This window comes from Excalfactoria chinensis, chromosome 1, assembly GCF_039878825.1.
Source record: "Excalfactoria chinensis isolate bCotChi1 chromosome 1, bCotChi1.hap2, whole genome shotgun sequence".
NCBI lineage: Eukaryota > Metazoa > Chordata > Aves > Galliformes > Phasianidae > Excalfactoria > Excalfactoria chinensis.
In genome coordinates, this window is record NC_092825.1 from 72,493,196 (window position 1) to 72,557,687 (window position 64,492).

A 64,492-nucleotide genomic window follows, 5' to 3' on the forward strand; every position below is an offset into this window, starting at 1 on the left:
GGATTACTGTTCAGGGATCACTTTGCATCTTAACTCATACGAGTTTGAACTTCCTATCTGAGAGGACAAATTTGGTCTAAAACGCCTTTCTTTTTGTTGCAGAGATGCAATGCCTGTTGAAGCTGGTGTTGGCATGAAAACTAAAGGCCCAGCTCCAGTAGTAAAAGGAAAGAAACTCTCGAGATTTATTGTAGAAATTGAAGTCCGTTCTGGGAATTCAAACTCACAGCTGAAGTCCCCACAGCAATCTACTCAGCCTGACATTTGCAAGCAGTCAGGAATCGCTGCTACAAGCAAAAAGGCACAAGAGTTGGGAAAACAGGAGAAAAATATATGCTGCTGTGGAAGAGCGGTGAAATTAGGTGAATTATAGAACTCCTGTTGGACCAAGAATGAGGAGCTGTGTGCCACTGAAGACAGCACACAGTGTCCATGAGAGAAGTATCAGACAAATGGGAGTGTTGTACAACTGAGATATATTTATCTATTCAGTCAATAAACTATAATTAGCATTATATACAGATATATGTACATATGTGCACATACACCTAAAACTTCTGTTTTCTCCCAGCATCAAGTCTCCTTCAGGTACAAACTGAACGTCTCTGTTTGGTTTTTGCATTTCCCACCATGTCCCTGAGCAAAATCAGTCCCACAGGTGGGCTGGCATTTGCCTGAGGCAGGGGTGACCCAAACTTTTTTCCCTCATACATTCTCCTTATGTACTACAGGGGCTCCATCCCGTCATATAGTAAGCAAGAGGCTGGACTGAGCAAGGCCATCATGATTGGCAGATCCCAGAGTGTTGACTAGCCAGGTGGCTTGGGCTAAATATCCCAGTGTTTGAATGTTCTGTCAGCTATTGCTTTCAGTGTAGTTTTTAACACTCCAAAATATGATTTCACTTTTCCAGAAACTGATTCATTGCAGAGGATATGAAATGCCCAGTTGTTTATGCAGGCATTCTTAAAATGAGTTCCATTATCTGACACACTTCTTTCTGGCATGCCACGTCAATGTAACACTTGCTATTCAAGGACAGTATTTTGGGTGGAGACAAGGGACACGGGACATGATTCCAGACCTCAGATGTTTGCTTCCACCATTTTAAACACACAGTGCTTTGCAGGGCAGATTTGTGGGAGTGTGCCAGAGCCCACGTCCCTGCCTCCCCATCTTTCTTTTTAATCCACTGTCCTCCCAGTCTCCAGTTTTCATAGGAAGAGAAAAAAAGTGGTGAGTTTTTCTGCTCAGCTGCAAGCAAACATACACTAGGTGCAGGAAAAGAGAGGAGAAATGTGTGCTGCTGTGGAAATGCAGAGAAGTGGAGTGCACCAGATACCCACTAGCAGACAAAGATCAGCACTGCTGGGGGTCTGTGTGGCTGTGAAGAGAACACGCAGTGTCACTGTGTGTCAGCAGAGGCCTGAACCAGCCCCTCGGCAGCATGGCAGATGGCAGAAGACACTGTCCTCACTCATCACCACCAAATGTGCAGGAAAGGGCTGCAGATAACATTTCCCAGATCCACTGCCTAAACAAATGTGTCTAAGCCAAAGAGAAGGTTGCCCAGGAGCTGACAGAAGTCAGTGATCTAGCTTTGGCCTGCTTGGAGTATGTTCCCGCTCAGTCTCACTCTTTATTTTACATGCCAAACCACCCTGGCCAGTCTAGCTATCTCTGAAAGTAGCCTACACACAGCATTTTGCTCAGCAGTCCCAACTGCTGAATCTGAGAAACTTCAGAAAACCTCAGGGCCTTCTGGAGTCAAAGTCCAGGAGCACTGGGGAATGCCCAGCACTTCTCTCAAGAAACTTGAGGATGCCTACAAATCCAGCAAGGACTAAGTTAAAGGAGGTCAGCAGGATGTATCCAAGGAAGTTTCAGAGGCTGCTGCTGTGCTCTGGGGGCTTGTAAGTAGTGAGATTAGCAAACTGTTGAGCTACAGTGATGGGAGCCTCTGCTGCACATGCCTTCATATACAGGAGTGTCAGGCATCCACCCCTTTAGTTATTCCCTGTGACTTGGGCAAACAAACTCTATAATCCAGAGATTGGTTATAAAACAGGTATGTTTGTTCCAGCGTTACGCAGCGCCGGGTGCAAGGGGGATAGCTCCACCAAAACTTGCACCCCGACTTGTAAATTTGTGTCACAGATATAGGTACACCTAATACATAGTCAATGATTTCCTGGAATTCGGATACACATTCAATAGTACTTTAGCATGCAGACCCCCTCTTGTTATCACCCATCATATCAGGGAGATAAGATTTTTGACACAGACGCAATCAGCCTTCAAAGAAGAATAGAACAGAGATAGAAATTTGTACTGGGAATGGGAAATGGGGATAAAGTACAGAGTTAAATAGAGCTGACGGATAAGCCACCTCACCATGGCACAGGGACCTCATGGTGCCTTCATCACCATTGCATGGGCCCACGGGTGCAGGAAGAGGCATGGAGGCAGATATGAGGCAGGGGCACTCACCTGCTACCCAGGAGGGGTATGCACGAGGGGGGGACTGTCAGTTGAAGTGTGTGTGGGGGCTGAGTTCTGCTCAGCATGTTATAAATGGCACTTAAAAATCTGGAAGAAATTCTTCACTCAGAGGGTGGTGAGGCACTATCAAAGGCTGACCTGAGAAACTCTGGATGCTTCATCCCTGGAGATGTGCAAGGTTGGGCTGGATGGGGTCCTGCCCAGAACTACAGGGACAAACATGCTTGAGATGGTGCACAAATTCAAAACATTCCCCATACACATGGAGAGTATGTAGACTCGGATATACAAACAGAAGGAAGAGAGAGTTAGTGACAAGGGAAGGCTGATCTTTACTAGAATAGCGACCGAAATGCTTAAAAGGTTAACAGATCTGCATTCTTTTTCCAGCACTGGGCCTAGGATGAAAGAATGAGCTCTGCAGTTCAAGGCTACTAGTTTTGCCCAAGGTTTATGTGGCAACTGTGATCACATTGACACTCTTTTTCACAATTCAATGTGCTTTGAGAAATGAGACAGAAACGTTTCTTTTCTCTTAGGCAAAACTGGAAGTTCAAGGAAGCAGCATTATTTTCCTTTTCCCTTGGAAGCAAACACAATACGGAGCAGACAGCTGAGGCTGACTTTTCAGGATTAAAAGACTGCTTCATTGGTGTTGGTGCTTCAGAAGTATTCTGTCATTTGCAAAATCTGAAATGATACGTTTACATGAAAGAAGAGATGATTTTCACTGTGAGTTTGGTCTGTCCTGCGATTAGAATAGACAGAAAGTTGCTTCAAAAGCCATCCGGACACTGTCCTGATCAGCATACCATATGTGTCCATCCTGCTTGAAAGTGGGGTGGACCAGCTGATCTCTGCAGGCCGTGCGCGCTACTGCGATTCTGCCAAACGAGTAGGGAATGGCCGCATGTTGTGGGCACCGCCGCCCTCTGGCGGGCAAGCGACTGTCTGCATCTGAGTGAGGGACTTCATCTCGCTGAGCATGGCATCGCTAAAATGATAGAACAGGTGAGGAAATAAGTGACAGAAAAATGGCAGACAGCGTGCTTCTCTCGCTTCCACTGTTGGCAAAGCACCTATGATCTTGCTGTTGCCCTGCCTTTCTCCTCTCTTCCCACCCCATACAGCAGTGGGCATGCCTCTCCACTCTATCTGCTCACTTCCCTATAACAAACTCTTTCTTGCCTGTGGCCTAGGGAGGCTGCATATCTTCTGTTAGTGGAAAATTCAGTAGGGTGATTATTGTAAACCAGACTTTTAAACCTCTCATTCTTGTGCCTTTTTCATACAGAGGACAAACAAATCTGGTTAAGAAAACTTGCACCAGAAGTCTGCTACTAGACATTGAGTATCTTCTGTGTGCCAGCAGTTCTTCCCCTTTACTCTTCCTGCTCTAAAAGTGCTAGGGTTGCTCGCCAGTGGTGCCAGTAACTATGAAGCGGTTGCCTTCTAATTCCCTTAGTGGGGATACGAACACTGACTGAGCACAGGTGGAATCACCACCTCTTCCATTTTTACACATAGTAGTTCCTACAAAGGCTGGGTATGGGGATACAAGAAAAAACTGTTCAGAGCAGCAGCTGTGGAGCAAGATAAACAGCATGAGAACCAAGGACACCTCTAGAAGTAGAAGGAACGGCTCATAACTCTAACTGGATAAGCGCCTGCATGCACGGTTAAGGAATGTTTGTAGAATACTCTGTTGACATGTAAAGGTGAAGGAGGAAGTTGTAAGGGTGAATGGGAAAGCTAAAAAAGAGAACTTGCAAATCTATATAAGTGATGTGAGAACTTGTAATAAAGGATTTTGATCACTCGCATCTGAGTCCGTGCAGCTGGGGGGAGTGCAGTTTACCTTTTACTGAATGAAATTAAAGCAAGACCCTGAAAGGAGTAGAGATTTAACCTGATGATCAACATTTTTGAAAAGCAAAGTGTGTAAAAATTGGGTGGCTAAAATTGAAGTGTGCTCCTAAATATTTTATTGGCATGTTCAAATGAAGAATTTGGTGCCTAAATTAAGCTCAGTTATCTTCTAGGACAGCATTTACTTCTTTTGTCTGCTTCAGGCATTTAACTGTGAAAGTACCAGAGTATCCAACCATTTTATAAGGTTAATGGAGAGAAGGGAATTGCTGAGGTCACATAATTACATGTGTAAAGTTCAACTGTTGAGGCTTTACTCATAAAGCCATAGTTTTCAAAAGTATTCTGCAGTTTAGCAACTGACTGGCTCTGTGAATGCTGTTCATTTTCTTTATAACTCCCACAGACCTTCATCATCACTGCTGGTTCCATGTAATTACAATTTATTTGCAAACAACAAAAAGAATTAGATGTTTACCAGCAGTATAGCACGAATTATTCAGATAAGACTGTGGCATATTTTGAATGCAACAAAATAATGTCACCAAGCTGAGATCATCACCAAACACGTGAGCTTTCTTCCTCTGTATTAGATGTTCCATTGCAAATGTTGTATAAAACCTGCAGGATGAAGACGTACAGACTTCAAACATATTACAGTATGGAGACATTAAAAATCCTTTAAAAGCCAGATGCTGAAGTGAATTGAGCTTTCTCACCTGGCCATATATGAAAAAATATCTTATTTCTTTGATCACTATTTTATTTCCCTGTTCTTCCAGAGATGTTCGACGCTTAAAACTCAGAAGCCATGGGACAACGCTTGAATCATCTAAAAGAAAGAAGAATTTTGAAGTAATCAAAAAACAAAACAGAACACCAACCCACAAATTCACTTCCTTAGTTTTCATCTGCCAAAAGTTAAGAAAGCTGACTTTTAGTCAAGAGTTCCAGTCCTACTGGATTTCCCCCTTAAAAGAGGATATCTGCAAGAACTGTCCAGATGCAGAGACTGCATTATTTTGTTTTATTAATTTATTTTTAAATCAGGCCAGAGAGCTCATTTAGTGCCTTGAAGCTAGCTAAAATAGGGCAGAGAGCTAAAGCATGGAAAAGTTAGCCATCAACCACAGAATATATCCCTACCTTTCTGTTGGATATCACTTTTGCTGTCAGCAATCAGTTGCAAGCAGGCCTGCAGCACTGCAAAGTGAAAGCATACAAATCATTTGTAGAATACAGTAAACTTATGAATTACACACACACACAAAATAAAGGATGAACATGAAAATAAATTCTTAATCTCAGCAACAATTTGAAAACAGAATCTTTCTACTGATTTTGAGGCAGGTCTTACTCAAACATGCCAGGACAAAATTCATACTGCAGTGTGTACTTCTTTCAGAGAACACGCAGATAAGCATGAGCCTCAGACAGTAGCATAAACTGCACTTGCCTGCTTTAATCTTTGGTCCTAATATAGTTTACAAATGCAACAGCAGGTCAGATGAGGTAGGAACCATCACATCAATTAGCTCTGTTCATTTTCTGTGCGTAAGCTCAAAAAACTCCAACCCTGTCAGCTATGACAGATACCAGATTTTTTAATGATACTCACTATATCACTTAAATTAGTTTCCAGTTGTAGGTTCTGTAAAATGTTATATCGGTATATTTTGGCTACAGAGTAATTTCAAAAATAGCAAGCGTAAACTCTCAAAATCCACGTAGATGAACTTTCAGTGTATTTTTCAGGAAACCACAGTCCTTCATCCTGTACAGTGAGAGGGAAAGTACAGAAATGACCGGTAGTAAATGAATGCACACATAACAAATGTTTTGGTATGTGACAAAAAATGATACATTACTCAAAACTGAAGAGGCTGGAGATGCTGAAGAGTAAATAGGAGACTGATCTGAAATAAATAAATAAATAAATAAAAAATCCTGTGGTATTTTGAAATAAAAGCTCCAAAGTGATACGAAGATAAAAAAATAAAATAAATGAAAATCTGCTGTCTACCTCTGTAAGTGAACAGAATCAAAGACAAAAGGATAGAGTAGATTTTCATGGGAACATCTGCTTGCAGGGGTATTCTGAAGGCCAGAAAGCAAAGCTGTCACATTTACCACACTCTTCAGAAAACAATACCAGATTCAGACACACTTACTATAAAGAGCAGTACCCTAATCCATGAGATCACATTTCTACATCTGTCAGTGGCACCTCTGTGCCAAACCATGTGCCCATCAGCACCCATCTCTCACTGCACTGCAGGGAATGACCAGACTGGAGAAGAAAGCAGCCTCCTGAGTCTCCTTTCAAGGATGCTGTCAGCAAACACCAGAGGGCTAGGTGCTGAACATCAACATTGGCACCATCAGACAGTGGGAAAAGATTCAAATGTGGGAATGCTTCAAAGTCTCAAGAACCAAGGAACTCTTGACTGAGCCCTACTGTCATTAACAGGAGGACTATCCTGCAAGCTCCCATCCTGGAAATCAGTCAGTACTTCCTATAAGATGCCAAAAAACTCTGTGGATTTTCAAAACAGTAATTTAAAGGTACCTACATTTACAGAATCATAGAATGGCCTGGGTTGAAAAGGATATAATGATCAACTAGTTTCAACCCCCCTGCTGTGGGCAGGATTGCCAACCACCAGACCAGGCTGCCCAGAGCCACATCCAGCCTGGCCTTCAATACTTCCAAGGATTCCCTGCCTTTTAACAAGAAAAAGAAACTAAGTCGACAGCAACAACAACAAAAAGACTTCATTAATTTTTTTAGATCTCAGTTGTGACAAAATGTTCTGAAATAGAAGCTTCCAAACATAAACAAAATATGATCTTCTGGAATTGCACAACAAAGCACATCAAGCAATTTATTTACTCCCCCTTGGAACAAAGTGCCTTCCTAATGAAGGTAATGTGCAGGTTCCCTGCTATTTCAGCAATCCAGATCAAAATTTTCATTTCTGTTCTCAAGGGAACTCATCAGTGTTGCCACTGGAATTTCCAATAATCAAACAAGAGAGTAAACAAGATTCATAATCTAGATTTGTGTTTATTTAATTGCAGCACTGAAATACCTGTTATCTTTCCTGAAAACTGCCATGCAGTAATTGAAATCAGCAAGTTCTGTACAGAGAACTTTTTCATACATTTTAAAACACTTCAAAGTTCTGCTGCATTCTGCACAGATCTGATGGTCTTCTCTGGTGACAGTGACAGGGCCTGAGGGAATGGCATGGAGCTGGGAGGGGCAGCTGGGGGTTGGGGAAAGGGTCTGCACCAGAGGGTGGTGGGCATGGAATGGGCTGCACAGGGCTGTGAGCAAGGCCCCAAGTGTCGGAGTTCAGAGGGGCATTTGGACAGTGCCCTCAGATGCTGGGTTTGAATGTTGGGTGCTCTGTGGAGCTGGGAGTTGGACTCTATGATCTTTGTGGCTCTCCTTCTGCTCAGGATATTCTATGACATCAAATCTACACATAATCCCCCAGCAAAAAAAAAAACAAACATATTTTCAGTTAGAATATACAGAGCCCACAGTCTTGAAGGCTCAACAGAATAAAGTAAATTTAGTTGTCAGGAAGACGTGTGGATATGGAAATGTCATTCATGACAATAAAGAAAACAGAAACCAGCACAGTGACCATTTTATCTAAAGCCACAAAAAGGAAAAGTAATTTCCTTGAAACTGTTTGGGGATTGAACAGCAACATGCTTTGTAAACAATCGCTTATAACCCACTACTAACATATAATTATTTCCAGTCATGGATTAGGCAGAATTCCCATTCCTCCTAAAGAACCGGCAAGCATGATGACACGCCTTCTCACTGCCAAAAGCTGCCTACCATCTGGTATTCCCAAGGACTTGCCAAACACTGTCTTGGCATGGAAGGCTCTATCTAAATCTCCAAGAACTGCACCACAACGTGGACGAGAAGAGAGACGAGTCATGCTAACAAAAAATAAGGCCAGAGGCAGATGGGGAGGATCAAGACTTTATTTATTTGTATTGTATTGATCTGGTTTTGGTGTTGAGGTATCCTCACATGTAATGTTTTTGAGGACTCATTAAGGTAGACTACTAACAGCAGAAACAAGTCAGCTGATCCATCAGGGCTCAGATGTATTCTTCAGGCATTTCCCAGTTCAGATTCGGCTGCAGGTGGGGAAAGGACAGAGTGAGAGAGAATTCCTGGTGAAGCAATACCCAAACCCCCGGATGACTTCTCTGTGTTCTGTGGTAGCCCCTTTTGTGCCACATGAGCTCAAGCCCAGTTAAAATCTGGGAACCTACGTCACCTAAAATTGCCACGTTGCAGAAGTATAGCACACTGGGAATGGCTGGACATGTTCATTACATCCATGCTACAGAGAAGGAAGGGGAGGTGTGAGCTATTGCAGTAAATATTGTCTATCGGCATCTGGCTTTCCCACAGGATAGGAAAAAAAATAACCCAGGGCAAAGCCTGAAATTCACTGAAGACATGTGAACATTTCACCAACATGGGCTGGGAGACAGTTCCTCAGTGCACTTCTGTATCTGCAGAATGGTGAAACTGGCCTTGAGAAAGGTAGATATGCAAAGGCTAAGCACGGTGTTCTGTCCCAAGGAAGATTTTGGTCTTATCCATACAATGTGAAACACATGCAGGAAAAGACAAGTGTCTCTGTGTGACTTAAGGCATTAACATAGGCATTCACAGTCTCAGTGAATAAAATGAAATATGACATGGAGTGGCCAGCATAATTTTCCCCCTCTGTACTACGATATGACTCAAGCCTGCTGTAGGCATGGTAAAGACGAGCTCAGAGACTATATGTAGGCTGAAAAAAACTAAGGTTTGCAAAAGGCTTCCATTCAAACTAATTTGCAATAGGCCATTTGATCCTATGTACCCTACCTGTGGTGCAGGGAGCACTGTACTCCTGTATGGCAAATTCGTCTGAAAAATAGAAGTGAAGAGTAAGTGCAGGCTTGTCAGAGGTCCCTCTACCAGGAGTGCAGAGGGACAAGTGCCAGGGACAGCTGTGGGTTCGCGTAGCTCCCAGGCACCTCCATGAATCCAGCTCCCCACAGTCAGTCCCCGGGACACCCTCAGCCCCACACTTACCTGTCTCGTAGTAATCGTACACCTTCACCTGAGCTGGCTTCAGGCTCTGCACGGGGATGTCCTGCTCCACCGTGAAGGAGAAGCTCAAGGTTATGTTGCTCAGCTGGGAAAAGGAAGTGATTGGAGGCTCAGTGCCTGCTCTGTGCCTTCCCTGGTCTCTCCTGCTGTCTCCTCATTGAACGCTTGCCACTAGTGCTCTTGCTGCCAGAAGAGCACTGGGTGCTGGACGTGTGTGCATGTGAGCGTGTCCCTCAGCAGGCCTGGCTAAGGGACAAGAGGAAACCCTGGGGCCTTTCCGCACACTGGGGGAGCTCGTGTCTGGTGGGCAGGGGAAGGCTGATCTGTATGCAGGCCCAGAGGGAAAACATACTGAGGGCTGTGAGGAAGGTACCAGTACATTCTGATGTCAGCAAAAGTCAGTATAAGATTAATTCCTATTTTTATCAGTCCCAAGACAGTTTTGAGACCCACGTCTTTTGCCTTGGGTGGCCAAATGTCCCCGACGTTTGTGTTTTTCTGTCCCATCCCAGCCCCAAACAGAGACTCACCTTTTCCAGATACACTAAGACATGGTTGGTACTGAACTCTGTACGCTCAATAGCTTGGTGGTGTGCCAGCTGCAGAAACAAGACCAAATTGTTATTATACTGAGGGTGGTCTCCCCATGCTGCTTTCACAGTCCGACTGACGGGACACACTGTGGATAAAGCATCAGGAGTACTGACAGCAATGACTAGGTCTGCGCTGTGGTACTGACTCCTTGGTGCACCATTAGGCACTAATGGTCCCTTCAACAAATGATCTTCCCTTCAACAGCCTGGCAGATTAAGTACTACACAGCTCCAGCAGGGGCTGATCACTGGTCCAAACACAGCAGTGGGAGGATTCAATGACAGTACATTCTTTCAGGCTTTCTAGTTCTGCAGTATCTTATCATCTCTGCCTCTTTTCCAGGGCAACACACTTGCTCAACATCTCAGAAAGGGGCCCGAGGCTTAAACAATTACAAGACAAGCTATAAACCATAGGGTAAGATCAACAGAAGGAAAAGAGACCAGTATTGCTTTTGAATGCGATACACATGGACAATGTTTTCAGCAAGGTATCTGAACTCAGAGATAAGCCATTGTCTGTCCAAAGGAAAAAAAATGACACAGTCTGTTTCACACAGATTGACCGCGCAGTACTGGCCCCCAGTCAGGTGTGAAAGGAAAAAGTACTGCACGCACTTCACGTGTGTAGATGGCAATGGCAGGATCAAGATGATGCCAATCCTACAGCCCCCTAGTAAAGCCACAGACACCTGCAAGATGTCTTAAAAATAAAGGAGAAACTGAATGTGGTTTGGATGATAAATTGAAGGGGGCAGGTATCCTCAGACAAACAATTCACACGGGCTCCTACCTTCCTCATGGAGGACTTGGCAGGGATGAATCCCGACAGCATTTTCACATCGATAATCACCATGTTGGAGACATTGCGCTCACCTGTGTAACTAAGGAACCAAGCCACAGAGATTCAGAGCACATCGCGTCAAATCTGGGGCACTTCCACTTTTCTTGTAACACTTGACACCTCACCACTTCCTGTCGAGCCAGCACCTCCTTCTCCAGCCCATCACACTTTGCTTGTCAGCTGTGCCACCCCTCGGTAGCCCAGTTCTTAGCTCCCTGCACAGCTTCTCCCCTAGAGGACATCTGCCTCCACAGCCTCTCCTCCCAGCCCAGCTGCTTCCAGCCCACATTCCAGCAGACCTCCCTGCCCCTTCCAGACTGGCTCAGCCTGCACCTCCAGACCTCCTCCAGCTCCCTTGGCTGCTCAGGAGGGCTCAAACCAAACATAGACTCACCTGACGTTTATGCCTATATCAAAGACCTTGTGAGCCTTGGCATCCTCACATGTCTCTGGGCTCGTGTGTACATGCAGAAGGAAGGGTGCACTCTCCTGCTTGGGCTGCACGTTGTACTTCAGGCTTGTCTACAGGAGAGCCAGCAGCTGTGAGTGTGCGTGCTCAACACGTAAAAGAGATCATCATCTGCCTTCCTAGCTCTCTCCCCTTCCCCATTCTCACAGCCCCCCAACAATCAAGGCTCTTTCCCTCTTTCCCTCCCACTCCACTCTCCACACAGCTCCTCTTCTCTGGCCTCTCCTGGAGCTTTCCCTTGCACTCGTCCCCATCTCCCTTATCCCTTCTGCCCTCCCCCTGACTCCTGCCTGAGAAAGGGCTCTCCACCTAGGACAGCACTTTCCCCACCACTCTCACCTGCAGGTAGATGCATCCTTTGCCAGATGCCTCTATGCTGTACTCCCCTGGCACCTGGGGCAAAGGCATGTGCTGGAGCAGCAGCCGGTTTGAGGGATCCACGTGGAAGTCTTGCTGGAAGTCCCCTCCAGATCGCAGGGTCACTTTGGAAGCTGCTCCGCTCTTGGCATAGGTGGAAACTCCATACAGGGAGAGGGCTTGCAGAGCCACAACTGTGTCCTGCAAGAGCCAGGTCCCGACACCCATAGCCAGGTTAGCCCTGTTGGCCATTCCACATCCTGTTCTCCCACAGCCCGCCCTTTGCTGTTAGCAGGCACCCTCTACTCCCCTCCATTCTTGACTTTCTCTGACCTTAAGAGAGAAGCTGAGATGGAAAGACCAGCTTTTGCAGGCTTCCATTTTCTTCCCACATCCTCTGCACAGCAGGCACGTATTCCTGAACTTTCTGTTGTGAAACTCTGTGCAGCCTTCACCTGTTCTCCTCAGGGAAAAGCAGCAGCTGCATTCACACACCAGCTATGGTGGGAGCTCCAAACTGCAGTGTCATTTGTGTCGCTAGCATTCTCACCCACGGGGTCAAATAAGCCAGATCAAATAATCAACATACCAGTCATTCCCTGTGGTACTACCTGACATACAGCCTCTGGCCTCTTGGGAACTTGGTAGCTGCAGCAGATGCTATACTGCAGGGTACAGTCCCCGCTTGGCTTAACCTTACTGCGCTCTGGCACTCTCCTGATACTGATACGGGAGGTCACAGGGGGGAAACTGCTGCTTACCTGGGTGGAGGAGAAGCCTCCATTGGGATTCTGTTGACCAATGATCCACTTTGCAATAAGAGATGCAAATGATAGCTCCTCCTGCGAAGGTGCTGGCTGCATGGTGAGGTGAGCGAGGAGCACATAGGCTGTCATCTCCACTTCAGCAGAAGGAGCTTTGTAGCGGTAGTAGGGGAGATCAGCTTCTGGCTCTTTCCCAGGCCGCTGCCAGTGAACAGACCCATCTTCACAGGAGGCCAGGTGCATGTAGAGTAGACAGCAAGAAATTAGTAGCAGTTTCTTGCAAAGGAGTTACTGACCTGCTACTGACCAGTGGGGAGGATAGAGCCCCCAGCTTGTACCTGTCCTACAGGATGAAATGGATGAATGAATCCCTCAGAACAGAGGGGTAGGACTGGGCACCCACAGGGAGCTGTCAAACACACAACCCCTTTGCACAAGCATTTCCTCTCCCTACACTTTTCCCCATCCACAGGAGCCATCCCATGCTCCCGTTTCCCTACCAACGAAAGCCATTTTGTCAGAGGTAGAGGTAAGATCTGTGGGCTGGAAGAAAGCAGTGTCCCACCAAGAGCGCTCACCCTCTTTGATGGCTTCCTTTTCAAGCGAGCCAAGGAACGCCTTCCTCTTCTGCTCCTTCCCTGCCAGGGCAAAGGCATATGCCAGCAGTGCCTTGGTGTACACGTGGTTTTCTTTCCCATTTCCTGCCATTTCCAGGCAGAACAGAGCATTACGCACCACCGAGTGCTGTGGAGATGGAGACACTAAGACCAGGCAGCAAGACGTCATACTGAAGTCCATCTTAGAATAACAGGAACTGCATGGTACCCACGGACGCTTTACAACCCTACCACAGCGTCTGATATATATTGTACCATTGTGTTTTCCCTTCCCTCCAGGTCTGCTTCTGTACGTGACGTATGAGTAACCAAAGAGGGTTCTTTATTTTGTACCTTTCTTTTCTCTGAAATATCTTCTGACAAAGATTTTTGTCAGCAGTTCAATGATTTTGGATATTGAAAGTTTGAAGCAAGGTCTAATTCTTATGCCTATGGAAGGATTCACTGCCTGACTTACCCTGCACCATGCGTTGCATCAACACAGAAAGCCCATACAAGTCAACTAACAGGCGTGTACAATTCTGACACAAAAGGAGTTGTTTTTTGTTGTTGTTGCTGTTGTTTTTTATATGGATGTAGAAAACCTATCTGGGTCATTTCTGAAATTTGAATATTATTTAACTCACAGTTAATCCACAGAGTACTTTAAAATGAGCAAAAGCAAGATAGTCCAGAAAAGAACTTAGAAGAAGGTGAAGAAAAATGTTTGTATAAGTGACAGTATTGGACAGGGGAGGAAAGTAGAGAAAAGGTGTCGGTCCATCTTGGACTTAAAAGAGATAGAAAGCATATCCAGACAGAACTTCTTTCAAAATGTAAAGGGGCCTAATTATCTGTAGGGGTCTAGTGAGGCAGGTTAGTACCAGCTGTGACTCAGGTGACACATACAGTTACAGGCAGAGGAATCTCCAGCAGTGCGATAGTGATGTAGGCTGCCAGTGTTACCTCATTGTTCACTCCACCCTGCAGGGATACATAAAAGCAGATGCTTACTCCACATATTTTCTCATATTCATTTTTCTACCAATCTTGTGGGAATACTTTGTTCTGTATTGTAGACCCTTAGCTTGTGTCCTCCCCATTGCTGCTCATATTGTGCCACTTATGGTTTGTCTTGATTCTCCTTCTTGTCAGGGCAGTCACACAAAACGCCTTCTGGCTCCTTAGTTCTTGACACTGATACAGGAATTCCCCAGGGGCCTGTGTGCTCAAGAAGCTTAGCTGCACCCATTTGATTTAGGATCAAGTGCCAGCCTCACTAAGAACCAACTAGGCAGATATGCTACCTTCACAGCATTGTTCAGGAGCATCCCAGAACTGCGGAAGCAGCCATTCTCCTTCTGATTTTGACTGAGCCAGATCAAAGCGTCCTGGATGTGCTTTTCATCTATGAAGATGTAAGACCTGGCCTGGGCAAAAGACTTCAGGACAAAGGCTGTGAGCCTGTAAGGGAGAGAGAACAGTGAGAGGGCTTGTGCAGGCCTGCTATCCATCCCATTCGACAGAGCACATGCGCACGTCACTTGTCCAGAAGAAGGAAAATTGGCTTTGGGATCTGCAGGTCAATTAGTCAGACAAGAAGTACATCTTCGTGTCAAAGAATCTGCCCAAACCCTGCTTCTTGCCTTGGTTTCTTCTCTGCCTCTTGGCCCACATAACCCTATGATCCTGTTGCATTGCGGCTACGGTTTTGAGCACAAAGATTGCTAATCTGTATCCAAACAAATGTCTTTGAATAAATAAATAAATAAATAAAAGTAGAGTATTGCATGCCAATTAGCTCAACATCTGTAAGAGAGCAATGATCAGAATGACAAGAAAGAATCAATCCATGGAAGCTCATGGTCTGCTGGCAGGACCCTCTCTCTCCAGGTATCCATGCTTCAGGGATTTCCCAGAATTCCCAGATATGTGGATAAAGTGCAACACGTTACAAAGCAGTTATGGGAAAAACGAAACTAGGCATGTAGAGAAGCCAGTTATTCTGAGGGCACAAGTACGGTTTCAGAGACCAAAAGCAAGGTGATTAAATCATCCATTCTTACCCTTACCTAAAGCTGAAAATGCTGAAAGCTGAAATGGAATTGCCACTGCAACTCTACAGCTTTCTTTATTTGGGATGTGAAATCCCTTCTCCCTTTTTTCTTGGTTTGTTTTTGTCTGTCTTTCTTGTCCATCATAGTCCTCATAGCTGCAAGGTGGGAGGAGATGCTTCAGCTACGTAACTGGCTGATGCAGCCTCCTCCCTCATTTCAGAGGCAGCATGGGGCCTACAGCAGCTCAGAAAAGTCTGAGCTATGTAGTCTGCAGCTATGTTTCCTATTTACCATCAGGTGCTATTTGTCATAGCTGTGTAGTTGAGAAAGAGAGCACACAGAGGAGGAACAGATGATGCTGAAATCTCACCAGGTGTTCCCCACTTGGCCATATCGTGGTCCAAAGGTACTGTAAGAGCCATCTGGGTGCTTGTAGTTCATCTGCCTCTGATAACCTACAACGAGTTAAAGCAATATTCTAAGAACATCTGCTGAACAACTCAGGGGAGAAGAGAAAAGCAGCTTCATCAGCAACAGCAAAGTGGATAAACGGGTTGGTCCTGTCCTAGCAAATACACTTCCAACTCCATATACTGCTTATACTGCAACAGATGCAATACCTGCCTTTCTTCAGAAGGCAGGCAGGACACATTAACAATGGTGGAAAAGCCACTGCAGTATTTGTGGACTGCATTCCAATTCTGTTAAGGAGCAGAGAAAAGTGGATGGAATGCCGAGGAACTTTAATGCTCAAGAAACAGAGAAAAGAAAAAAGACTTGGGAAGGGCTTCCCTGGTGCACAGAAGAGATCACCTGAGTAAGAGACCAGCTGTCTTTCTGTATATGGCCAGCACCTGACAGAAGCAAGCCAGACGAGTTCTAAAAAAGTTCAGAGCAGAAGCAAAAGCCACATTAAACTCACCGCTCACTAAGTATCCGATGGCCTTGGATCTGACCTCCTCATTCAGCTGTCCTGTCTTGTTCAGATAGTCCAGGACATAGATGTTGGGTGCAAACAGGACCATGTTCTGTTCACCACAACCAAATGGCATCTGGAGTAGCTGGTGCAGGTTCTGCGTGGCGGTGCCCATGAGGTCACCTAGGGATCAGGGAATACAAGAGGGATATTAATGAAATTCAGTGTTAGCTGCTAAAATCAGAAGGATCTAAAGAAAAACGGAGGAGATGGCAGAGGAAAAATCTGTATGGATAATGATCCTGGAATAAAACATGGAACAACATCAGGGACAAAAAATTAAAAATAAAAAATTAAAAAAAAAAAAAAAAAAAAAAGGAGGGTAATAAGTCAACAGATAGGGCAAAATTAGTGAAACCTGAAACCTGAACAGAATGAGATGCAGGAAGAGGAACAAGACTAGAAGACAGAAGAGATGAAAGGCAGGAATGACGTGTGCTTGGAACCAGGAAAAGAATCTGTGTGAGAGGTAGGAGGCCAACACAGTCATGCAGATAGGCAGAAACAGCACGTTTCTTTCTCTGAGCAGATCCTTCCCAGGCAGATCACTCACCTAGCACTGAGAAATATGCTCTGCCTGAGTCTTGTACCACATCTGAGGGAAGCAACAGAGAAAACTTCTCTTTCACAGACTCTCCTGAGAGAAACAAGATGAAACAGCTTCAGTGCAGTCCCAAGCTTAATGGAAAGTGCAGGGCCTTCAGAGGATGGAACGTCAGAAAGACATAATGGAAGAGGCTTCAATGGAACATCAGAAAAGTTTCCTTTTCCCTTCATCTGTTGCTATAAACAAAGATGTCTCTGGGTCCCACGTGAAGGGTCCTGTTCTGATTATCTAGAATCATACAAGCGTCTGAGTTGGAAGGGATCTTTAAAGGTCATCTAGTCCAACTCCACTGCAACGAATAGGGACACCTACAGCTCTATCAGGTTGCTCACAGTCTGGTCTAGGCTGACCTTGAATGACTCCAGGAACGGGGCATCCACCACAGCTTTCTGGGCAGTTGTGCCAAGATAGAAGGCCAGAGAAGGTTGGTCAGCCAGGACTTGTCCTTGACGAAATGAGTAGTACTACAAGTACTACTAAAATATACTAAAGATAATTGTTGTAAGCCATATTTCATATAACAGAAAGTGAATTCAAATAAAAAAGTGCAAGCAGTAAAAGCACAAACTTCCCCATTTGTATATTTTACAAAGTTCGAACTCATTCCATAGCCCTTCATGTAAGACTCTCCCAGCAACATCTGGCATGAATAAGATTTGAAGAAATTTGAATAACGTAGCGGTTTACTCAGAGAGTGGCATCTTGTCTCATTACCCCTTAGATCCATTTGTAAAATGATATTTGTAAAATATCAGCCAATCTGGAAAACCATAGGGGCAGTGCTATCTTCTTCCTCCAGGCACGTCACCCACACAGAAACAAATGGAGAGGGCAGGGAGGGAATGACTTACCTTTTAAACAGAGCACGGAGTTCTGAACGACTTCCTTCTCAACTCCTTCAGGCTTGGGTGGGATGAAAGAAAATAAGAGAAGTGAGAAGTTACTGAGAAGGAAATACAGACAGAGGGATGCCTAACAAGGGCAGAGGAATAAGTAAGTGAAAAGTGAATGAACTGGCAGAGGAGAGACGGTCACAAACACTCCCTGCAACATAAAGAATGAACTCTAAAATATCAATCCAAATAAAACAGCCATAATCCTAAATTACTGAGAAAACAGGAAAAGGAGAGCAATAAAACTGCAAGACTGTCGGTATGCAGTGAGGCATACAGATGCAGTAAAAGGTCTGCAGCATTACAGCAAGTGCTTTTGTTAACCTCTAAAGGACTGCTCAGAAGTCGTCTGCTGTGCTACTGATCATAAGCTGCAGACACTTGAGGAAAAACATCTGCAGAGAACAGAAAAGGAAACTGGGCACTGTAATATCTGGTGATGCCACTGATACAACACAGGCAAGTATTAGTCTGTTTTATGAGAAAAGTTAAGAAAATCACACACTTCCGTCAAGCTACAGCACTTGGCATAATAATCCATAACTATAGCTGCCCCAAAAGTAATACCTCCTATTTTATAAGGTTGGCCCATTATGTTGGGATGTTGGTGGTATGGCAGTAGAGGCTGAATTTTCCCACCAGTATTCCACTGTATTTTGTTGCCTTGCAACAGAAGGCTATAGAGAAGCAATGTGACCAAATCACACCTGCCATGGAAGTGCATATGATTCAAAGGCATAGCATCTTCCTATAATAAACTATGTAGTACTGCCACAGAATGTTTCATTCCACACCAGCTTGTATCGGCCATGGAAAACAGATAAGCCATAAAATTTTAACATGTTTATGTTATAGTATCTAGAGTCTGGAGGGGGGACTGTTATTCAGGCATCTAATTCCCACAGGTACTTTGAATTCCCCACCTTCACTCTGGTACCAGACCAAAGCACTCAGCATAACAGGCAGTTTGCTTGGCTACTCGACTAGCAGAGAGACAGCACATGCTGATGGGCAAACCTACTGCATAAAGCTGTGAAGACAGTGTGCTGAAATAGGAGGTAACATGAAGCAGATATGGGGAGGGGTGAATTGGGGACTAGGAGTCCTTTTCCAGTAGGGGCTGAGGAAGTTTTAAAATACAGAGTAGAGGGAGATGTGTTGCACAACTGGTAACCTACAGACTTCATGCATTCCTGCCAAGTATAATGTAAGGCCACAGTGTCAATGACACCATGCACTCATCACGTAGAGCTCTGTTAAATGTGTCTAGCATGCTAGTCAGCTCCAGCCTTCCCCTGCCCACATCCCGCATACCTCCACCAGCAGCTGCCTGATGACTGTGTCCTTCCGCCCTTTCTCAGGGGCTTCCACTATGGTGTTTCTGCATGGCTGCTGGTTCTGCAGGGTCTCAGAACTCACCAAGAACTCCACCAGTCCTGGAGGAAACAAGTCAGTCAATCCCACCTAGCAGCACCATGCAGTGGGAGTTGCTGCCATTTCTGGGAGTTTTCAGCCTAGAGGCCCATCATGGATGGGCCAAGCTTCTTTCCTGTGCAGAAGCTTGGCTATCTGTATCAGAACGAATCCCGGAGCAGGTGAGCTGTACTGCCAACAGAACGGTGACTTTATTTTGGTGTTGTTATTCAGAACACAAGAGCACTATAGTGGTGGGACTCACCACTCCCAATGCTGTTCAGCCGTCTGCTACTCTGCATTCACACCATGACTGCTACCACAACATGCAACAACAGCAAAAGCAAATTGTGAGAGTCTCATAGGGCAACTGTCTAATCTCTGAGAGGGATGGAGCTGACAAAATGTCCTTGCCAGCCAGCAACGCCTGTAGCTTCAGCAGATGTTGCCCAAGGGCTGCAAGATTTGATGATGTTTCTTTTAGTGCTAGACATGGCCTTGGACACTGTAAGTCTACCAGGCTTAGCTTTACCTCCTGCAACACCTCAGATGATAGATATCTTCCAAGAAACTGTAGCTCTGACTTCAGGTCACAAAATGGGAGAACAGCACAGTTTTCTGTGCTGCAGTTTTCAGTCTTCTTTGACTTTTACCTAGAGATTTGGGCGTCACTATCCAAGCCACTGTTTTCCTCCCGTTTTCACAGAGACAATGAGAGTCTTCCTCCTTTTCCACTGGAGTAGCCAGAAATTGAGTAGACTGAGCCAGAATCACGCTGACCTACCATTTGTAGAGAGGTGTAATTAAGGAATGGCCTTGAGAGGAAGGGAGAACACAGAGTGCTAGGAAAAATCAGCAGTGTCTACTTCTTCTGCAGCAAAGGAGCAGGAAGCTGGAGTTGTATTCCAGCATTTCAAGCACACTGAAGGTATAGCATAAGAATTTCGGGGAGGGAGGGGCCTAAGATAAGATAAGAAAGAAGGCTAGGTGCAGGCAAAAAGTATACAAGGAGGTAGAGGTACGGAGAAGGATTTAAATCTTCCTTACTCTGATGCAGGCTGTCAGGTAGTTGAAAACAGTGGCTTTCAGTGTGAAGGCCTCACCACGCACTACAGAATAAGGAAGGGTGAGATCTACAAAGAAAGGCTGGAAGGCTCTGAGGGACACTGTTGGTGACAGGCCAAAGCCGGTGTCTGGGGACATGCAGAATGCACTGGCTTTCCATTCAGTGATGGCGTCAGGGATGGTCACATCTAGTTCAGCATTTCCCTCAGAGCTGGCAAGAGACAGAGAGCAAGGTTTCAGTTGTATTCTGGAGATCATCTATCTTTTTTCTTAGCCTAATGAACAGTAACTACTGACAGGAAATTCCTGACCAGCTGTGATAAGGGCACTGACTTTTGCACGTCCTCCCAAAACATTCATCACTTAGCATCTTTGGACAATCCCTCTATCTACAAAAATATTCCCTCACCAAAATATTGACACTTTTACTGAAGCTTAACTGTCTTCTGAGGTATTACCCCAATTCTTGTAAACACTTACTTCACCGAAACTATGTCCCAAATCCATGTTTCAGGGAAGTACTTCCGGATTGTCTCCTTGGGACTGCCAGCATCCATCCCTTTTAACATTGCGTAGTCTGAATCATCAAGGAGTTGCAATGCACTGACTATAAAATTTGTTACAGGAAAAGATGTGTCAAACTCTATTCTAATCAAGAAGGATACATTGCTTCCAGTTAGTGGTTATTCTTTGATAAAATTATAACACTGAAAGAGCAACTTGGATAATTTGATCATGAAAAAAGTCACAGATTCAAACTCTGAACTGCCTCTATTTGGAACTGAACAGAGCATTCCCTGTACTACAGTCTTAGCCTCACATCAACTCACTGGAAACGAATGTATTGTTCTTCTGTCATTTCAATATTTCTTGTTTCCTAAAGTTTCTGAGATTCAGTGGGGATTATCTACAGAGATTCAGTGGGGTTGATCAGTCTTGTTCCACTGCCAGCAAATCCAGGAACACCAAATGAGTTGGCTTGAATGAGGCCACTGAGAGTACCTTTCCGTTGCACTAAAGAAGTCAGGTGTGGAACTCACTGCCTCTAGATATTACAGTTGCATATACCTTATTAAATTTCATTTAGTGAATTGTATTTACACATGGCCAGAAACTGCAATTACAGTTATCCTTCCCTTCCCCATCTAAAATTCTTGTGAGCTGAATATTTACATCTCAAGGTACAAGCAAATAAGTAGTTCCAGAGTAGGGAGACCAATTCTGACTGTTTCATAGTGCTGTGCCTTATGAAAGGCTTTCCATCGGTCTCAGGAAACTTTACATCCTCTCATAGTGCACAGTAGTCTTAGGCCATACTCTGAAGACAGGTCTGGCATTTCGAACAAGAAGATCATGTCTGTTATGACTAGAAGGTTCCTCGAGACCAAAGAGTTTGTATTAGTAGTTGAGCTACTGTACCACAAAAATAAATGAATACAAAATCTTACAACCTAGTTATTTAGGGAAAATGGAAAAAAACAGTCACTTAGGAAAAAAAGTAATATGTTTCTTTCTGTCTTTGCAGTCACTGAAGCAGCAAAGAAGTGAAATGGCCTACACAGACTCTTAAAATCATATGAATGGGAGTACTGAAAACAGAATAAAGTTTTCCCACCCTCAGCGCAACATATCAGCACACAAATTCATATCGCCTCCTCATCATCTAATTTTGCCACAGTAATTTCCCTAGTTATTGTTGGAATGTAACTACCTAGAAGTAGAGACTGTCATTGTTTAGATTTCTATAGGTGAACCCTGATTTGGTGGAACAAAGTCTATACTTCATGCTTGGCAGTCCATCCAGTGTAGATGGATGGTCTTAGTTTCTATGGGATCATTGCTATAAAGCCTAGCACATCTCTACAGTACACAGTCTTATCCAGACATATCTGTTTAGGTGGGGATAAGGTGTATCAGTTTCGTATTTCAGGACTGAATCCAGAAGGAAGTGAGCCTGAATTAAGCTGACATATCTTAGTGCGGAATTTGATTGTTCTAGTGTAATTAATATTCAAAGAAGTAGAGGAGAAGAAGGAAGCATGGTAAATTTTAGGTAGTTGTCTAGAGATAAAATGAAACAGGTCTACTTACTAGAGCCACTGTAACTCCTTTCCATCATATGTGCTGTGTAATGCTGGCAGACTTCAGGTTTATGTATCTTGTTGCTAGTGAAGACTTTTAAGCCCAGCAGCTGTTAAACAAAAAGAAAAAAACAATAAAGAAGCAAATAAGCTTTTGAAATTAAACTATTTATAATATGTCAAACATAGATGTATCTACAATTAGTCAGAACAGTAAAGGCTCATATATAGATGCTAAGTAGGCTGGTTCAACCCACATTATTGAAGCTTTATCATGATATATTCATCCAAAGGCTAAATCCTGACATGATTGGATGAAAAACTTATAAGACCATAGTCTACCTTGGGTATACCTATCTTGGTGAAAATGATATGTGAAAAGCATTGGATTGAAAGTACCCAAAAAATTACATGCAGGACTCTTTAGATGGGTATTTTTGTAGGTTATTACAGTAACTGGGATTTTATTAAACCACTATCTACACCAGATAGAGAACTTGCATGACTGAGGAAAGGATTTCTGTTATTAGGCCACTGCACTATCATTGAGGAGATCCCTCAAGGTTTTAATGGCTCAGAGGAGCACTTAGGTAGTAGGAATGGGCTATATAGAGGCAGGGACTGGGCCTGGCTATTGCAGATTAGCAAGCTCACAGCAAACTTCATTCAAAGAGACCTTCAAGATGGAGAAGAAGAGGAAAATATACTATACTCTAGAAAGGAATGAAGAAGAAAAATCAGTCTGGTACCTACTTTGAGAATGTCATAAGCATCACCTTCACCATCAGGAGAAATGGGTATATAGGTGAATCCATTTAGTAATATGTTGTCAAGTGACACACAGGGGTTTACATCTTCTTCTTCCAAGTAGTAGTCATTGAAGCTATAGCCCCGGAGTTCCTTGAGTGGGAGAAGGTCATACACCTCGGAAAATGCAAACAACTGGGTAAAAACGTGGCAAGTTAGCACTCACAGGGACACAGAAACTAATAGCCCAGTGATAGAACACTGCTACTAAATCCAGTTATGGTAAATGCAGATATAAAAATACATGGCCTCATGTCCATCCTGGTGTTAATAAGTACCTAGTTAATTTTTGTATTACTTATTACTAGAAACATCAAAGACTTACAGAGCTGAGCGAGAGCTCATCTTCAGGCTTCATTAGGAGAACGCTCCTGTCTACAGCACGGAGGGCACACAGGGACCTTGGTGAGGAATGGAGTTTCAGGCTTATGTTGGAGGCAGGAAGATCTTCCTTGGGTACAAAACTCAAGCTGACCTGCAACCCCAAAAGTAGGTTAAAGCAGCCAGTTTTCCAGATGCTGTTACACACTCTTTGATACTGAAATATCTAGCTTTGTGAATTGAGTTCTGCTAGTGCTCTACCACTCTTCTAATATATTCATCTTCTACCAGTGTTATTCATAATGACCAGTGGTTGTCTTTCTTATTATGTTTTCCTTCACCTTTATAGTCATGGCTTTGTAACCTCTTCTGAATATTAGTTCCTATTCCTCAGTCAGCGTCTGATGAAATAATTTCATGAATCATCATGAATTCTGCCTCCATGATGGAAAAAATTACTGAACTTATGGCCACGAGACAAACAGAAATCCTGATTTTACTTACTTTATTGAGAAGGCAACTTTCAACCTGGAATTCTGCTGTACTAGCAATGACTTCTCCACTGGGTGAAGTGGTATACACAAGCATCTGTGCCAGGGGAGCGATTGTCGCCTCAACAGGTAAGATCAACTGGAATATCCCATAAGCTATAAGAAAGAAGAAGTACCAAGCTATATAACAAGATGTTCCAGCCTGTATATTTGTCTTCTCGATATAAAGAAGTCAAGTTTACTCGTGTTGAACAATTTTAGTTAGGAGAAGTATGAATACTGTTATATGACTGAAGTCTATGCTTATTGCTGAAGATATCTGCATTCAGTCTGTGATAGTGATTACATAATAGCCAAATGAGATTTTTGGTGGGCCTCAACATGCCCTCTGGATCCTCCCCAGCTATCATCTGGCATTATCTTCCAGTGTTCCTAACCCCTTAATTCCTCAAGCTCCAGGATCTCCTGCAGTCTACAAAACAATGGGTGACACAAAAAGAACAAACACAGAAATTAGGAAGAGTTGTAGTGAGTGGCAGCAGTCAAGGCTGCAGCATGACTGAAAGAAAAATTCCACAGTTACTCCTAAGCTAGTATTGACCTGGAATACCAAACTATCACCCCAGCTACAGTGGGAAATGCTCCTTTATATTGAAAGGATCTTTCTAGCTGGGTCTGAGTTTCATTTCACAGTTTGTATAAATGTGATAGAAAATCTCTTGGTGTTAGTTTAATTACTACAACTAGTGGGGAAGCAGAATTTTCAAACACTCTCCCACAGTATCATATCTTGTAGCAACAAAGATCTCTTAGTTCTGCATGCAGTTTATTCCCACTGTAGTGCAAATCCTCATAGACTTCCAAAATGGCTTCCCTGGTCAAAAGACTTTTAAAGATACAACACCGACGGTCTCAATCACTCAAATGTGTAATCCATGGACATTTATGCATACAAAATTATGTGCCCTGGTTGGAGCATACATAAGTACGTTTTCATGTTTATAATTGAGAAATAACATCCCCAAAGATAAATAAAAATGAGAGACGGAAGGAAAAGGAGACACATCTTCCCAGTCACCTGTGGATCTTACAACACTGACAAGCACTCACAGTAAGAACTGATTACACTGATCAGCAGGAAAGCATTGGTTTGAGAAAAAAAAAAACCTGTGTATTTTCTGTATATCTTTAAAACATTTTGGTCTAAAGCACAGCAACAGAAAGAATTTGGACAAAACAAAACCAACTCAAAATACTTAATTCTTTTAAAATGTCATATTGTTCAATTTAAAAAAAAATAAAAAAAAAAATGTTTGAACTGAAATGATTTCTCTTTATCCTCCTATTCCCCATCTCATATCAGATGCTAAAAATTCATATTTCTGCTCACCATTTCCTGGATCCACAGTCAGGTCATGAGTGTCTGCTAACATAATTCTGCCCTTGGCCATCACCTACGTAACAGAGAATGGTTCCTATAATCACTGATGATGGTGATGAAGAAAAATGAATGTTCACTGGGTAAGCTGTAGGATTTGTGAGTATGAATAGCAGTAACAGCTGTGAGCAAAGAGAATACTAAGCAAGAGTCAGACTCAGATTTACCATGTTTTTTAATCCAGAAATGTTCCCTCCTTGGAAGACTGGTGTTTCCTCATTAGTCGGAGTCAGTTTCCCTTTTGTATACATTATACATATATTTCAGTTTTAAATGCATTTTGCCTTGAACTCACAAAGGTTTGTTGGTTGATACACGCTTTTCTAACCTTTTTGAAAAGACTGATGATCAAAGATTGTCCTCTCTTTACTCTCACTTGCTTTGTGAAACAGAATGGAGAAAAACTGAATCAGGATTATTTCCATAACTCAAGAGTTTGAATAGAAGAACACAGGCTGTAAACAACAAGTACTTGAATAAAGTACCTGAAGCCAGGTCTAGAACAACATCTGAATGCTGCCTGTAATTTTCTCATTTTGAAGAATAGTTTCCTTGTTCCAACCCACAATGCTCTTTATACAATTACTGCATAATTCCATTCTCCATGTGGGATATCTATGTCATAGCATTGTACTTTAATTTCAAGATGTGGCTTATACACCTATAAAATGTAAGTTCCCTGACTGTTTACCTGCTGTATAGTTAACATCATCTTTCCTAGGCTACAAGAATAAACAGGAATTCTATGTTTCAATTTATGGTTAACAGTCTTGAAAACAATCACATGGATATGACTACCACAGTTTTCAATTCTCTTTCCTGTAATCTTACTGAGATAAGCCCTTGTAACTCCCCCAGATGTTTTTTTTACAATCCATCAGAACAGAAGTGTTTGTTCCCCTGATTTCTTCTAGATCTGTGCAGCTAGAAGAAATCTCATCTCTTCTGTTAGTATCACTGAATGAAATAGCCAGGGAAAAAAAAATAGGAAGAAAAAAATACTATTTGAATTTGATTCTTTCTCTTTTCCCATGCAAAAATCATGGACCACTGTTCAGTCACAGCTGAATTAGTTGATCTTCTCTGCCCTCCGGAATGAATCAAATGATGGCTCTCAATGCAAGTTTGTCACAGTTTCTTCCAGTTGCTTTGGTATCCTGAACTTTCCATCACTGATTAATTTATGGAAAAGAAAAGCTCTAAATTTATCAAGCTTTTCCAATTCTGCAGCAAGATGTCTTACTTTAGTTTTAGTGGTCAGATATGCACCAAAAGACTGAGAAGGAAATAGGTTTCCAGTTCATCTTTCATCTTCTTTTAGAATGCTAGTTCCTGAGCTGTAACCATATAGGAACCAGAATGTGGAATAGGGTAGAAGAGTATTAAGAAATGAGAGTCTTGACAATATTTTGTACATCAATATTTTGTCTCTCTTCTGTTGTTGATCACACAAAATCTACCCAAATCAGAATACAGAAGACAACATGGAAAAAATTATGGAAATGTATTTAAGTCCAGCTGCTACTGGTCATACCTTCAGTTTCAACCACCCTCCACCTTAACTGGTTAAGAACTAATCACATAGCAACTATGTAGTTGCTATGGACATGGATCAAAATAACCACAAACAATTCTTACCAAATAGTAAATGACAATTTTCCTCTGCTGTTCAATGGCCTCTGGTGTGAAGATATAGTGCACCTGGATCTCTGCAGAGGAGCCACAACTTAACATCTCCAACTTGGGCTCAATTTTGAGGAAGTTCTTACTGGGGGAATAAAACCGACTTATTCTACGTATGGCATGCTCATACGAAGGCGTGATCCAGTCACTGTCATAACAGTTCAGTTCTGGTTTATATTCAGCCTGATAAGGAAGAATGAAAAGTTCACAGTTGACTAAAACCCAGGTAAAAAGTCACACGAATGTCCAAATGGGCAAACTCTGGCTATGTTCTGTATTTCTCATTCTTAGATGAAGGTAAAGAAAAAGAGACATAGAAAGACATGCACAGGAGACAGAGAAGAGAGGTGACCTGCCATAAAAAACTTGCTTCATCTCCTTTTTGGAAGAAAGGCTGATGACTTATGGAAACACAGTTTCTCTGCTGAACAAAGAAGATAGTCTTATCAGAGGCCCCCTGCCCTGTCTCTGCCACTCACTCGGATTTCCAGGGAGGCTTCTGTGAATGCAGTAGTGTTGATGGAAAACCAGGATTGTCCCTGCTCATCTGTAGTGTAATTGCCTTTGTATATGTCTCCATTCACAGAAATCCTGATGGTTTCATTGGCAATGGGAGCATCATTACCATCTACCAGCTTCACCTATTAAAGCAAAAACAAACTTCAGATTTTAAACTAGAAACAGAACTAATTACTGAGTTGTAAAAACTCTTCCTTCTCTTCTTCCTTGTGAGGCTGGATGTTTCTTATGGAGAAGAAGAAAATAGAAGGATGTGGAAATGTGCACGGTGAGTTGTAAGTTGTTTGAGGCAGCAGATCTTCATCAGTAAAGCAATCTAATCATCCCATAGAAGTCATCTATTAGCACCTTGAGTTTCTTAGCCTGTTTTGTTTTTAGGCCCATCTTCCTACCCTTTCCCCCTTTCCCAGGCTGTGGGTCCCCCCACCCCATTAGTCATGGAACTGGGCCAAACCAGTCTGTAAACCATTGACAACCAGTGAGTTTCCTGTGACAGTACACTTTCCAAGGTCTCAGAAGTTACCTACCCTCCCAAAGAGTGGGATCCCTGGTCTGTAATGAGTGTCCAACAGGTCAAAGTTGACTTTGCTCATGATGGATGTGATTTCACAGGAGCCTGTTCCAGTCACAACTATTCCTGAGAGAGAGCACAGAAAAGAGCAATTATCAACAAACTTTAACATTTTTTGACATGTCATTCTACCTTTCTCACCTCTGCCAAGCCCTCCTCTTGTGGCCTACCATTAATTTCTCACTTCCATGTGACACATACCTGTACCATCTTCTGTGATCTTGCCTTGCACCTCAATGCTCATTTCATATCCCCTGCGCTGGAGCTGAAATAACTTGGTCTTTACTACAGCAGAAACACACCCGTGAACATCTGCCTAAGGAGAGAAAATAGAAACAAATTTAGTGTCTTGAAGAAACTCTCAATACAACATGCTTAATTTCTGTTCATGTAACCTAAGATTTATGTTCTTAATGCTTAGTTCTCCAGATATGCAGAGCTTTCCTTAATAACTCCCTTCTACCTCAGTTTTGTTTGTCTTCCTGTTTCTCTCATTGTCTTTACTCTCTACACTTTTGTACTTCCTCCCTTCTGTGTTTGACCCATATATTATATTGCCTTCTTCTCATTCTCTCTGCTCTTTGCTCCCTGCCAGTCTTTCCCACAGTTATGACATTCTTTCAAATGTTCTTGCTTAGTTTGGTGGAAAATACCAGAGACCTCACAGCTGATAGTTGGTTGCTAATTTCACTGGGGTCAGGATTTCAGCTCTGGGATTTTCTTCATTTCTGTTTCCAGTTTAATGACTGATCTCTTAAGAACGTATTCCCCTGAGAACATCTACTTTTTTCCTGGATAGTGTTATTAATGATGCCCTACCATCTACCAACAGTCACAGATTTGCCCTCTTAACTTAAACAACACTGCCCATTACTCATAAGAAAGACTCATACATTTTAATCTTGTAGCTCACCCGCCTGGTGAATTCTTCACATACAGCTTCTCCTTCTTTTCCATAACAATGTGAAGCAGAATGGGAAAATTTCCGGCACACTTGGACACTCACCAAACCAGGGACTGGTTTTCCATAGGTGTAACTATAATCACAAAGTGTTAAACAATATACTAGATGATGAGACAGGCAGTCAGAGTCACATTCAGACATACATCCTTAAGAACTTATGTGGATTACTTAGTAGTATTTCTTCTAAAAGCCCAATCTGATACTCTCTAATCATTCTAGTGAGTTTGTTTACAGTATTATAATGGTGAGATTCTTACATTAGAATCTGATCTAGGTGGGAGGTCTCCATGGCAATGTAGAAAAATATTGCATAACATTATGTCAGTTGGGAGTATCCTAATATCACAGACAGTTAAGGGTTCAGTGAAGAAACAGACAGGTGAACAGGGTCTCAAGCAGAACAATGTATAAGTTACAAACTACAACACTGATTTTACACAACCTGCTTAGGTGATATCAGATCTGACATCCCCAAGTACTGGAATGGCAGAGAAGCTCTAACTGATAAGATGTGAAGACAGAAAGAGAAAAAATGTAGAATAAACTAAGAAAACTGTGTGCCGCCAGTGGCGCAGTGGTTTAAGCTGCTGCCTGCGGCACTGGAGGGCCCGGGTTCGAATCCCCCCTGTGGCGCAGGGGTAGAAGTGCCACTTCGCTACACAGAGGACTCGAAACCTGGGAGTTGGACTCGATGATCTCTAAGGTCCCTTCCAACTCGCACGATACTATGATACTATGATACTATGAAAAGAGAATTGCTGATTGGTTAGACATTATCCTGCAAGGAACTATTAAGGTCAAGTAGCAGCCTCAGAACATATAGGGTGGAACCTGCCTGCACAAGATTAAAAAGCATGAAAAACCTTCCCTTTTTTTGGTGGTCTTTTGTTTTTTGGTGTTTTTCGTTGTTGTTTGTTTGTTTGTTTGTTTTGGAAGTGGGAGGGGGTTGTGCTTAGTGGAAAGGAGGACTGAATGATGTATGAGAAAGATTTACTCCAGCTCTGTGACTCACAGACCACAGACGGACACTGGAAGTTCCTTATCCTCAATAGTGATCATCTTAGGCAGCTTCACCAGGACCTCATACTTGGGCAGCACTAGATGGGAGATAGAAAATCTGATATGAGAGGAGTGAAGAACTGTGTACTGCACAGAAACCCAAACACAGAGTCAGAATCAGCTTAACGTGAACCACCAGTGGTCTCGGTATCACTCTGCTACCCCTTTCTTATGTTTCTGTAGACTTTACCACCATTTGTTTTTTAAAGGGAATTAGGGAGGGTGAGGGTTGTAGCCTCTACCTTCTCTCATTTGCAGCAGATATAGATCACTCAGATTTGCCTATTCAGATGTATACAGTGCTATCTGCATGTTGAGTTCCATGTTTCATAACACATAATTTTTGGTTAAGTTGAAGTAGTGCATTCACCACCTGTATGATTTAATACATTGAAAGGGCTCAAATAATTGATGCCTCTTGAAAGCCCAGCCTGCTATGAAATCTCAGGTTTTTTCAAGTGAATGAGTCGGCAATAAAATCTAATAAGAAGGGTGGCAAGTAAAAAGTATGTTTTGTTTCTGACTTGTTACATCTCTGTATGGCAAATTGGTAATCACAGACTGAACCTCTGATTAATCAGCTGAGGCAGTGTTCAGCTGTGGGAACACAGGTGAGGGTAATTCAGCTGTGCTCCTGGAAGGGGTGGACCTTGACTCCACCTCTCCTAGACTTCATTTAAGGGCTGACCACCACTAAGGCAGCATCTCTTTGAGACTGCTCTTTTGTGGAGACTGGATAGCCAGCTTCAGCATTTTCTAGCCATACTGAAGGCATCCATATAGGTGAGTTTTTCCTATAGATAACCTTTTGAATATCTATCACCATCTTTCTTATATTATTACCATCTTTTGTATTATTCCACCTTACACATCTCTTTTCTCAGACTGCATCTTGTGACGCTATGTCCCTCAGCTACTCAAGCCCAGATCTGTGAGGCATATAACGGCCTGCTTCTGTTACCTGAAGTGGTTTTGTTTTGTCAGGTGTGAGGAAATAAGAAAAGGGAGATTGCACACCTCCTCAGATCAGTGTTTCAACACTCCTCAAAAGTCTCATCATGAGATGTAAAAGAGTTAGCTAAATGGGAGATTCATGTGAATAAGGCTAAAGAACAAATAAAAGACCTAGTTTACCATGAGGCCAGGAAAGGGATAAACGTTGTGGGAGGAGGCACAGCCCATCTGTCACAATGACAGGGTGGAGACTATAACCCAGTTTCTGTTTTGATCATTCTTATGACCATACTAGCCTCAGTGCCTAACTGTGACCTAAATAAAACAGATCTCAAGCACTTCAGTTACAGTCTTCTTTGGATCTGCAACCTTTGTTTTCCAGAAACTGTGAGTTCTAAGCAATGCACTGGGTGAATCAAGATGTCTACAGCCAGGTGAGCCCCAGGAAGAACCAGCATAGAGCACAGGCCAAGAGGCTCCTCAGACACACACGAGTGAGGCAGAGGCACATTTACGCACAACAGACCTGGAGGTTAGAGTAGATAACCCAAACAGCACACTGTTCCTTATTCAGTCTCCACTACCAGCCCACTTTGATTTTCTTATAACATTTTTCGAGTGTTATTCTTTGAATTGGGGTGCTATGGTTCATCTCCAACCAACTAGTTTCTAAACTTAAAAAAAAAAAAAAAAAAAAAAGCGCTACATGCAGCAAACCACATGCCTAAAAATGCAAACTTGGGGTGGGATTTGCAAAACCATAAACCAAGCCACATCATTCTGTATCAGCCCCTCTGAATTCCATTGCCTATGCATTCAGATTTCTTGTTTTCTCCATGTCATTCCTAAGAAATCCCAAATCCTAAGGAGGCCTGAGTAAAAGGTATATTGTCAGCCCCACTTGCAGCCTATATCGCCTTTCCTTACCGTATTCCTCTACAGTGAAGGTGTGTTCCACGTGGGAGATGAAGTTCTTCTGCACAACTATTTTGTAGGAGCCTTGCATGGGGTCAGAGGTGAGGGGGAAGGAGAGCTGTGTAAGGCCAGTCTTAAGTTCTACCTCTTGCCATTGATACACACGATTTTTCTGGGGATCCTGCAGGTAAGGATAACTCCATGTTACAAGTAAGTTATGTACACAGTCAGGGCAGTTTGGTGAAGGCTGCTCCCAAGTACAGAGCACTGGAGTGTCCAGTAAATACACATCCAAGCTCGGAAATGCCTAGCCTTGAATTCTCAATAGTCAAGAGCTGAGACTTCAGGATCACTTATCTGCCAATTCTGCATAACTAGCATGCAGTAAAGCACATTGCTTTTAACCATAGATGTCCTGTCCTGTTTCCTCCTCATAAACACGTACATGCTTACAAAGGATGAGGCCAGGAGGTTGGAAAAGAAAGACTGACAAGGTAGTGAGGCATAAAGGTGGACAGTAGGAATTAATTGATCATGGGGAGAAAGAAAAGTTTCAGACAGACTTCTTCACTTGCTGTACAGTCTGTTGCAAGAATTTTTTTGTGCTTGGAATAGAGTATGCTTGAGAAGTAGCGTGTAGTCTGCTGAGGAGTTAGATACATGATTTATCTGAGAAACAAAACAAATCTACATCTATAAAAGTCCAAAGCTTGTCACAAGGTGGGGATGCAGGGGAAGGAGCACAGAGTATACCAGAAGAACATAGTAAGCACATCCAACATATGTGCATCCAGCTGAGACCCCTCCTTTTTCTCTGGCTATTCCTAATGCTGGAGCAGGCATCACTGCAGCAGTTGTGTATTGATCACTATGAACTGACTGTCAATAGCCTGTGCTCCAAAATCATCAAGTCAGCCCCAGATTTCTCATAGAAGTCACCAAGCTAATTCAGTGGTGCCCTTTCCAGACACCTCAGCAGCACATTCATTTACAGCCCTTCATTTTCTGCTTGCTCTGTGCCAAGAAATAGGCTTGTCACCAAAAGCCTATTTACTCTATGTAGCTCAAGATAAATCATTTCTAGTGGGGTACATTTTCTATTCTGGGATTATATTCCCATGTTTAAGGAAAAGGTGATGAGAATGTCATCTTAGCCAGAGACCACCAGTCAGAAACCAGAAGAGTCTGTTCCCATGAAGCATCCTCTGAGTTTGGGGAAGGCACAGTCAGTAGAGCATCCTGTGGTTCTGATGAGATCTTATCTGTTGCAACTCTTAAACCATGGTGAAAAGATCACCACTTGCTTTAAAGAACGCTGCTGGGCAAGAAATCTGATTTATTTATTTTTTATTATTATTTTATTTTTTTAACAACTTGGCTTGTATCCTTGTTGTCATTTCTGCAATGCATTTATGTGAAAGGCCTGAATGTCAGCTTATTTCTCCCAGGAAGCTTTTTGTTTGTTTGTTTTTGTTTTAAATGACAGAAGCAATGAGTCAAATTAACAGTTCAGAAATAGACTCACACTAATACCTGCCTTTGTGGCAGGCTATGACTGGTTAGCAGTGTTAAGGATGGAAGGATGAACATTTGTTTCCTTGGCACTTAGTGGTGCTAAGTTAGCACCTTAAGTTCTCACCTTCCTTCACTCCTGCCACCCCTTCCTTTAGGCCAGTCCAAATTTAAAATAAGTATGAAGTAAACTCTGTTAGTGGATCTGATTTATTAAATTAAAAACAAAAACAAACAAACAAAAAGCACCAAAGCAGAACAACAACAAAACACACACATACAAACTCCTAGAAAAAAAATGGATGAATTTGCTATTGGGTGAGTTTCTTACTCTATAAGATTGCCTCATAGGCATATGTGAAAGCCAAGGAGCAGTACTAAACAGAGAAGATGCAGCAAGGAAGGGAGAGGTGATGGTGGGAATGGAAGATGGTAGGACTAGTCTTTGTAAACACCACTGGCAAACACTTCCTCACAAGCTGGAGCTGAAAGCCCAGAGTGGCCTTCCTAGTGTTTTCAAACTGAAGCTTTTAGTGATATTGATACAAAAAAAGTTACAGAATTATTGATGGCAGTGGGCAGACTTTCCTTCTTGTTCATTTCATGAAATTCCTGTACTCGGTCAATCATCATCAGATTGTAAGGGAAGGGACCTGTTCTTTTGGGGCTCCAAACTCATGAGAAAGACATAGCAGAAGGCACTTCTGAGATATTTTCCTCTACCTGATACCCCACACCACAATAGTCTTTTACCCTTGTGTATGGGAGATTGGTAATCACAGCCTGAACCTCTGATTAATCAGCTGAGCTGGGTCAGCTGTGGGAGCACAGGTGAGAGTGATGTAGCTGTGCTCCTGGGAGGGGTGGAGCTCGACTCCATCCCCTCTGAGACCTCATTTAAGGGCTGACTCCCACTGAAGCAGTATCTCTTGGAGATTGCTCACCAGTGAGGACTGCCCCAGTTTCTTCAGCCAAGGCACCACCATTGGTGAGTTTTCCTTTACTTATATTTACTTATACCTTCTGTACATTTGTTACCATCTGTATATTAATAACCAATACACCCTTCCTTTTCTCTTGCTGTTAACAGACTGTCAGTTGCCCACCAGCTCTGCAACTCTGTTCTGGTAGTTTGCTGAGGGAAAGGGAGAGTGATAGCACTCTGGCAAGAGGAACATGGTGGCCGAGCCTCTGCCTCCCCTGTTCTGGCAGCACCTTCCAGCTTCAGAGAGACAAGACAGAATGAAGGTATCAACCCCAACCTGCAAGGAGTACTACTAGAACTGACTATGTAGGATCCATGATTGAACAAACCAACTTGAGATCTGTGTACTAATTTAATCATTCTTTGTGTTGCTGCTATGACTTAGGGCATATCACCAGGTCCTTCCCATCTGTTTTCCGCTGGATGATGTTCCACATGATAACTGCAAAGTGGTTTACTTAGCTGAAATAGTGGGTATAGTGAGCGCTTAATAGATTCATTGGCAGAATCATCCTTCCTATTAACTTTTGCCTGTCACTGAAGTTGGACTGTTAAAACAAAAAACAACAAAAATCAACCAAACAAAAAACCAGCCTGCTTGGGAAGATAGAGGAAATGTCTACTCACATAATTTTATTTCTTTGCTTTTATTTATTTATTAAATTAATATTAAATATTATTTATTAAACATATTTTGCAGACAGATAATCCTAGATCTGCTTGGGAATAAGATATTCTGATACAAGCTCTAGCCATGTGTAACTCTGTTACTCATCAGGTATTTTGGTCATACAACACAGAATCCTCAGTCACAGAATCAATGTCAGAACTTACTTAGATGCTCATATATTCAGTCTTGCTTTACACAAAGGAGAAGTGTCATGCACTCATCTGTTTTCACTTGCACTTCAGTATGAAAACACCACTACTGTGTAATAATACTTCTGAGCATTCACATTCTGCTGAAATAATAAACATTCACTCACCTGAACATAGACGAGTGGAAACTATGGGGAAAGAACAACGGAAAATCAGAGTTAGAAATAAGAGTCACATAGGGATTAAAGCAATTTTCAGTTTTGAACTGAAAGACAGAAAACTGACCTGCTAAGAAGTCCTTTGAGCCATTTTCTGTATTTACACTGCATGCTCAGTTCTTGATAAATAGTATTTTAGAGCTCCATCTTGTCTTACCATGGTTTGAAAATATGATCAATTGTTTCCAAATAACTTGGTCTGCATGAGGAATCATTAACAAATAAGCTAAAAGGTGGACCTATACCAGTGATCAGTTTCTTCAAACCAAGTCCTTTTCATCCTTCTCTCTCAGTCTCTAAGCACGTTGGTGGCACTTCTTGCCAAAAGCATCTGTTAGTTTCAATGGAAACTTGTCTCACACACTTTTCTTTAATGAAATCTCTGTCTACAGGCTTATCTACTTACATTCCTATGAAAATCTGGTTCTAAATATCTATATCCCTTTGAAAAATTGGAGCAGTCAGTGGAAAAAGATGGACTGCGTTCTAGACAGAATATGACCTATGGGATAGGTCAATGGTGTTGTGAGAAAGGAAGGATCATTTGCTGTAAAGGTTCTCTTCAGTGGTTCTGGATGTGGATAGTAAAGGTGTGTCATGGTTTTGTGCTGTTGCTGTCAATATTCTACATCATGACATCATGTGCAGTATGAATCATTAACTGAGGGTACAAATAGTGGTAAACTGTTTTGGTGGTACAAGAAAGTGTAGTTGCAGTTATATTGTCTCATATTGTGTCATCTTGTATTCCAATATTATTCGTATTTAGTAAAATAAGTTTTTTCCTTAGATTGCTGCTACTGTTTTTGTTCATTTCCCTCCTTCCAGGGGCAGCAGCCTCTATCACAGGTAAATCTAGATAACCCGATTACATTATCTTGGTGGAGAATGCGGGCAATCTGATTAGATTAGATCTGCTGCTTTTTTAGCTTTCAGAACAACTCTCTTTTTGCTCTCTAAAAGCTTTGTTACAGGAGTGTTATTTTTTCATAGCTGCTCACTGAGAGCGTGACCTTGAAATCCCAGACGAACTGTCAACAGTCTGAGCTAGCCGTTCACTCTGAGCATTACTATCTTGCTTTTGTAAAGAAAACAAAGGGATTTCTTGCTCTCTCAGAGCACAGCTAGTTAGCTCTGACTTTCACAGGGCCTGCTAGCTACTATCAGCTATGAATCCACTCTTCATTCCAGTCGCTCTGTTTAGGGGATTGAAAGCAATCACGATCTTCTCAACATATTATCCATACGTGCTTTCTTTTTGCGGAATTCTGTATCTATATAACCTAATAAGAACAGTGATGGAGACACCTGCCTGGTACTTATATGCAGTGTGGTATAATTTAATTGTCGGCACTTACATTCCAGATGGAATAGCTAATTTAACAGACACCACGATGTTCAATCCAGTGTACAGGCTGTACTCAGAGATTATCGTACACTTTTCAACAGCCGAGGTAATATTAATTCTTGGTCCCATACTCATGTTCATGTTATCAATATCAGTGAATGTATATGTATTCCAATACATTTGTTCCATGCAGAAGTCTCCTCCAAAACCAGAGAATGTTGACTGGCAGGGAATATGGAAAAGTTTAGGGAAAATCTTAGAAGCATGGGGACCCGCAGTGTCATGGGATTTCACTCTTGAACACCCGAGGGACCCTGAGAAATTAAGTGAGCATTTGAGTCAGAGACCCAAGGAAGTACACCTTATTTGGGGCTTGGCTTATGCATACCATGCTCTGAATAATACTATTCTGGAGAGTGAGAGTTTCCGATCTGAGATTCAGATCAACAAAGATAATATCCAGGTCGACTCTAATCAGTCACGGGAGGCATCAGTAGCAATATCAGTTGCCCCTGTGGGAGGCAAGAAATGGAGACGGGTGTCCACGCATCTAGAACGAAGAGAAGGAGAAGCAGAAGATCCAGGTACCTCGTCTGGATTGGCACCAAGAAAGGCAAAAAGAAAGACTAAGAGGCATGAAGAAGAGGCTGATGAGGAGGAGGAAATTACTTATCGTCGACCTCTAAAGCTGACTGAAATCCAAGGCTCAAGAAAGGAGTTCATACGGCATCAAAACGAAGGTGTCCTTGCCTGGTTGCTTCGCTGCTGGGACAACGGGGCCCACAGCCTGTCTCTAGATGGTAATGAGGCACGCCAGCTAGGAAACATTTCCAGAGACACAGCTATCAACAGAGAGATTAGCAGATATTCGGATGGAGATGCCACCCTCTGGGAGCGACTCTTAGCAGCTGTGAAAGTAAGGCACCCCTACAAGGCAGCTTTGAAGCTTAACGTTATTAAATGGGATACAATCCAAAATGGTATCCAGTACCTGAGGGAAATGGCCATGGTGGAACTGTTGTACAACCCTGCGAATTTAAATGAACGTGATCCTGAGAATGTGAAGACCGATCCTGACATATGGCAGAAACTTACAAGTACAGCACCAGAGAAATACGCATTGTCACTGGCAACAACGTGTAAAGAATATGTGGACCACAACAGAAGGCCCGAAGTTAGTGAACTGATTAGGACACTTCAATACTTCGAACATCAGTTCTCCCCACTGTACACCACCACAATTTCTGCCATCTCACAAGTAAAAGACCGGCTGGATGAAATGCACGAGAAACTGTTTCCATTGATCAATCGTGACAAACCCATACAGGTATCAGCAGTGTCCAATGAAGATCAGAACGATCAAGGAAGTCTACTAAAGGAACTGATCAAACTAATTAAAGGTGATGAACACTACTCCTCACCTGTAAGATCAGAAGTCTCGGCTATTAGACACACACGCTTCCCAGCTCGAGCAAGGAATAACAGTATAATCGCACTGCGTGTTTCCATGTGGCGCTACCTACGTGACTGTGGAGAGGACATGAGGAAGTGGCATAACCAGCCTACTTCTGTACTGCGAGCACGGGTGAGAGAACTGCAGAACAGACCAACCACCAGTAGAGCTGCTCCGGTTATCACAGGTAACCAATAGAGGGGCCCTACCCTCAGTCAGGGGAGGGACAGGGATAATAGAGTTTATTGGACTGTGTGGATTCGATGGCCTGACACATCAGAACCGCAGGAATATAAGGCACTGGTGGACTGGGGGCTCTCAAGAGTTGACTGTGTTAGAGGCCGAAATAAGCCTCACTGGTAAAGACTGGCAAAAACATCCTATTGTGACTAGTCCAGGGGCTCCATGCATACTGGGTATTGATTACCTTTGGAATAGCTACTGTAGATACAGACAATATTAAGCAGCTGTCTGTTTTGCCTGGCCTGTCAGAGGACCCGTCTGTTGTGGGGCTGCTACGAGTGAAAGAACAGCAAGTACCGATTGCTACAAAGACAGTACACAGACGGCAGTACCGCACCAACAGGGATTCCTTGCTCCCCATTCACGATTTGATTCGTCAGCTGGAGAATCAGGGAGTGATCAGTAAAACTCATTCCCCTTTTAACAGCCCCATATGGCCAGTGCGTAAAGCCAGTGGAGAATGGAGGCTAACTGTAGACTACCGTGGCCTGAATGAGGTAACACCTCCACTGAGTGCTGCTGTGCCGGACATGTTGGAACTCCAATACGAGCTGGAGTCAAAAGCAGCCAAATGGTATGCCACCATTGACATTGCTAATGCCTTCTTCTCCATTCCTTTGGCTGCAGAATGTAGGCCACAGTTTGCCTTCACCTGGAGGGGCATTCAGTATACTTGGAACCGTTTGCCCCAAGGGTGGAAACACAGTCCAACCATTTGCCATGGACTGGTCCAAACTGTACTGGAACAAGGTGGTGCTCCCAAACACCTGCAGTACATTGATGACATTATTGTGTGGGGCAATACAGCAGAGGAAGTTTTCACAAAAGGAAAGCAAATAATCCACATTCTTCTACACGCCGGCTTTGCTATTAAGTGAAGCAAAGTAAAAGGGCTTGCCCAGGAAATTCAGTTCCTAGGTATCAAGTGGCAGGATGGACGTCGTCACATCCCAGCAGATGTGATCGACAGAATCACTGCCATGTCTCCACCAACTAACAAGAAAGAGACACAGTCTTTCCTGGGTGTAGTGGGCTTTTGGAGGATGCACGTTCCAAACTACAGCCTCATTGTAAGCCCCCTTTATCACATAACGCGGAAAAAGAACAATTTCACATGGGGCCCTGAACAGCAGCAGGCTTTTGAGCAGATAAAACAAGAGATAGCCCGTGCCGTGGCCTTGGGGCCAGTACGGACGGAACAGGATGTAAAGAACATCCTCTACACTGCTGCTGGAGAGAAAGGTCCCACTTGGAGTTTGTGGCAAAGGGCCTCAGGAGAGACCCGAGGCCGACCCCTGGGATTTTGGAGTCGAGCGTATAAGGGGTCTGAAGAGTGCTACACTCCAACTGAGAAGGAGACCTTAGCCGCATATGAGGGGGTTCGGGGTGCTTCCGAAGTAGTTGGAACTGAAACACAACTCTTCCTGGCACCTCGACTGCCAGTGCTGAACTGGATGTTCAAAGGGGAGGTTCCCTCCACCCATCATGCTACCGATGTCACCTGGAGCAAGTGGACTACCTTGATTACACATCAAGCGAGAATGGGGAACCTCAATCGTCCAGGAATTTTAGAGGTGATCATGGACTGGCCTGAAGGTAAAAGGTTTGGAACATCACCAGCAGAAGAGGTGTCACGCGCCAAAGAGGCCCCACCATACAATGAACTCCCGGAAAATGAAAAGAATTTTGCTCTGTTCACTGATGGATCATGCCGCATTGTTGGGAAACATCGCAAATGGAAGGCTGCTGTGTGGAGCCCCACACGACAAGTTGCAGAGGCCACGGAAGGAAGAGGAGAATCGAGCCAATTTGCAGAGGTAAAGGCTGTCCAGCTGGCCCTAGACATTGCTGAGCGGGAGAGATGGCCAGTGCTTTACCTCTATACTGACTCATGGATGGTGGCCAATGCCTTATGGGGGTGGCTGCAGCAATGGGAACAAAACAACTGGCAGCGGAAGGGTAAACCTGTTTGGGCCGCTGAACTATGGAAGGACATCGCTGCCCGAACAAGGAATGTGGCCCTAAAGGTGCGTCATGTAGATGCCCACGTGCCCAAGAGTCGAGCAACAGAGGAACAACAAAATAACCACCAAGTAGATCAAGCCGCCAGAATTGAGGTGGCTCAAATTGACTTGGACTGGCAGAATAAGGGCGAACTATTTCTAGCTCGATGGGCCCATGAGACCTCGGGCCATCAAGGAAGAGACGCAACATATAAGTGGGCCAGACACCAAGGGGTGGACTTAACTATGGACACTATTGCACAAATTATTCATGATTGTGAAACATGTGCCATAATTAAACAAGCCAAGAGGATGAAACCTCTCTGGGAGGAAGGGAGATGGCAAAAGTATAAATATGGGGAGGCGTGGCAGGTTGATTATATCACCTTGCCATGATCTCGCAGTGGTAAATGCTATGTGCTTACCATAGTAGAGGCAACAACTGGGTGGCTTGAAACATCCAGTACCCCATGCCACCGCTCAAAACACCATATTGGGTCTTGAGAAACAGGTCCTGTGGCGGCATGGCACCCCAGAAAGAATTGAATCTGATAATGGGACACATTTCAAAAATTCCCTTATAAATACTTGGGCCAAAGAGCATGGCATTGAATGGATTTATCATATTCCCTACCATGCACTAGCCTCTGGTAAAATTGAACGATATAATGGGTTATTAAAAACGATGTTGAAAGCAATGGGTAGTGGAACATTTGAGCACTGGGAGAAGCACCTGGCAGAAGCCACTTGGTTGGTCAATACTAGAGGATACTACAAGTCCCTGTTGTGCATGTGAAGAGCATGTTGGGAAAAGCTGTTTGGGTCCTTCCAGCCTCTGGAAATCGCAAACCTGTCCATGGAACTGTTTTTTCCCAGGGACCTGGGTGCACTTGGTGGGTGATGCAGAAGGATGGGGATGTTCAGTGTGTACCACAAGGTAAATTAATGCTGGGGGAGTGCAGTCAGTAATTCCATGTATCTGTGTAACCATGATGTAATAATGTAGAATAAGGGGTGGAATGTCATGGTTTTGTGCTGTTGCTGTCAATATTCTACATCATGACATCATGTGCAGTATGAATCATTAACTGAGGGTACAAATAGTGGTAAACTGTTTTGGTGGTATAAGAAAGTGTAGTTGCAGTTATATTGTATCATATTGTGTTATCTTGTATTCCAATATTATTCGTATTTAGTAAAATAAGTTTTTTCCTTAGATTGCTGCCACTGTTTTTGTTCATTTCCCTCCTTCCAGGGGCAGCAGCCTCTATCACAGGTAAATCTAGATAACCCGATTACAAGGTGTTAAATGGGAATTAAGCCTCCTGATTAAAAACAAGGAATTATGTGCATACCTTCTCATTCAGTGGGTGGAAGTCATTATCCAGAGAGACAATCCGAAACAGAACTGAGGAGTACAATGGAAAAGAAGGAAATATTGTTGTTAAGATTTATGACCACTACCAGCAATAATTTTTTAATTCAGATTAATTTCACTGATCTACAGACTCTGAAATGAGATCCTTAAGTTATGGTACATTCACTTTCATGCTGATGGTGAAAGGCAGACAAATTTAGAGAGAGAATCAGATCTTGTTTGGAATGAGTTATCTATGGAAAGTGATTGCTCTCCCCTGCCATTTCAGATGCAGCCAAGGAAAACAATGCTTTGAAGTCAACCCAGATTTGTGCTTATAATTGAGATGGAGGAATGTGAATCTGTGCCTACATCTGACTGAGATATTGTGCCCAGAGAGTGGAGAATACCAACTAGAAATTATCACATGCCTTAGATCTCAGCTGGCAGAAGACTTTCTTTTGGCTCTAACTCCTCCCAAAAAGAGCTCTGAAAACTTCTTTAATAAAAATATTAACCCTCTGGAGAATTAAGCCTAGAAAATTTTCTGCTGTTACAGTTAACACCAACCCAATTGTCTATACCTGTTTGTCCGGGCTTGTAGATAGGTTTGTCTGTCTGGACAAAGACCAAACTCTCAGAATTCTTGACCAGCACTGACTTGCGGCTTCTGAACTTCAGGGTCTTTCCCTCCACTGTCACAGTGAGAATTGCCACTGATGTGCTGTTAGATTTTGAAAGCTGAGAACAAAATGAAGAGCATAACAGCTTTATTGATTTACCTCATTGCAACGAGCCTTTGAAGGATAGAGTATTAGTTAGGTCCAAAAATTCTCCGAACAGACATGAAAGACATGGGGTTAGAAACAAGGCTAAGGCATGATTCTGTGTTGTGAACTTAGAGGGCTCGCTGAGGGAGGTGATTCTCCCCCTCTACTTCTTTGTAGAGAGCGCCATCTGCAGTAATGATTTTAGCCCTGGGGCCCTCAGCTTAAGAAAATATGGATCTATTGGAGAGATAATCAGAAGGCTGGAGATCCTCTTCTATGAAGACAGGCTGAGGCAGTAGAAGTTGTTCAGTCTAAAGAAAGAAATGCTCTGGGGAGACCTTACAGCAGCCTTCCAATACATAAAATGGTCCTACAGGAAAGCGGAGAAAAGAGTCTTCATCAGGGAGTGTAGTGTTGGGGGAATGTTTTTAAACGGAAAGAGTATAAATTTAGATTAGATATTAGGAATAAATTCTTCAGTTCACCCCTTTCTCCAAACTGGGAAGGGTGAGTTGATTCATCTTTGATATCTTTCCCTATAGCACCAATTTCTCAAATAAAGGCTCTGTCATCACCTTTGTTTGCTCTACACAAGCCTCCTTGCCCTTCTTTGGACCTGCTCCAGCACCTCAATGTCCTTTCTGTATTGAGGTGCCCAAAACTGAACACAGTACTCAAGGTGAGGCCTTGCCAATGCCGAGTACAAGAGCAAGATGACTTCCCTAGTCCTGCTCACCACACCATTCCTGATACAAGTCAGGATGCCACTGGCCTTCCTGTCCACCTGAGCACACTACTGGCTCATGTTCAGCTGACTGTCCATCAGCACACCAAGGTCCCTTTCTATCAGGCAGCTTTACAGCCACTTCTCCCCAAGCCTGTAGGGTTGCCTGGGGTTGTTGTGACCAAAGACCAAAGTGCAGGACCTGACACTTGGAGCTATTGAAACTCATACAGTTTACCTTGGCCCATCAATCCTGTCTATCCAGGTCCTTCTGTAGTGCCTTTTCCTCTCTGGCAGATCAACACTCCCTCCTAACTTGGTGTTGCCTGCAAAATTATTGAGGGTGCACTCAATCCCTTCATCAAGATTGTTAATAGAAGCGGCGCCAGTACCAGTCCCTGGGGGACACCACTCGTGACTGGCCACAAGTTGGATTTAACTCCATTGACCACAACACTTTGGGCCCAAACATCCAGCCAGCGTTTCACTCAGTGGAGTGTTTGCCCATTCAAAGCATGGGCAGCCAGCTTCTCCATGAGGGTGTTGTGGAGGACAGAGTCAAAGGCTTTACTGAAGTCCAGGTAGACCACATCAACATCCTTACCTTCAGCCACTAAGTGGGTCACCTTGTCACAGAATGAAATCAGGTTTGTCAAACAGGATCTACCATTCATGAACCCATGCTAACTGGGCCTGATCCCCTGGTTGACCTTTAATTGGTCCATGCTGGCTCCTGAGATTATCCATTCCATAACCTTCCCTGCCAAAGAGGTGACACTGTGACCTATGAGGTGACACAGACCTATGTCTGTGGCTACCAGAATCATCTTTCTGGCCCTTTTCAAAGATGGGCATCATATTTGCCAGCCTCCACTACACCAGGACATTTCCAGTTGGCCATGACTGCCAAAGGATGATGGAGAGTGGCTTGGCAACTACATCCACCAACTCCCTCAACACTCTAGGGTGCAGTCCATCTGGTCTCATGGACTTGTGAGCATCCAGCTTTCGGAGTAGGTCCAAAACCATCTAATTGTGGATTTTGCAGAGCCTATTCTGTTCCCCATCTACCATCGCAAGGGCCTGTGTACTCAGGGAGTAACTAGTCTTACTATTAAAGACTGAGGCAAAGAAGGCATTAAGTACTTCAGCCTTATCCTGATCTTTGGTCACTCTTTTGTCCTCAGTGTCCAACAAGGGAAATATTTATTGTTGTCCTTTACCTTAGTGGACAAGTTCAGTTCTAGCTGGGCTTCGGCTTTTCTAATTTTCTCCCTATACAGCTTCACTATGGACTTGCAGTCATTGCTTGCCCATTCTTCCAAAGATCATACCCTTTCCCTTTGTTCTTGAGTTCCAGTCAAAGGTCTCTGTTCAGCCAGACCAGCCTCCTTGCCTGTCAGCTTGTCTTCTGTGACTCAGTGGTGATCAGCTCCTATACCTTTCAGCATTTCTGGGCTCCCATGCCCTCCAAAACTACCTCCCAAGGGACCCTCTCAACTGCAGTCCTAAAGAGGCTAAAGCCTGTCCTCTGGAAGTCCAAGGTGGCAGTTATGCTGACTCCCCTCCATGGTTCAACAAGGATCAAAAAATCTATCATTTCATGATCACTCTACCCCAGATGGGCTCCAACCTTTACATCCCCCATAAAACCTTCTCTGTTAACAAACAGCAGGTCCAGGATGCCTCTGCCCATGGTAATGAGGTTGGAACTTAGATGTTCTCTTCCAAAATCTCTTCCAATACAACACAGCATTACCCAATCTAACCCAATCAAACCCAGCTCATTCTATGATTCCTTCAGAAATTGTTAAGAAGACTGATCTTCTCTATTTCCTTGCATTTTCTCCATGGTTCTTCTGCCTCTCCTTCCAAAACTGTTAGCCTTTCCAAACCTTCTCTTACAAACTTGTTTCTGAGAAGTATTTAAACTGATTTTGCACCATCCATCCTATGACTCATTAAAATGGAAATCATCTCAAATTCACTATTTGGGAGTGGTACTAGGTGCTTACATTACTCACCAACTAGTCTTCTGAAAGAAACATGAGTAAGCCCCAGAAGGAGATAAGGTAACGCCATGGAGTTCAGTTTAATTTTCTACTTCCCCATCTTCTATGGTTCTCATTCCAGTTCATTCTCTTTCCTCTGAGTCTTTAGCAGATCAGACCAATATGAGCTATGTTCTACTTTAAAGTCAAAGTTCTAAGATGAAACACTCCCTAAGTCCTTCATGCATAGTCAGTTTTCCACATCAAATTCTTTTATTGTTGTTTGGCTCAGCTTAGAAGCCTCTGATTGCAACATCTTGTTCCTCATCTTTGTTTAATTCTATTGCATTTTAGCAATAAACACAAAAGGTACACCTAGAGGGATTAGATTACTCACAGAGTGAGGGATGCAGGCAAACATATCCTTCTCTGTCACCACATCATCGATCAAGCTCCTGTTTTCCCCTTGATACTCAAGTGAAGCACTCAATGTCACGGACTCATTCAGGTGAGCCAGCTGAACACAGACTTTCTCAGGAGAATCAATGTGTATCAGAAAGGGCAGAAGCACCATGTACTGCCTGAGAAAAGGAACAAAGCAAGAATCAGAACTGTGAAACAGTATTAAGAAAACAGTGGAAGTTTTCTAAAATGAAAGGAAATTAGGAAATCAGCAAGTCTAATCCACTACTACTCCTGTGAATTTAGTGCATAAACATGAGTATACATCTTACTTTGGGTTTATACATGTTAAACCACCTAACTAATTAGCCTAAAAACAGGAAAATGCTTTCAGTAGAAGGAACAATTTCAATGCTAATAATAGACAGTGCTTTATAAAGGCTGCTTTGTTCAGCTTCACAGTAGGAAACAAAATGGTATAAAAAGTTTCAGGCTGTTACTTGATTTGTTTTGTATCCCACTGTCTCATAAGACTCAAAAGCATTAGCTAAGAAAGTTTGGAAATTCAGCAGTTCTAGGGTTGAAAAAACTCCAACTTCTGTGGGTACTCCTTTTTTCACCTGTCCAGGTTTCCAAATCCTCCTGATGCTAAGCAAAAACGTTAGTGCTGCAATTCATTACCTGATTAAGATGAGCACACAAAGCATTTCAGAGGACAGTTCTTTATTACAACAGAAGTGTACTTGTATCTTCAAAGAACTTTTGGCAAAAGTTCTCAGAGAAGACATCAGCTGACATTCAATAAGAGGGATAATTTTACTAATTTTCATTAATAAATCCAGTTATTAATTCTGATGCAGATTAATTGGTTAAAAAGTAGGACATGAAGGGTAAGAAATAATAGTGCATTTATACAGCAGAAGGTGGCCACCAGTAAAAATCTCAAGGATCTGTGAAGAGATCCCTGTTGCTTGGCCTATTGCAGAGTAATCTGTGAGGTACTGACTAGCGTAGCTGTGAAAAACTTTGATTGTATTGTGGGATTGTGTAGAAACAAATGGCAAATTAAACTGTTCATAAAGGGAAAATAATGAATTAAGGAATAAAATATCCCCCCCAACAGCATACATATAGCTAAATTTGATATTACCACTCAGAGATGAGTACTGTCAAGAACTCTTGTAAAATCTTCATTCAGAGATAAGTGACAAATGGACTGTAAGGAACTATTCTTAACTCTCTTTTCTTAAATAAAGGAATAAAGAACAAATCAGAACGCATAGTTTGGCTACTGTATACCTAAAAGATATGTTGTTATATTCCTATTCAAAATAAAAAGGATTTAGAAAAAAATATTAATTGAAAGGTATCAGAAAATCTGTAATCTGGAAGATTAACATTCTTTAGCAAGGAAAAAGGAATGAAAGAAAGCCGACATTCATCACCTGTGACAGTGGATATACTAAACAACACTACATTAAAATATTAACTGAGTCATTCAGTATAATAAAACGAAGCATAAACTTCTTCACTAAAATGTCAAACTAAATCAAAGAAACTAATGGCATCAGGTACCATGAAGACCAAAATATTAATCTTGGTATGACTAGCTTGTGGCTCTTGAACCTTCTGGTACTCTCAAGCAATCGAAGAATAGCAAATATACTCAGGCTGCATCACATGATAAGCAGCAGCTGACTATCCTTCCCTGGGTAAAGAACAAAAGGTGCTAACAGCAACAGCTGAGCTGGATAACTGGGACACTGCTTGAGTGTCCAAAGAGGTGCAGCCCATTAAAAATAAGCCTTTAGTAACTCTAGGATGTGGTATGTACTCTGCAGCCCCAGCTCATGAAATTTGGCATGAGATTCATCAAGGGATGAAGGAGACCACCTACCCCACTTTGTAAAGGTCACACAGTTACAAGTGACCTAGGAAAAAGTACGGTGATACCAACAGCTTTGTTGAGGAATGGGAGTCATACCCAGGGCAACTGAGCAAAGAAATCTCCTTTTAGTCTTGGGGAAAGAGATATCTGGGCAACCCTGAAGCTACACTGGAGGCAGTGGGATCCATTTCCTTCACAATCAGGCAAAATGCAGTAAGGAGTCAGCAGGTATCTCTGGCCACTATCTGCAGCTGCAGAAGCAGTGAAAGAAGGAACCTCTAGCCACTTAGGGAATGACTTAAAGTGCCACATGAAATAGTGCTTACCCCATCTCCTTCTTTCTTTCACAGCCTTCTCACCACTTCACCGTGTGCTCCCTCTAATCTCATTTCCCCCGCTTCCCGTCAGTGGCACTGGCAATCTGCATGCAACATCCAGTCTACTGAGGGGACAGTGTGACCTACTTCATAGGGAATTTTGGCCTCATTCCTGTTCACTGCTTCACTGAAATTTTGGCTAATGTGCAGAATGCTCCCCTGACCAACCACCTTCACCGGAGCAAGTTTATGAAATTCACTGCTTATAAACCTCCCTTCAGCTGTTTTGAGATGGATGTGTTGGTGGAAATGTCTGGATGAATTAAAATACTATGAAATCCTTGAATGGCTTAGATGTCAAAGTCCACTTGTAGATATTCCAGAACAGAATGCTTTTGGGCTACCAGCAGAGATATCATCAGCCTCAGCAGCAGCAGTATTTTGAAAACAGATGCAGTGGCTCTGTCAGAAGCAGGCAACAAGAAGGGACAGGAGACCTTAGAGTAAGGGGCCGACTCAAAAATGCTAAGTTTATCCATATGGAGAAGGCAATATAAGTAATAAAAGATTAAAATGAACTGACTTTCATGCATTAACTCTCAGTTATTTCCTGTATCAAACTTTCAACCGAAGAAACAAATGTTTAATTAGCTCTATCAGTCCCAATTCACATCTATCAGTTCTAATACCATCATGAGCTAGCTTTTTTTGCTATATGCACTATATTTTCAAGCATAAAAAGTTCATTGTAAAATAGTTTACATAGACAAGCACATATTAGAATAGGTGAACAGTGCCTCCACTTGAATTCTTCCAGAATGAAGCCAGAGAAGGAAAAAAAATCCTACTGTCAGTATGTCACAGCATCATATATTTTTCAGTTGAAAAAACCTCTGGATGTCCTAAGATCAGATTCTCTCTTGGAAAATGAACATTACAAAGACCTCCATAGAAGGAGTTTCCACTATATTTCTGGGTCAGCTATCCCAATGCTGTGTTAATGTGATAAGTTTTTTCTAGTATCCAATCTGAAACTTAATTGCCTCTCTTGTGCAGCTGGCCAGAAAGAAAGAAAAGCAGTTGTTGCTGTACAAAGAAGTTGTCTCCTCAGGCAAAATGTATCTTGGTTAGAATCTTAATTTTGTTTTGTCTTCACACCTCTTTTTATCCCTTCTCTCTCAACCTTTTCTCCTTCTCTCCTCCCAAAATGGTGCTCAGATAAGGGAAAAAGAGCAACATGTTGTTCATGGGAGGACTGAACAGCATGGATTCATGCCCTTTCCACCTGATCCTGAGCAAAAATAACAAAAGATTACTGTGGGGAGACCAGAGATGACCCCAGAGAACACTTTGCTGGCTGATCTACTCCAGAACCAGTGAAACAGGACAGGTGAATAGAATGCTGATGGCACAGTATGAGTTGAAAATCCTTTACTTTTTAGCCTGTTGCAAATTCACCTCTGACCACACAGTTAAGCAACAGCAGTAAATGCTGCACATTATGCTAGAGCCACCAGCTCTAATGCAGTGCTTGTGAACATGAAATCTCTAGCAGGCATCATGAGACCAGGTTCGGAACCACAGATCCCCATTCTCTTTTCAAACTGGTTTATCCCCTTGCTCCTATTTCTCACAAGCAGAGAACTGTGCTTCTGAGAGCACAGCAATAAGCACAACAATTGCAGCAAGGCCTGAAGAATGAGACAGCTCTGCCTGGACCTGTGACTGTGGAACAACCCTCTCTGTAGGTGAGATAGTAGTGGAGATGCTCATGTATACCTTCTGCTTGGGGCCCTAAGCAGGGTGGATGAATGCTGCAGCCATGCTGCTTGTCTGCAGAGCACTGGGGTGGACACACCAGGGAGAGTGCCAGCGCCTGGTTCAGTGCTGGTAAAAGAGAATCTAGGTCACAGATTCTGTTTGAGAACAAGTATGTCTGATGCTGCCAAGGGAAACAAACTGTCTTGAAAGAAACAAGAGAAAGGGAATAAACCAGTTTGGAAAACAACAACCAAACAAAAACCAAAAACCAAACCAAAACAAAAAACAGGAGAACAGGGAGAAATGATCAAAACAAGGATACTGCGGGAAAGGTAAGTATATGCATGTTCACAAAAGCTGAGCTATGTAGATTTCTAGACAGGAATGTATTTAGGCAGAAATGTTGTGATGATACGGGGCTGGACTACCAGAAGGCTGTAGCAGAGAAAATGGAACGCTGGCAGTTTTTCAGGAGAGTTGGAGATGGGCTAGTAGTGGGATGCAGGGCAGAAGTGGAAGAAATTGTCACAGCTGTTTGAAGAATGAGAGAAAGAAAGAAAAATCACTGGAAAAAAGGAGCACTATGACCTCCCTCCCTCTTCCATATGTGTAGCTTACGGTTCTGCAGTGTGAGAGATATTTCCAGAGAAGAAAAGGAGAAAGATAACTGGTTTGTTGAAGAGCCAGTCCTTCCTCATCATGCTCAGCAGGACGCAGGGACTCAAGAAGACAACAAGACTGGTCTGGTGCTGCTGTTTTCCTGCACTCAGTAATTCCTCTCCACTCTCTGCAGGGTCAGCCTCTTTATAACCGTTCTCTGTAAACACCCCAGGGGCTGGGAGCCAGGGCACATCCGGAAATGTGAGAAGCTGCAAGGAGGAGCTGGAACAGAGGTACAGTATTTGGCTAGAGATATTCAAAGTGGGGGAAGGGGCATTTATTGGATAGTACTTAAATTGGAAATGTTTTGAACCACTCTTACTCAGATTTCTTTAATCCATCAGGAATCCAGTCTTGGGGAAATGAACTGCATTCAACACAATGTTACTCCCTGAGGGCAACATTCAATTTCAGAACTCTGATGTGGGGTAATGACATATATTTGAAGTCGAAAGCCAGATTAATAGGTATGTTAAGAACAAAAGGAAACCCTCAGACAAAGAACAATGCATGTATTATAATATATAGAGAGAGAATATATTATAGTTAACATTATAGTATTACTTTGCTGAAAAATCCCCTACCAGGGTTGCTACAGATTAGAAAATTAACCTGTTGGGAATATAATATGAATTGAGATCTGATCTTGATCTTGGTCTTGATCTGGAAGTAAGTTCTGTGAATGTACCTAAAGATTCATCAGTTCAACTGGGAGATATCCTTGCCTCCCCAGCATGGTGATTGTTTTCCAGCATTCTGTGTTACCTGCTCTGTGGCCATCTGGTAAAGGATGGAAATGTTACAGATGTTCCATGTGTTCTCCTCTTACTGTCTGTCAGATTCAGAGCTGTGCTGTAGGGAGTTGCATCTGTAACAAAAGTCTCTCAGAAACAGTGCTGCTCCCTTAACTCAATCATATGTGGATCTCTGATTGCAGCAGTGTTACCATAAAATGGTCAGTCAAGAACCTCTCTAAGACTCAAGTTGGTTTGTTAGACAGTAGGCGTTCTTTAATATTGCTGAATGCACAGGGGATACAATCCTTTCATCCTGCATGCCTTGCACAAAAAGGCTTTTAGTTTATGTATATTCAGAGACCCATACATGCTCCATATAAGGAGTCAAGAAACCTTCCTTATCTATACAAAGCCTCTGAAACCTATTTAAATACAAAGACACATCCAATTATCTAATCAAACTGCAAGGTTGTCCATTAAGAAACAAGCTACAACTTGTATCAGTAGCTTATGAAGAAGTTTTATTTTGTAAGAAAAGAGTTTGCTAAATTCCATCTTGTCACTAATTCAGCCCAATCTAGCAGAACTCCCTGAGCAGACTGATTACATGGGATATTTGTGCTGCATTCCACAGATGACAACAAAATTGTAGCTGTAGGGCTTCAGTTTCTCACGCAGTGCCTGTGCAGTGAAATGATCTCTTTTTAGAGATTTATAATCCCCTGAGAAGAGTTATGTTGTGTACAAGTGACCCAGGAGAGAAAATGCTTAAGCACAAATCATACTGAATGCGATTACACGGAGCTGCATTAGTGGCAGAGGCTCTGAGATCTGTGCAATGGGGCTTATAAGATCATAACAGCATAGGCAGCCCTTTGCAAAAAAGTGGATGTTAAGACTGAATATGAACTACATAGTGTGTCTTGATTCTGATGTAGTAATAAGAAAACTACAGAGAAGAGCAGTGCAAAGGGCCAGCAGAAATATCTGAGGACAAAAGGAAGTTTGAGAATGGTGAAGTCAAGGAAGACAACAAAGTAATTTGACTCTCCAGAGAGCTACGTCAAGCAGGTACTCCCCATATTATAGCTCTGGGTGCATAGGAAATCACTCCATTGAACACACACACCAAAGAAGTGACAACATGTTTAAAGGCATAAATATACACATTCATTACATTCCAAGTCACATGCCACTAAGTTATGAGAATATATAAGTGAATGCACATACCCTTGCAGCAGGACCTGAATGCTCCACTGCCTGCCATCCCACATAAATGCAAGCTGATCTTGAGATTCTTCATGAATGGAAATACTGAAGAATGTATTTTCCAAGCCTAGGACACAATTATAGATTTCAGTCTCCCTACTCAATATGTCCATCAGGGGACAATATCTGGTAGGGCTGTATGAATGGGTGGTGTGACCTTATTCAATTTTCTGTAAACCACTGTCATTTCTCTATGTGCTGTCTGACTTTTGTACAGGCCATGTGGATATATTATGTGGGCTATGTGAAGGTCTTATGATCCCAACATTTTCTACTTCCTGCACCATTCTGGAGATTTCCTTTTGCCCACCCCCCAGGAGTCTATGCTGTTTAGTATTAGTATTCGAGCACAGATTTGGTAGATGAATAGGCTCATATTTCACATGGCCTCTTAATATTGCCTGCAACACCTGGAAATTAATACATCTCTCTCTTAATCTGAACTTCCCCATGATTGCCTGGAGAGTCAGACCCCATGGTATATCTATGCCCAGTATACACTCTAGAACTGGGACAATAGACACCTTATACTGCTGGGGTGGGAGACACTTCACCCCTAGCTTCAACCATGTATGTGCTACAGGGACGGTCTGTCCACCAAACCCATTAATCATCACCATGTCTCAATGGAAGTTGGTTGAATCACCATAAATTTAAAAAAAGAGGGGGGGGGAGGGGGTAAAGGAAAAAAAAAAAAAAGACATTTCTGCTCCCATGTCTACTCATGTCATAACTCACTTTATGTTCTTTTGGGATAAAAAAATTGACAGTACAACATAGAGCCTCCAGTCCCATCTGGAAGCCCTAGATGCAGGAGGGCTGGCACCCCCATGGCACAAATAACAGTGCAATTGCCAATTCCCTTTCCTCAGATGGCTCAAACAGCATGGACTGGGTCACTTGAGGAGGCTTTTTCCTTTTCTGGGGAACTAGAAAATCTTCCAGGTTCCACATTCTCATTGATATTTTTTTCAATAATTCTCACTCCTGCTTTTTTGGGGGATGTTTTTAAATTTTTGATTTTCTTTCAACTGCCTCCATAGCTGGAGGAGGACATGGATATCAATTTTTGAAAGTTGAACCCCAGCCCAGATTAAAACATTGAACATCTGTTTTCGGGGTACCTATATAGGTGCTTACAGAGAAGTCTGTGGGGTGGGTCTCCTAGTTTTAGTTATGGGAAACTGTCGGTGCTCAGTCAGGGTAGAGAGCTCTCTTGTTGCATCAGGATCGTCTGTTTATTGAGTTCAGCATACATCTTATATACCATTTTACTTACAAACAAGACATTCCTGTTCTTCTAACAGTTTCTCTAATCGGTTAACTAGTCCCAGCTTCTCCCAAACAAAATGATAATGGATGAAAGGTTCCTTGAGAATAACAGGATTAACAGTGAATATCAATGGAACTTCCTGTCTGCTCTTAGGAGCAAACAGACACTGCTTGCTCACGCCTCACATCCCAGTCTCCCAGGGTTTCACAATGGTAAGGTTCATCTAAGAGTCTGATAAGCTCTCTGGTGACTCAATCGCACATACATCTTTCCCCAGAGGAAACCTCTGCCCCTTCCAGTGTATGGATGTTGAGCCTGGTCTGAAGACACTCAGTCTCCTCTAGATCAGCAACCAACTGTGTGACCTGTTGAATAATGGCCTCCAATGCTACTAAAAGGTATAGTATGAACACCAATGTGCCATACTGGTGGGGAGGAGCTTCTTGTAATAAGCTGTTCCTCATCCCAGCTGAAAGCTTAAGCAGGTCTGGACTCTCAAAAGAATAATCATAAATGGCGTCCTTTATTCCCAATTCTGTAGTATAATTTTAAAATTCTTACACTGAAGTCCATAGATCAGTATTTATTGGCACGTCACTTTCATTTGTTTGTTGAGCTCAGGAAGACTCACTGGTACTTTCATTTGTTTGTTGAGCTCAGGAAGCCTCACTGGTACTTAGTTGGGCCTGTGTGAACCTAATTAGGTTCAATGCAGGAAAGTTCAAGGTTTTGCACTTGGGTCAGAGTAATCCCAGGTATGTATACAGTCTGGGGGAAGAACTTAAGGGTACCTGGTGGAGAAGGACCTGGGCATCCTGGTAGATGAAAAACTGAATGTGAGCCAGCAGTGTGCTCTTGCAGCTCCGAAGGTCAATGGTATCCTGGGCTCCATCAGGAGTAGCGTGGCCAGCAGGGACAGCAGGATTGTCCCCCTCTGCTTTGCCCTCATGAGGGCCCATCTGGAGTACTGAGTCCAGGTCTGAGACCCCCGATGTGGGAAAGATTTGGAACTACTGAAGAGGGTCCAAAGGAGGGCCATGGAGATGATCAGAGGGCTGGAGCACCTCCCCTACAAAGACAGGCTGAGGGAGCTGGGCATATTCAGCCTGGAGAAGGGAAGGCTGTGAGGAGACCTCATTGCAGCCCTTCAGTATTTAAAAGGGGATTATAAATAGGAGAGGAATCAACTTTTTACAAGAGTAGATAGTAATAGGACAAGAGGGAATGGTTTTAAGATCAAGAAGGGAAGGTTTAGGTTGGATGTCAGGGAAGTTCTTTACAGAGGCAGCAGTGAGGCACTGGCACAGACTGCCCAGAGAGGCTGTGGCTGCTCTGTCCATGAAGGTGTTTAAGACCAGGTTGAATGGGGCCCTGGGCAACCTGATCTAGTACCGGCTCTGGAGGTTGATGGCCTTGCCTTTGTTAGGGGGGTTGAAACTTAATGATCCTTGGCATCCCTTCCAACCCAAGCCATTTTATGATTGTACAGTTCTACGATTCTTATGTCATTAAGCTTGTAACAATTTATCTAAATTTTGCTTGAAAGATTTTGGTTCTTTTGCAGACTTGAAAGACTGTCTACTTCTTTCAACAATGCTAGTTGATCTGATAAGAGATATCTCTTTTATTAGAACACATTCTGTCTATATCTTTTGATCACAACAGTTGTGGTGTGTGTATCACGATAATTTAATCAGTGTTTTGAAAGCTGCATGTGCAAAATCAAGTCATGATGTGTTGCTAAGCTGTTCCCGAGCAAGTGATTTTCTTGATTAGAGCAGCAGCCGAGGTTATGATAAACACCAGCATGGTTAATCATCATGCCCATTTATTATCCGAACAGCTCGATGATATACATTTACAAATGAGGGAGTACATTTTCTGTGCTTGCCGAATAGTACATTCAGGCATACAGCAGCCCAAAAAAGGTTCTCCCACCTTTCACTGTTATCTTACTTCTCTGGCTTGTGAGCTGATCATCCCAAATAGTTCACAAAGCTCCGAGGTCAGTTTGTCACAATCCATCATTCTGCAACCTGGACTCCTTGGCTGAATCAGGATAGCCTCTCTCAAAATATTTTCCCACAATTTTCCCTTATTATTTTATTTCATTTTATTTCATTTCATTTTTTTTTTTTTTAAGAAGAAAGCAGTACATACATGACAATTATAAGGAGGATAACAGCAACCAGCACATATAAATCTTCCTTGATCAGACTCAGCAAGCACAAAGGCAGCAATCCAAAATAAAGTTGTTAACCAGTTACCAGATGTTGGAAATATCCTCAATAATTTTTGATCAGGACGGTATCTCTGATAAAAGCAGTTTTTATTCGCGATTGCAATGGCGGGCGCCCTGATAGCAGAAGCGCACCTACGGACACGATGTTACAGTTTTTATACCTTGCCTCCCATATGTTTTCCCTTCCCCTTTCCCCTTTGGTTGGGTATTCCAGGTTACAATTTTACCCGAGGTTTGCATTTGTTAATTACATTCTGAAATTTGTTGCTATCTTGTGCCAGTCAGTCGCCATCCTGCTGTTTTTGTTTCCAAGATGTCTCGGTACTCTTATCGCATTGAAATGTTGATTCCCTTCAAAGCTTCTTCCATTCTGTCCCAGAGGCCTTGGTTAAACAAAGAGTCCGGGGAGGGGGGTGATTCCAGTCCTTCCCGATATCTCTTCAGGCACATCCTTAGGTATGTCACGACTTGTATACTTTTGCAATGCGTACAACAAAACATTAAAACGTACATTGTTGCTAGTTCATATAGGTATATTGTTAATTATTTTAACTTCTCCTCTTTGGATCCTTTATTACTCAGGTCTTATTTGTCCAGCACCAAAAATCAGTAGTTCTATTTCAGACAGCTGGACAGGAGCTGCAGTTTTGTACCTATGACTTCTACCTAATAACTACAAATTGCTTCACTTACATAATGAGACCTTGAAATAAAATATTCTTATCTTATTCTAAATGCAGAAACAACATTTGATTCCCACACCAGAGAAGCTAACATCCTTTTAAATTTTGTTTAGGGTAGTTCTTAAGATAGTTTAGTGTCTTATGTTGAAGTTTTCACACATCAGCCCTTGCACAGGATACTTTTCTCCCAACATCTCTGAGCTAAAATAAGAATTTCAGAATCACACATGGATAGTAGCTGATAGCCATCTCCGTGAGGTCTGTCTAAACTAAATTTACTGTGAAAAAAATGAATCACTGCATGACCTAAAACATGGTAGATGACATGGATTATGTGGGAATCAAATGTTGTTTCTGCATTTAGAATAAGATAAGAATATTTTATTTCAAGATCTCATTATATAAGTGAAGCAATTTGTAGTTATTAGGTAGAAGTCATAGGTACAAAACTGCAGCTCCTGTCCAGCTGTCTGAAATAGAACTACTGATTTTTGGTGCTGGACAAATAAGACCTGAGTAATAAAGGATCCAAAGAGGAGAAGTTAAAATAATTAACAATATACCTGTATAAACTAGCAACAATGTACGTTTTAATGTTTTGTTGTACGCATTACAAAAGTATACAAGTCGTGACATACCTAAGGATGTGCCTGAAGAGATATCGGGAAGGACTGGAATCAACCCCCTCCCCGGACTCTTTGTTTAACCAAGGCCTCTGGGACAGAATAGAAGAGGCTCTGAAGGGAATCAACATTTCAGTGCGATAAGAGTACCGAGACATCTTGGAAACAAAAACAGCAGGATGGCGACTGACTGGCACAAGATAGCACACGAATTAACAAGTGTCAGAATGTAATTAACAAATGCAAACCTCGGGTAAAATTGTAACCTGGAATACCCAACCAAAGAGGAAAGGGGAGGGGAAAACATATGGGAGACAAGGTATAAAAACTGTAACATCGTGTCCGTAGGTGCGCTTCTGCTATCAGGGCGCCCGCCATTGCAATCGCGAATAAAAACTGCTTTTATCAGAGATACCGTCTGTCATGTATTGGACCAAATCCGTTTACAAATCATGAATAACCAAGAGAGCAGCAGCTACTACTACTTTTGCAGGCAACTAGGCCAGCCCCGGCTAACAGGATCTAATAATTTAGATAGGTAAGCCACAGGCTTTTTGCCTCCTGCCCAATCCTGGGCAAGCACCCATAAGCTGTCCCCTCCGCACTGTTTACAAACAGAAAAAATGGTTTCTTTAACTCCGGGAAGCTCAGGACTGGAGGATGCACAAGTTCCTTCTTTAATTTATTTAATTGTCCTTCATCTGTTTCTGTCCATTTAAGTAACCCATCTTTGTTTAATTTACTATAAAGAAATTTAACTTTTCCACTGTAATCCTCTATCCATTGTCGACAATATCCTATTAATCCCAACAACTGTCATACCTGCCTTTTTGTTGTTGGGGCTTTTAGGGCCAAGATCCCCTCGACTCTCTCTGGGTCCAGTTTTTTTGTCCCTTTGCTCAGCAAATGACCCAAATACTTCACCTCTTCCTCCACAAACTGCAGTTTTGATCTAGAAACCCTTAACCCTTGTAAATTAAGGAAATTTAACAACTGTACACTAGCCTGCCTCACGCTATCTTCATCTTTCCCTGCTATTAACAAATCATCCACATACTGTAACATTGTTGTTCCCGGTGTTCTATTATAATCCTGTAAAATTTATTCCAAAGCCTGACCAAATAAATTTAGGGATTCTGTAAATCCCTGGGGAAGGACCATCCATCTTAGCTGTTGCTTCCTATGAGTATCGGGGTCTTCCCATTCGAAAGCAAAATAATCCGTGCTGTCCTTGTCTAAGGGGCATGCCCAAAATGCATCCTTTAAATCTATTACACTATACAACCAGTCATCTGGGTGCAATTGGCTTAATAGGGTATGGGGATTTGGCACTACAGAAAACCTGGTTACAGTTCTCTTATTGATTTCCCTTAAATCATGTACCAGCCTGTATTAGCCATCCTCCTTTTTTTCTTTTTTACTTATTTTGTAAACCTCCGCCCTGTTCCGCGGACACTCGGTACCTGGCCTTGGGCTGAGGGAAACGACACGAGGGCCCCACGAGGTGCCTCCAGCCGCCCGCTCGGCCGCCCGACGTCCGGGACGGCGCGCCGAGGGGAAACCCGGCAACCGGCCCCGGCAACCCTCGGGGGAGCGTCCGCCCACGGGGGCGCACCCGTCGTCCGCCGCCACCACCTCGCCCTCCTCCCGGGGCCCGGGGTTTCCCTCCGTAACCCGGTGCCCGCCGGCAACTGCACCCAGGAGAAGAAGCGCGGCTCGGACCGCCCCGCCCACGCGGGACTCGAGTCGCCCGGCCACCGATCGGACGGCCCGGACCCAGAGGCGGACCGGCGCCGCGGGGAGAGTGCCAGGAGAGGAAAGAGGGGAAGGCCGCAGCGAGGGGGGCGGGTCGGTGCTCCCGGCCCCTGGCGCGACGACACCTTCCCCGCCAACCCCCCCCCCCTTCCTTGGCAGACGGGGCCGTCGGTTCGGGTGGGGGTATGTAGGGCGGTGGTGACACTGGGACTTCTAAATCCCTTATCTTCTTCTTCCGCCCTCCTTTTTCTTTAGAGGGTATAAATGCATAAGGTATCCAGACGTGGGCATACTCACTTTCCTCTGAACTACCCAGTCCTCAGAGGAGCCAAAAAAGGGCCAAAATACACTCTCCCCTTTTATGGGCTTATTGCCCCACACTAAATCATTTTGACTTTACTTTTTCCCCGCCTAGAAGGGGAATCATTCCAATTCTTAATCATTAGCCCTAATGGACTGTCTGGGGGAATAGGGGGTATACCTATACCCACACCACTAGTTCCCCCACCCATGGGACCAGAAGGCTTACTCTTCTTCTGTCTCATCTTCCGGAGCACCTTCACACACACTCACACAACGCTTCCCCCTTTTCGTGGCCCAGTCCCTCGCGGGATGTGGGAACCGCACTACCGAGGGGTCCGCACTCGCTCCGCCCACAATTGGACGTCTCAGTCGTTGTGCTCCGGGATACCCAACCCCAACTGAACGGATCACCGGCCTATACTTACCCACCCCGTGGGTCTTCGCTCGGTCTTCGTGCACAAAGATTACTAGGGGTTTACCGGTTTTATTTTGTTTGCGTCCTTATTTTAGGTTCGTCGGTGAAGGGCTTGAGCAGGAGTTTCCACTCCTGGGGCCGCTGAAATCAGCGGGGCGTCTCCCCAGAAGGACCCCTGATCAAATCTTCATCCGAGTCACGGCACCAAATTGTCATGAATTGGACCAAATCCGTTTACAAATCATGAATAATTTATTGATTTGAGTAAGCGACCACAAACAAAATCAGCGCGCTGGGCTACCACGGGAGTCACAGCTCCGCACGTGTGGCGCACCCTCCCCCTGCTGGCCCCAGCTTTTATAGTCTCTCTCGTATTCTGAGTGGCTGGCGTGTTGGCCTTCTACACCTGCGCTCCCTTGTTGCCGGGCAGTATTGCTCTGAGTGGTTCTTCTCTTCTTGTTGATTGGTCCCATTCTTCCCGCCACTCTGTTCCCTGCCGCCATGCTTTCCCATGCTTTCCCGCCACTCGTTGCCACGTGGCAGGTAGACAGAAGCCGCAGAAACAGGGGCTGGCGAGTGCAGGAGCCGCAGGGGCGCTTACAAAACCCGGAAGCCCGCTTGACTCCGTTCCGCGCAGCCCCCTCCCCAACAACAACAACAACAACATACCCAACACAATGAACAAACTTTCACCAACTTTTTACACCGTCCTGACCAAAAATTATTGAGGATATTTCCAACAATTATAATAGGGATTAAACACACAACAAACAGAACAACTAAAGTTATCACACTGAAAGCAAGTATATTCTCGAGTTGGCTGGGAAGGGATCCCAGCAATAGTTCCTGTGCAAATTAAAGAAAAATGTGGGCTGTTTTAACTCCCGTTTTACAAGTAACACTAATCAGAGCAGCCTGACCTTGGCTGTTTCTCTCTAACTCCAAAAGGTCAATTTACAAGCGAATAGGGGGGGCTGGGGGAGGGGTGTTGCTGCCAGCAGCTATCTGCGGTACACCAACATAGGACAGGGAAGGGAGGGGGGGTGGGGTGTTAATATATATATATATGCATATATATACACACACATATATACATATACGCATATAATTATAAGCAATCAGCAACCCTATTTCTTAGCAATTTTGTATCTATCCCACAAAAAACCTAGAAGAAACCTCTAAAAATATTTACAATAGCAGGAATTATATTCATAATTTAAACCCTATAATTTAATCAAGTGAACAGGGAAGCAGAAAACAGATGCTCTGCTGGAATTCAGAATAAAGGGGGGCTAGAAGGGGGATAGTCAAAGGTAGTTTACAGAAAATGATTTAGTTAATTAGAATAACAAGGAATGGAGACAGTGGGTCTGGGAGAGCAGGAAGGATACAGGAAAAATGCAGATAAGGAGTGAGAACTCCCTGAGACATCTGGCGAGGAGGGGATTAGGTGTTGTAAATACCAAAAGAGGAGTTGCATCTCCCTGACAAGATGGGAGATAACAAGAGGGGGTCTGCATGATAAAGAATATGTATCAGAATTACGGGAAATCATTGACTATGCATGAGGTGTACCTATATCTGTATCACTGTTTTCCAAGTTGGGGTGCAAGTTTGGAGGAGCTATCCCCCTTGCACCCGGCACTGTGCAACGCTGGAATAAACATACCTGCTTTATAACCAATCTCTGGATTATAGAGTTTGATTCCGCAAGTCATTTTGGCACCCTCGATTGATAACAAAACATAAGAGTTACATAGAAAATTGCACTTTCTGCTTAAGTCAATATACACAGCTATACAGGTATCTATTTCATACAAATCCCTAAGCTGGAAATACAACTTCCTAAACTAACATACTATTACTTATTAACCTGAGAGATGGCAAAACTGCCAAAAAAAAAGAGAAAGAAGGAACACGCCAGCAGTGGAGGGGAAAAGCAGCACTAGCAGGGTGTCCCCTACATCAGTGTGCACTCATCCTTTCACAGCCATCAGAGATTCTCTCTGAATTCATACCCCTTGGGAACTTTTTCCACATGTACTCTACACCCACATGGCCAGAGCATGATATAGAGCCCAGATGGAAAACCTGCTTACAAAAATAGAACATATGATGAAATTAGGTCTACAAACCAAAATGCTTTCAGAAAATCTTTACAACTATAGCCACTTAATAAGTCTACTTTAATAAAACTTGCCTAGTCCAGGTGTGCAATCAGGGAGTGTTCCGTTCCCCCCCCCCCCCCCCCCCTTCCCCCCCCCACTGAGCAGCTCTCAGCTTCCCTGGTTAACACTGTGATAATCAAATCTCACCTAGATCTCTGCTAACAAGCCTTAGTAGTGTTGGAAATATCCTCAATAATTTTTGGTCAGGACGGTATCTCTGATAAAAGCAGTTTTTATTCGCGATTGCAATGGCGGGCGCCCTGATAGCAGAAGCGCACCTACGGACACGATGTTACAGTTTTTATACCTTGTCTCCCATATGTTTTCCCCTCCCCTTTCCCCTTTGGTTGGGTATTCCAGGTTACAATTTTACCCGAGGTTTGCGTTTGTTAATTACATTCTGACACTTGTTAATTCGTGTGCTATCTTGTGCCAGTCAGTCGCCATCCTGCTGTTTTTGTTTCCAAGATGTCTCGGTACTCTTATCGTATTGATATGTTGATTCCCTTCAGAGCTTCTTCTATTCTGTCCCAGAGGCCTTGGTTAAAGAAAGAGTCCGGGGAGGGGGTTGATTCCAGTCCTTCCCGATATCTCTTCAGGCACATCCTTAGGTATGTCACGACTTGTATACTTTTGTAATGCGTACAACAAAATATTAAAACATACATTGTTGCTAGTTTATATAGGTATATTGTTAATTATTTTAACTTCTCCTCTTTGGATCCTTTATTACTCAGGTCTTATTTGTCCAGCACCAAAAATCAGTAGTTCTATTTCAGACAGCTGGACAGGAGCTGCAGTTTTGTACCTATGACTTCTACCTAATAACTACAAATTGCTTCACTTATATAATGAGATCTTGAAATAAAATATTCTTATCTTATTCTAAATGCAGAAACAACATTTGATTCCCACAATCCCCCCTTTTCTTCTTTATACACTGTTGATTTCTGCAAGTTTTGCTTTTTCTTTAAGGCGTTTTCTTGTAGGCCTCTTCCTATTCATCACTTCCTTCATTAACCATCTCCTCTAATATCAAACCACAAGTCCAACCATCCAGTGACAGAGGTATCTATTCCTGAATTTTTTCCACCAAAACAGTGACTCAAATCAAGGGTAGTAAGTCCCTGCAATGACTTCGTTATTGTGCCATCTGGAACTGTGTTATTGGGGATGAAGGTACAACACTGGGTTATAACCCTAAACTCCTTTTGGTTCTTCCAGAATTTTTGGATATTCCTTTTTCAAATGCCAGGGTGAATGGTATAACTAATTGAACAAGTGCACAGGTGCTTCCCCAGTTAGAAGGTAGGGTGGACCGTAAAATCTTTCCCCACAGTACCACCAGAGATCTGCTCTGAAGATTCCCAATCTTGAATAATTTCCTGCTGAATCCTCCGTAACATTCAAGACCTCACTGCATAAGGAAAAGTTTCCCATAGGCCTGTCAGCCTTCACACCCTGCCATGAGAGGCAAGATGTATGGTTACCTACCACTGTAGAGAGTACAGGAGGGATCTTGACACCTGTATCAAGCATTGGAGGAAACAAGAGGGAGAGAGATCAGCAGTCTCTGTTTCCCCAGGCAGTTTTCTCTTGGTACAGTGCAATCATGCATCACATTCCCTTGAGGTCCTTGGTCCATCCCAGCAGAATGGGTACCACCTGAGCTATGGGCCATCCGGATGCACAAGCATAGCAATTGCTATAGTTGAGACTCTGGACAGTATATTTAATCCATTCTACCCAGGCATTAATGTCCCCATATCCTGTTTTGATTTCAAATGTTTATCTAAGATCTTTTATCTCCTTAGCTGTCACAATTGCAGGGTTTCTAGGAAGATTTCTAACCCCTTTTTAATCTCTTCCCTATCCTGGACAATTTGGGTATTTTCACAAAGTGTATCCCACACAGCTATCTGGAATCTCGCTGTTGGATCCTTTCCATGCATATCTATCCCAAGACCAAAAGTGGTATTACAAATGCCGTCAGTCTTGTTAATTGTTATTTTTACCAGGTTACATTGCAACGGTTTGCAATCTGGCTGGATAACTCCATTATGTGCTCACGAAGTATCAAATATACCAGGTGTATATGTCCAGCCTCAGTAGGCAGTTGTCCACCATAAATCATTCCATACGCTACAAGAGAGCCCCTTATTCATATCAAAACTACCAGTTGGTCCCTCCCCTGCATTGTTGTCAAATTTTACATTTTCCAGATAATTATCAGGGTAATAAATGGGATACACTCTGTTACAGCAGTAAAAACTTCTTGTCATGACATGGAAAACTTTTTGTGAGCATTAGTTCTATATAGGTTATAATACTCTCCCACTTACATATACAACTTATTCACTTATTCAAGAAGAAGTTAAAGGTTAGTTAAAATAATAATTAAAAAAATATGCATATATTAAAAACTTTTCATGATTTCCTTCTAATTCTTATCTTTTAAAGGTTTTTCTGTGGCTACGGTTCCCACGCCTCAGGGCTAGTGGATGCCTTTACCAGTGTGTAGTGAGTCCATCCTTTCATGGCTGTCATCGCAGCTGTTTCAGTCATTATAAGTGCTTGGAACGGTCCTTCCCAGTCAGGCTGCAGCTTTGTCTCCTTCCCCGT

At 43.1% G+C, this 64,492-nt stretch overlaps 2 protein-coding genes and 1 long non-coding RNA gene across 4 annotated transcripts in view; 2 read left to right on the top strand and 1 right to left on the bottom strand.

Moving 5' to 3' along the window:
• The window catches only part of LOC140247162 (uncharacterized), a 5,837-nt gene extending 5,362 nt beyond the window's left edge, over nt 1–475 (top strand). Inside the window, exon 8 of the mRNA XM_072326556.1 lies at nt 103–475. Coding sequence (XP_072182657.1) covers nt 103–373 — 271 coding nt within the window. The 3' untranslated portion in view covers nt 374–475. The remainder of the gene's footprint in view (nt 1–102) is intronic.
• Nucleotides 476–8,362: 7,887 nt separating this feature from the next.
• LOC140259633 (alpha-2-macroglobulin-like) lies at nt 8,363–50,552 on the bottom strand. Of its 2 annotated transcripts, none has more exons than XM_072351175.1 (36): nt 50,361–50,552; nt 45,772–45,955; nt 42,474–42,630; nt 41,888–41,940; nt 35,435–35,455; nt 31,964–32,132; nt 30,036–30,120; nt 28,973–29,096; nt 28,261–28,375; nt 28,016–28,125; nt 27,449–27,610; nt 26,925–27,152; nt 25,239–25,302; nt 23,862–24,004; nt 23,362–23,511; nt 22,983–23,153; nt 22,240–22,339; nt 20,629–20,755; nt 20,131–20,359; nt 19,737–19,863; nt 18,985–19,106; nt 17,629–17,680; nt 16,724–16,807; nt 16,117–16,293; nt 15,565–15,649; nt 14,445–14,601; nt 14,047–14,121; nt 13,120–13,285; nt 12,539–12,762; nt 11,760–11,978; nt 11,346–11,473; nt 10,901–10,991; nt 10,045–10,113; nt 9,497–9,599; nt 9,287–9,328; nt 8,363–8,541 (listed from the first exon to the last, which is right to left on the bottom strand). In XM_072351175.1, exons 1-36 carry the CDS (start codon nt 50,441–50,443, stop codon nt 8,516–8,518), a joined length of 4,422 nt encoding a protein of 1,473 aa, XP_072207276.1. In that variant the 5' UTR covers nt 50,444–50,552; the 3' UTR covers nt 8,363–8,515. The 2 variants fall into 2 exon arrangements, with proteins under 2 accessions (XP_072207276.1, XP_072207364.1); XM_072351263.1 differs by lacking the exon at nt 50,361–50,552 and adding an exon at nt 47,991–48,090.
• LOC140259747 (uncharacterized) lies at nt 49,937–54,078 on the top strand. Its single transcript, XR_011905444.1, has 5 exons — nt 49,937–50,074; nt 50,536–50,635; nt 50,747–50,869; nt 52,078–52,210; nt 53,959–54,078. It is a non-coding gene; the product is annotated as an uncharacterized lncRNA (long non-coding RNA).
• The last annotated feature ends 10,414 nt before the right edge of the window (nt 54,079–64,492 follow it).

Bases quoted from the DNA above. Each gene is read 5' to 3' on its own strand.
- LOC140259633 (XM_072351175.1), bottom strand. From the start codon at position 50,443: ATGATGAGGAAGGACTGGCTCTTCAACAAACCAGTTATCTTTCTCCTT. The intron at 14,602-15,564 runs GTGAGATTTCAG...TCTCCCTTACAG, and splicing joins GGCCAAGTGGGGAACACCTG to GCTCACAGCCTTTGTCCTGA. The intron at 12,763-13,119 runs GTGAGCGCTCTT...CCTCCTGTGAAG, and splicing joins AAAGGAAGCCATCAAAGAGG to ATGGGTCTGTTCACTGGCAG.